Source organism: Gastrolobium bilobum, unplaced genomic scaffold, assembly GCF_033153095.1.
Source record: "Gastrolobium bilobum isolate Gb01-03AN ecotype WA unplaced genomic scaffold, APGP_CSIRO_Gbil_v1 utg5369, whole genome shotgun sequence".
In the NCBI taxonomy this organism is placed as follows: Eukaryota; Viridiplantae; Streptophyta; class Magnoliopsida; order Fabales; family Fabaceae; genus Gastrolobium; species Gastrolobium bilobum.
The window spans coordinates 1-72,089 of NW_026899621.1; the positions used below are offsets into that span (position 1 = coordinate 1).

Consider the following 72,089-nt stretch of genomic DNA (forward strand, 5'->3'; position numbering starts at 1 on the left):
CATTATAGGAATAGATGTTAATGATGCTGTGTCCATGCGTTCAACTATTAGCACGTTATCTAATTCTAACTCCATGTCACGGTATGATCATTATAAACTTTTTTTTATTACTAACTGTATACTGTCACTACTTTCGTGAAGCCATATAACTGAATTAACACTGTCTCAATTTTCTGTTGTTGCAAAGGTTACAATATTCTACTCCAGTTGATTCCTATGGAAGTAGTTCTTCAACTCATGCCTTCCAACAGAGTGAGATAAAAAAAACCCTATTCATTATGTATTTACAAAAAAATATTTCATATGCTGTGCGTGCTCATACTATCACATTTTTTGTGTGATGATTTTATTACGAAATTGCAGATTGTAATTAAATTTTCCTTACAACAAGAAAAAATATTAAAAATGTTCGTAATAAAATGAGGTCTGATATCTTCATGTTAAACATTACTTCTAACTGTAAAGGTATTTGCATGAATTTAAATTTTGTTCATTTTCTGTATCGAATAAAAATTATGCATCTTTCGTGTTTTTTTTTGATCGTTTTTTGTATGTATTAAGATTATTGGGATGCGGGAGATCCTACTTTTGTTTGCGAGAAATGTGGAGCACATATGTGGTACGAGGAGAGGAATCAAAAAGATCGTAAACCCATCACACCAGAGTTTAGTTTGTGCTGCGTAAATGGAAAAGTGAAACTTCCTTTGTTAAAACTTCCTCCTGATGCGTTGCTTAAATTGCATGATAATTCAAATGTCAAGAGCCGCCACTTTTTACGGAATATTCGAGCATACAATATGATATTTTCCTTCACCTCCTTTGGAGCAAAAGTGGACGGATAAGTGAATCAAGGTTCTGGCCCTAATTATTTTAGAGTTGGGGGACGAGTGCATCATTTAATAGGCAGCCTCATTCCAGCTGACAGTCATACTCCAAAATTTGCTCATCTATATATATATATATATATATATATATATATGATACTGACAATGGAGTGGACAACAGATTGGGTTGTTTAAGGCATGTTGTTGTTTTCTAATCTATTGTCATCTATCAATTACGGTGTATGTTTTGTTATTCATTTTTTACTTATTTTTATGAAATCATTCTTGCAGTAATGTAAATAGTGAAGATATGCTTGATCTTGATATTGTCCGATCATTGAAGGAAATGTTAGATGAACACAACAGTATTGCTCAATCTTTTAGGTACGCTAGAGATCGATATAGGGAAGATGACTTCAGTGGAGTAAAGTTGAGGCTGATTCGAAAGCGTGGAAGTGATGGCAGAGTTTATAATCTTCCCTCTGCATCAGAAGTTGCTGCTCTAATTGTCGGGGATATAGACAACGCATTGGGTGATAGGGATATTGTTGTTGAGACACAAGATAGAGTTTTGCAGCGTATAGATGTCAAGCATCCGTTGTATCTTGGTTTGCAGTATCCTTTGTTATTTCCTTATGGTGAAGATGGTTATCGTGATGATGTCGAGCGATCTTATATATCCCGAGGTAGGACGAATCCAAGATCCACTGTTAGCATGCGGGAATTCTTTTCGTTCAGGATTCAAATGAGATCAGGAGAGTCCCAAATTCTCCATCACTCAAGGAAGCTTTTTCAACAATTTTTGGTTGATGCTTACACTATGGTTGAGTCTGATAGGCTGAATTTTATTTGATATAACCAGAGTCATCTCAGGGAAGAGTTATACAAAAATTTAAAAAATGCATTTGACAGGGGTGAAGACGAAGCTATAAATACTGGAAAGCGTATCGTTATTCCATCTTCGTTCACAGGCGTACCTAGATATGTGGCTGAGAATTGTAAAGATGGCTTTGCATTTTGCCGTTGGGCTGGATATCCTCATCTGTTTATAACGATCACCTGCAATCCTAAGTGGCCAGAGATTATCAGATTTCTTAAGGCAAGCAACCTTAACGCTGAAGATCGTCTTGATATTCTTTGCAGAGTATTCAAGTTCAAATTGGACCAATTGCTACATGATTTAAAAAATGGTCATTTTCTTGGCACAGTTAATGCACGTAAGTTTATTGTTGACTTTATTTTTTTTCGAGTTTGATGACATGAGTTACACGTTGATATATAGAAGATAATTGGACAAATCTTATCACAAATTTATGTATCCTACCAAAAAAATTCAAAAAAAAAAAATTGACTATGACCAATTTGTTGATTTTAACTAACTCTGTTTGTTTGTTCCAACGTAACAGGTGTTTATACAGTTGAATTTCAGAAACGTGGACTGCCTCATGCTCATATTCTACTTTTTTTGCATCCCTCCGCAAAGCCTAATACTGGACTCGACATTGATAATTTGATTTCAGCTGAAATTCCTAACAAAGATTCCAATCTTTCACTTTTTGCAGCTGTCACGAGTTACATGATGCATGGATTCCCTCATTATAAAAGAAGAAATAATGGGAGTGTTGTCAAAAAAAGTGGCGTCGAACTCGATAACCGTTATGTGGTGCCGTATAATGCAAAGCTTCTTTTAAAATATCAAGCGCATATCAACGTTGAATATACTTGTCAGAGTAATGCCATTAAATATCTTTTTAAATACATACATAAAGGGCAAGACAGGGTGACAACTGCTATAAATCATTCAGATGATGAAATCAAAATGTTTTATGATTGCAGGTTGTTGAATTCATCTCGGTTATATTTTCCTTTCGTTACTTGGAATAACCTTTTTCAAGCTTATTTTGACTTTATTGCTTATATATGATAGGTATGTATCCGCGTGTGAAGCTGCTTGGAGAATATTTGGATTTGAAATTCATTACAGATTTCCCCTGTTCAGAGATTGCCGTTTCACCTACCCAATGAAAAGACCGTTGTTTTTAGTGATCATGCTTCAATATGTCATGTCAAGACTATGGCAGAAACTAGACAATCAATTTTTGAGTCTTGGATGGATGCAAATAAAAAATATCCAGAAGGTAGGCATCTCACTTATGCAGAGTATCCAACTCAATTTGTTTATAAAGAAAATATTCATGAATGGCATCCCAGAAAACAAGGATTTTCAATTGGAAGAATAAATCGTTTTTATGCCAATAATGGAGAAGATTCCTATCTTTGAACTTTACTTAATTTTCAAAAGGTTGTACAAGTTATGAAGATTTCAGAACTGTGAATGGGGTGCTTTTTCCTACATTTAAGGATGCCTGCTATTCTCTGGGACTTTTGGATGATGACAATGAGTACATTGATGCAATTAAGGAGGCAGGTTCTTGGGGGTCAGCAGCTTATCTTAGAAATATGTTTGCTTTATTGTTATTTAGTAACTCAATGAACAGGCCTGAAAATGTTTTCCAAAAATGCTGGGAATTACTATCTGACGATATTCTTTATCGGCATAGGCAAATAATCGGCAATGAAGGTAATTGTCCTGAACAAATTTTGTGCATTAATTTATGTGTATTGTGAACTATAATTAAATTTTTTCCATTTTGTGTCGTGCATTCATTTATGCAAACCGTTTGCCTATGTTTATATATAGATTAAGAGTTTATTAATTGCTCCACCCTGCATATATGATTGCTCAACATCATTAATTCATTGGACCTTGGAAAAAATATGAGTTTCTTTTTTGTTGCTTCTTAAAAAAATTACATCTATATATCATACACGGTAGTATTCTTAATATTTGGTTAAATGTTTTTGTTAAGTTTCCCACACTATGCTTTGTTCACAATTTCGCTTTATTTCTCTTTACTCACCAACTTTGTCTTTGTTAATCCTTTTTTTTTGTATTTTTCAATTTTTTTCAGATGCGTTTCTTACGGAGGATTCTATAAAAAACATAACCCTTGCAGAAATTGATAAGGTGTTGCAGAGCAATGGTAAATGCCTCTCTGATTACCCATCAATGCCGAGTATCGTCGGTGAATCTTTATTGGATATGCAGAATAGATTGGTGATGGATGAATTGTTGTATGACAGTTTCTATCTGAAAAAAGAGCATGATAGACTACTGAATTCACTCACTGATGAGCAGAGGGTTGTTTATGACAAAATCATTTCAGCTGTTTCAACAGGCAAAAGAGGTTTTTTTTCCTGTACGGCTTTGGTGGCACTGGAAAAACATTTATTTGGAATACCCTGTCAGCATTTGTTCGATCAAGTGCTGGAATAGTGCTTAATGTTGCTTCTAGCGGAATTGCTTCACTTCTACTTCCAGGAGGACGTACGACACATTCTAGTTTTCGTATTCCTATTCAAATCACCGAAGAATCAATGTGTAATATAAATCAAAAGTCTACTTTGGCAGAGTTGTTGTCAAAAACAAAGTTAATCATTTGGGATGAGGCCCCGATGGTACACAAATTTTGCTTTGAGGCTCTTGATAGAACACTTAAAGATGCTCTTAGATCTTACGATACCAGCTGTGTTGATATGCCCTTTGGTGGAAAAGTTGTCGTTCTAGGAGGTGACTTTCGACAAATATTACCCGTCATTCCACATGGCAGTAGACAAGAGATAGTTCATGCAACAATCAATTCTTCCTATCTATGGTCCCATTGTCATTTGTTAACTTTGACCAAGAATATGCGTCTCAGTTCCGGAAGTAGCACTAATAATTTGTTGGAAATAAAAGAATTTTCTGAGTGGCTACTTAAAATAGGAGATGGTGATCTTGGAGATGATGTTGATGGAGAATCTATTATAACAATTCCAGATGAATTGTTGATCAAAGGTTCAGAAGACCCACTTTCAGATATTATTGATTTTGTCTACTCGAATCTGATGGATAATATATTAGATCCGTCTTTCTTCAAAGAACGTGCTCTTCTAACTCCTAAATTGTCCGATGGTGCCATGTTTAAACGAGCACCTAATGGCTATGATCCCGGGTGAAGAAATGACATTTTTGAGTTCAGATAAGGTTTTGAAACAAGATGAGAATTCATCTCTTGAGGATGACGAAATCTCCCCTAAGATCTTAAATACATTCTCATGTTCGGGGATTCCTGATCATAAATTAATTTTGAAGGTTAAAGTACTGGTTATGCTATTGAGAAATATTGATCAATCAAGAGGTTTGTGCAACGGTACGAGATTACTTATTACAAAGTTGGGGAATCATGTTGTTGAGGCAATCGTTCTTACGGGAAACAATATAGGAGATACTGTGTTAATCCCTAGAATGACGATGAGCCCATCGAGTCATACATTTCCAGTAAACTTTCAAAGAAGACAATTCCCCCTGGTAGTTTCGTTTGCGATGACTATCAACAAAAGTCAAGGACATTCGTTGTCTCATGTTGGAATTTATCTTCCTAGGCCTATCTTCACTCATGGGATATTATATTTGGCACTATCTAAAGTAAAGAGCAGGCATGGATTGAAGATGCTGATACTCGATGAAGATGGATGTGTTACAAATACTACTTTTAACATCGTCTATAAGGAAGTATTTCAAAGGTTACTGTAGTATATACTTGGTTACTTCTACAAAGAGATACAATTACTGTTTGTTATCAAGTAAGAACTCAATTTCTTATAAGAAAATATTTTTTAATCTTCTTTGTTGCATTGCTTTAGTTGTTATGCCTATTTTTCTGCTAATTTTTTTTTTATTGTTATGCACATTCAGTATTCGAGGCACAATCAATATTTTATTCCCTTGTCATTTTTCAGAGTCAAAGGTTTTTTCATTGTAATTCTGAATTATTCATCTATAATGAACTATAAAATTCCCTTCAATAATTTTTTCTTTTCCAATTATTGTTTATATATTGTTTATGATTCATTTCTAACAGGATTAAATACCAATAGTGCATGATGGAAGAGATTTTACAACTGTTGCGAGTATTGGTTGGGCAGATTTCTTATTATATTGCTGTCAACATGACATTTGCATTTCTTTTTGATGGAGATTCTGCTGTCAATTCTTGAATTTACTGTGTTTAAATTATTATATTCCTTTTTTGTTCCTACCTTAAAAGTTACACGTTTATGTCATACGAACAAACCGATTTTTGTATTAATTCGTTTAAGGGACAAACAAAACGATTTATTTTTTCTCCGTGCATCGCACGGGTAATCAACTAGTTATATAGTTGAGGTTGTAAGAGTTATAAACAAAAAAGTTGTAAACGTAATCCTCCCCATATATATAGAGGTAGGATCCTTTGACATCAGTGTCAAATTTTAAATTTGACACCTCATCTGATAGCCGTTAGATCAAAAAAATTAATGGTGTCACATGCTTGCAAATCAGAGTCGTTGATCTTTTTTGATCTAATGGCTTTCATATGAGATGTCAAACTTGAAATTTGACACTGGTGTCAAAGGATCCTACCTCATATATATATATATATATATATATATATATATATATATATACTATAGGGAAAAATGTTTCTGCAGTTAATGCAGATAAGTTATCTGCATTTATTCTCAAAACGACGTCGGTTTGGTATTGAAATCTTAAAAAATTATAAATATAAAGACTATTATAACCCTGAAATAAATTAAAATTATAAAAACACCATGATTTCCGTCCCAAAACGACGTCGTATTGGGCTTACTGCAGATAAGTTATCTGCAGAAAAAACGAACCCATATATATATATTATGAGGTAGAATCGTTTGATACCAGTGTCAAATTTAAAGTTTGACACCTCATCCGAGAGCCGTTAGATAAAAAAAGACCAACGACTCTGATTTGTAAGCATGTGACACCATTGATCTTTTTTGATCTAACGGCTATCAGATGAGGTGTCAAACTTTAAATTTTGACATCGGGGTAGTATTCTTTGGCATCGATGTCAAAATTTAAAGTTTGACACCTCATCTGATAGTCGTTAGATCAAAAAAGATCAATGGTGTCACATGCTTACAAATCAGAGTCGTTGTTATTTTTTTTTCTAACGGCTCTTAGATGAGGTATCTATTAGAAGGTAAAAGAGAGTAAAGAGAAAATATTGATTTCATTAATTGTGGTGAATTAATTTGTACAATGAGTGAGCTCTTATATAGAAGAGCATAACAGAAAAGAGAGAGATCTAGAATATCATTAAAATACTAAACTACCCTTATACCTAATATCTAATACTCCCCCTCAAGATGGAGAGTGAACAAAGAGAACTTCCATCTTGAACAAGAAAAATAAAGAAAACATAATAACCAAATAAAAAATCCCGAATGAGAAACCAAAATCTTCAGTGTGTTGAAATGAGCTTCAGCGAAATCAATGGTGCTGGTATGGACATCAGCTAAGGAAGAGAGGGCTGGGATGGACATCAGCCACAAAATACCAAACCTTCAGTGTGCTGGAATGAGCTTCAGCAAAATCAATGGTGCTGGTATGGACATCAGCTAAGGAAGAGAGGGCTGGGATGGACATCAGCCACAAAATACCAAACGGTGCCGGGATGGACATCGACAAAATCAAATGTTCTGAAATGAACATCAACAAACTCGAATAACACCACAAACATATGTGGGAATAAAAACTAAATGGCCAAATACAAGCCAGAAGCAGTACATCAGGAAAATTAAAAAATTACATAATGAAAAATCCATCAAAAACTACAATGATATATTGCAATAAAATCCATGAGATCCATGAATCTTCATGGACCTGCAAAATGAGAAGATTCTAGAGAAAAAAATAATAAAAAAAAATCGCAGACCGAAAAGGACAAAAAACCAGAGAAGAAAAACACACATATGAAATGTGAACAATCTGGAATAGAAACAGTCGGAGATGGAAGATGCGGCCGGAGAATGAGACACGGTCGAAGGTGATGACCGGAAATGAAGAAGATGCAGCCAAAAAATATTGATAACAAATGAAACAGATCAGGGACGATGGAAAAAGAAAAATGCAAAAAATAAAAACGAAACAGATCTGAAAGAAAAAAAAATGTAATAGAAGAGTAAAGAAATGAGACACAGATCTGGAAGGAAAAACCCAGTAGATCTGGAAAATTCAAAAAAAACTATGGGAGAGATAAGGATGCTAGATGGACGGTGATAAAACACAACGCCAGTGGAGAAACTATGGCAGCGCAAAAATTAAAATAAATAAATAAACATACCTAAGATCTGAGAACAGAAACGATGGCAACAAAGATCTGAAATCGAAAATGGGAAAGCAAATCGGAGCAAACATTTGGAAAAGGATAATCAATGAAGAAAAACAAAAGAAAAAAAAAATGACGGCAAAAGTTGATCCACGACCAGATCTGGTGGATAAAAAAAAAGTTGAACCTTAGATTTGTGAGAATGAGAGAAGGATAAAAAAAAATTGTAGATCAGTTTTATCTGGAAAAATAAGACACCGAACAAATCGATGAAGAGAAAACTAAAAAAAATAATAGCAGCGGAAGATTCATTCATGGAGGATAAAAATGCTCTGATACCATATTAGAAGGTAAAAAAGAGTAAAGAGAAAATATTGATTTCATTAATTGTGGTGAATTAATTTGTACAATGAGTGAGCTCTTATATAGAAGAGCATAACAGAAAAGAGAGAGATCTAGAATATCATTAAAATACTAAACTACCCTTATACCTAATATCTAATAGTGTCAAACTTCAAATTTGACACCGGTGTCAAAGGATCATGCCTTATATATATATATATATATATATATAATGAACTTAATTATTTTTAAGGTGAGTTGGCTCTTAGATAGTCCCATAAACTTCAATTTTTTGAGTTGATTATAAGACTAATTCTAAATTGAAACTTAATCATATTTAAGGTTTTTTGTCAGTCCCAAAGATAATTGTTTATTGTATTCTTTGATTACGAGTTTATACTTTATATTGACAAAGAAGAAATTATAGTTGGAAAACGTTACCAATGGATGGAGTTTTTTTTTTTTTGGTTATCAGTGTTTTATTTCTTGATCTCTCCCACTCACGATTTCAACAATAGCTAGCCTAATTAAATTAAATAGACTAAAAAATATTATACAAAAGGTGGACTTGGGTTATGATCTTCTGGCCCTTTGGATGGAGAGTGAACATGAAAGATTGAAAACGAGTTCCCGATAGTTCATTCAAGTAATGCTAATTAACAATTTCCAAAATGTAATGCTAATTAACACATTCAAATCTTTTAGGATAAATTAAACTTGGAATCCTTGAAGTTTCGTGATTAGCTAATATTATATATATATACCGTGTACAATGCATATTAATTTACACATTCAAATCCTTTAGGATATGTTATACTTGGTGATTAGCTAATATTATATAAACCATGCAAAATGCACATTAATTTTAACAGGACTTTCTCATTGACGTGAATATAATGTCCTTAAAGTCAACGTGAAATAATTTATTCCTTTCACATTAGCTAATAAAAGATATACCAAGTGCCATATGAGTTTTAAAAAGACTTTTCAATTTAAGTGACAAAAATGTTGTTAACATGAATTAAGTGAAATATTAGTTTCCTTTACATTTGCACAGTTTCCATTATTTGAGTCTAGCTCGTTTAGTAACGGTAAGAACGTGCATCCAAAATTTGTAAGTTTGGCCATTCAGCTTCGTGGATTCATACGATACTAAAAAGTTTAGTCTTGCATAGCGGATCAGTGTTCTTGTACATTTCAACTCTAAATGGCCGAAGGACAAGGAACTTCCTTTTATTCAACAGGTGAATATGCATATGATGTGTTTTTGAATTTCAGAGGAGCAGATACTCGTGAAGGATTTACCAGCCTTCTCCTCAACCATCTGAAAGAGAGAGGAATCCGAACCTTCTTTGACGAAGACTCGCTTAGAAGAGGAAAACAAATCAACTCCTCCCTCTTAAGAGCCATCGAAGAATCGAGGGTTGCCGTCGTTGTATTCTCTCCAAACTATGCGTCCTCAAAGTATTGTCTGGATGAACTTGTCCATATCCTCGATTGCTGTAAGGGTATCGACCGGTTGGTTTTGCCGGTTTTCGTGGACGTGGATCCCTCACAAGTAAGACATCAGAGTGGGGCTTATGGTGAAGCCTTGGATAAGCACGAGAAACAGGATCACGTTGACAAGCAGAAGCTTCAAAGATGGAGGCAAGCGTTAACTGATGCAGCTGATTTGTCAGGCTGGCATATTCAACAAGGGTATGCTTGTTATTACATTTTTTTCTTTTCTTTTTTTTTCTCCCCCTCACTTGCAATGCAAATTACTGAAAAATATTTTTGATAAAAATGTTTGGATTTTAATTCCTTTTAACCTTATGGTAATAACCATCACCAAAAAATTAAGATCCATCGTACCAAATCATAAAGTAATATTAAGAAAAGTTGAGACATGTCTGTCTCCATAGCAGCGAAATAACTTTGATATTCTCCTTAATTTGGGTATGCAATCTTCTTTTGTCAAATAGCCCTAATCATCATTCTTTAGTATGCTTTTCTTTTTTGGGGTATGCGATTTTCTTCAGTCAAATAACCCTAATCCTTAATCTTTAGTGTGCTGTCTCTCTCTTGATGGGGAAGAGAAACTAGTGTTGTTTATTATATGACATATTGGGACCATAACCCATTATAGTATTTTTCTTTATTGTTGGGCCAGTAAGCTCCTATTATACCTACTTGGCCCAACACCCAGTATCCACACATTTGACCCACACTTACTCATGAATCTATTTAGGCATATTTATTTGATCACTTTAATTTACCTAATATATATTAAATGGGAAAAACATCTATCCTTTTAAAGGATATAAGCTTATATCCTTTTAGATCCTAATCGTTGATTTCTGTCCATCAACAGTTATAATCTATTGGGTCAAACTTAATGGGCCAAATTTATTATTAATTAATTAATAATTTTGATCCAATAAATTATAACCGTTGATGGAAGGAAATCAACGGTTAGGATCTAAAAGGATATAAGCTTATATCCTTTAAAATGACAGATGTTATTCCCATATTAAATAACATAATATAATTATTAATACAATATGTAGCCCACAAACACATTAGGAAATATAATTTCCTAACTCCCACTTGGGCTACACATTGGTCTGAAATAATTATATCATATATCCTTAGTGCGTAACTGTATACTATTTATCTTTAGATTCCGCTTCAGATACAATCTGGTACATCTCCCATATTAATATGAGATCATGGTGGCTTTTGTCTCTGTCAAGCGTAACTAAACCTTCCATGGTCATCACACCAATATATTCAATGACATAGATTAAGTATGCCTATTTCCACTATGCCTATTTCCAACTATGCCTATTTCCAACTGGTCATACTTTTTTTATGAGATCAATCCTTAAGTTTCTGCATACACAAAGCAGAAACTCAAGCACAAAATATGCGCAGTCAGAGAAAAAAAAACATCAAAATCTTTATTCTGCAGAAAATAAACATATAAATATTTTTACATAAAACTTCAACATAAAGAACTCCCACTAAACCATAAAAAAACAACACCCATACAAGCAGTATGCTCGTGAAAAACCTTAGGCACTAAGCCTTTAGTAAGCGGATCCAGAAGTATGGAGTTCGTCCCTATGTGTTCTATAGAAATATGACCATTTTGAACTCTTTCTTTAACAACCAGAAACTTTATATAAATGTGAATCGATTTTGAAGAGCTTCTATTATTGTTAAAGTACAACACAACTGACTTATTGTTATAATAATTCTTTAGTGGCTTTTCAACACCATTTACTATATGCAGCCTTGTGACAAAATTTTGCAGCCATACCCCATGGTTGGACACCTCAAAATAACCTACAAATTCAGCGGCCATAGTAGAGGAAGCTATGAGTGTCTTCTTAGCACTCTTCTAAGATTAGCTCCTCCAGCTAACATGTAGCCATAACATGACGTGGATCTTTTACTGTTTTGGCATCAGAAAAATTGAAGTCAGTATACCCGAAGATCTCTAATTCATCTGACCTCCAATATGTGAGCATGCAATCTTTTTCTCTCTTTAAATACCGCATAACTCTCTTGGCTGGTTTCCAATGATCCATTCCTGGATTGCTCAGGTATTTGGCTAATACTCACACTATAAATGCTATATCAGGGCAATGACAAACTTGAGCATACATAAGGCTTCCTACTGTCGAAACATAAAGTGCCTTTTTCATTTCCATCATATCAAGCTTACCTTTGGGGCATTAACCGAGACTAAACTTGTCTCCTTTAGATATGGGTGTGTCTCCTGATGTACAATCCTTCACACCAAATCTATCCAATACCTTGAGAGAGATCTCGAAGTATCTGTATTTCCAAGAAAAAAAATGTATCACCAAGATCCTTCATCTTAAAAATTTTAGTGAAAAATTTCTTGGTTTCATGCAATAAGCCTATATCACGACTGACAAGTAATATATCATCAACATATAATATCAGGCATATGAATTTAATCCCACTGAACTTGTGGTACACACAATCTTTAACCAAGTTCACCTCAAAGCCATACGAGATGATAACTTGATGAAATTTGTGATTCAATTGACGAGAAGCTTGCTTAAGGCCATAGATGTACTTCTTTAATTTGCAAACCAAGGACTTTGAATCTCTAAATACAAAATTTTCTGGTTGCTCAATATAAATAGTTTCATCAATGTTACCATTGAGAAACACTGTATTCTCATCCATCTGATGTAGCACCAAATCCAAATGAGCCACAAGTGCCATTATGGTCCTAGAAGAGTCCTTCGTAGAAATCAGAGAGAATGTCTCATTGTAGTCTATGCCTTCCTTCTTAGTGAAACCTCTAGCAACTAGACGTGCCCTATATATTTTGATGTTGCCCTTGGAATCCCTTTTGGTTTTAAGGACTCGTTTGGTGGACAGGATAGGATAATGGTAGGATATGATATGGGATTGATAAGAGTAGGATATGATATAAGGCTGATAAGCCTATACCATGTCCTGTGTTTGATATGATAAGATTATGTAGAAGGGGAAAGGAGAAAAAAAATAAAATATAATGCAATAAATACAAATATATTGGGTAGCGCGAGGATATATTGGGTAGCGTGAGGATATATTGGGTATCCAATATTGGTATCCTATCCTATTGAATCCTAACTCAGCTCCCCTCATAGGATAAGAAATCATGTATTAGATAGGATAAAATGAGACAATAGGATAAACTAATCATATCCTATTGACCCACAAAACAAGAGATAAAAGTAGGATATTATAAGTTATCCTATCCTATCTTCTTTATCAGGTGCTCCAAACAGGCCCTAAATATCCATTTACAACCAATGGGTTTCGCACCTTTAGGCAACTTGACAAGATCCCAATCGTCATAGCCTTTTATAGATTTCATTCATCTTTCATGGCATCAATCCAATTACGAGCATCAGATCTTTCTAAGATTTGTTTGAAATTGATTGGATAATCTTCCTTCAAGCTAAAATATTTCATGCTCTTGAAGAAACACAATATAATCATCTGGAATTGATTTTCTTCTTTCTTTAGTGGGTCTCCTTAATGGTACTTGTTGAGTTTGTTCTTCATGTGCCATAAGAGGTGGTTCATTGTTGTCTTGACCCAAAGTAATGTCAGGGACCGAAGTCTGTTACCTAACAATGTCTAGAATAGGGACCTGATCATTAAATGTTTGTACCGGAATTGTATCTTGAACGATGATAATATTAGGGAGAGAAATATAATTTTCTTCCTCATCAAAGACAACATTCATTACTTTATCTTCCCCCCAAACTCAACAACCTCAATGAATCTAGCATTTCCTGTCTCAATTTTATTTTTTTTGTAGTGGGATTATAAAACTTAAAACTCAGAGAGCGTTAAACATATCAAACAAAATAACAGCTGATTGTTCTTGATTGCAACTTTCTTTCATTTGGCCTATAAGGCATTACTTCAGCTAGACAACCCCAAATGTGTAATTGTCTTAAGCTAGGTTTCTTTTTCAGTCCATAGCTCATAATCGGTTTTTGTCACTGCTTTGCTTGGAATCCTATTAAGGACATAAACTACAGTCTCTAGTGTTTCTCCCCAAAAGTGACTCAGGTTAAGAAGAATGACTAATCATACTTCTCACCATATATTTAAGAGTCATATTTTTTCTATGCGTAAAAATAGAAGGTAAATACCTTATCCTGTTTCTTTTGCTTCTTTAGCATGGGAGATTCATCTGCAATGTCCTTAGCTCACTTCTTTCTCTTATTCTGAGAGGTTGATGCTAAGTGAGCACTATCTGTCTTTTCGCGCTGAAGCTTTTCTTCCATTTGCACATAGTGAGCAACGTGCTTATTAAGAGTCCATTTGTCATTTTGGGTGTTGTAACTCACTACAAATTGACCGTATTATGCAAGAAGAGAAATAAGAACCAAGTGCACGAGCAAATCAGCAGATAACTCTAACTTTAGTGCCTAAAATTTTCTAGCAAGAGTATACATCTCTCTAATATACTCCCTTACGTTTCCCTTTCCTTTATACCTCATGGTTACAAGTTTTGCCAATGTGTTACTTGTATCTGCCTTTTCATTTGGAGCAAAGTATTGCTCGAGTTCCTTCAGAAACTTCTTGACATCAGTAATCTCAACTATCAAGCCCCTGAATATGATGTGAAATCGGCAAGTATACCGTGCGTTTCAAGTAATAAAAGTGATGAGTAAAGATCGTTCCCTCGAGAATTAATGCACCAACTATTAATTTAACTCTTCCCATTGATTTGGAAAAACTCGGTTTGAATGTGAAAATATTTGTTGACAGAAATTTAAAGACAATAAGAATCAAACGCATGCAAAAAATATCAAGAACGTCAAAGAAAATGTGAATAATTGAATTTGTAAAAAAACTGCAGTCAGGATGCACTTCATCTCTGATCCTCTTTTATATTCCTAAATTGAATTTTATAACTAACTAATGCATTAGCCCAGACAATTCATTATTTTCCTATTAAATAGTTGAACCCTAATGTCTTAGTGGTTTTAACTACTTAACCCGATTAGAATCCTAGTGTCCTAGTAATTTCTCTTAAATTAAGCATTAAACAAATGAATCTAAAAGTCCGCAATCTATGTAAGCCTATGTCTAGATCATACACAGATTGTTATTCTACCCTTGTCTAGATTAAAACTCCAATATTCCTAGTGTGAGCTCTAACTCTCAAAACCCTATAATAGAGTGATCAAGTCTATAAAGGATGTGAAAAAATTAACACAGGCAGAATAAAACTAAATAAATTAAATTAACTATAAAAACAATTTAAAAACTAAAATGGATTCACATTGGGTCCGTGATCCCAACTACAAAAAGAAAACTAGCTAGCCAGACATATCTGGCTTTAACAAATTAAAATAGTAAAAAGAATTCATAACAAAGAAAGAAAAGAAAAAGATGAAGAAGGAAGATCAATGGTCTTCAATCTTCAAGTTCTTAGGAATCCTGATCTCCAACGTGAGTCTCCTCCTCTGAATATTGTTGCCTCTATCGAATTGTGTCCTTGTGTTTCCAATAGACGCCTTTTTATAGGATGAAATCATATCTTTTAATTTTTTATAATATCTTCAATGGAATCTTCACTAAAATCTCTAATCATATCTTTGATCCAATCCTTCAAATCTTTCCTTTTTTATTTAATGGAAAACTTTCCTTAAAAATATTCAAACGAAGATTTGATAAGATCTTGAATGATTCAGAAATCCAAAGCGACTCTATTTGTTCTCTCCAATTTATCTCTTTATTGAGCTGAGCTGAAATTTACTGCAAAATATAAGAAATCTTATGAGAATATTATTAAAAATAAAATAACAATTTAACTATAATTCTCATAACTTTTAAATACTTTTAAATCAATTTCATGCTCATATTGACACTTAATACATAGTAATTTGGAGACTCATCAGAATTCCTGTAGAATGGAGCATTTCATGATCATCAGAAACATGCGATTTGAGCATTCCCACTTCTTAATTTTATCCGTATTCGGATTTTTCTGGAGTGGAAGTGGGTTTCTCAGTCCTTAGCGCATTGTCCAAATCCATGGAGCCGAGAACATTTTTCACATTCTCTTTCCATAGCTTGAAATTCGCCCCATTAAGCATGTGAATAATATTCACTTGAGTACAAAGTTAACTGTAATAACAAAAACTATATAGAGAACAAATAAGATAACATACCTCACATCCATGTCATACCAAAGGTGCAACTAAAATAAAATGCACATACATGACATTAACAAACAATCCGAAACAAAGTGGGCCCATTTACAAGATATCTATTACAACATTGACATTTGATCTTTGGACCAAAAATATCAATTTGTAAGTGGTACTCTTAACGCAACAATCAAATATTGACAATAAATCCTGTCAAGCTATAGTCTTCCTTTGGGTCGACTATTGCTCACATGAAAAATCTTTATAATCGTCACATATTTATTGCCACATGTGTATATATATATATATATATATCCAAATAAGAACCTTCCTTTGGGCCGATGATTATTCGCATAAATAATAAATATACTCATCTTTATACCTTATAATAAATACTTTTGCAACAATACTCTTTCAACTAATTTATTAAAAAATGCAAGACGCTTAAAAGCAATAATAATTAAATAAAACAACATAATTTCATAATTTCATAGTTTTATTTAATTAAATACTTGAGTTTCATAATTTCATTACTTTCAATTTAGTAAATGGGATTATAATAAAATTACCAAAACTTTGTCATATAAAGTTTTAATTGTTGACAATAAAGTTTACCCAAATTTTGTAATTGAGCGTAATTCCTAATAACAAATTATATATTTATATAAAGTTTTAATTGTTGACAATAATAATCCTTAAAATAAATAAATAAATAATTCCCGCAAATTGCAGATATTGCTGCTAATTTAAGAACAACATGCTCAACATTAATGTAATATCATATGTATAATCAAACAACGCAATAGACATACGTGACATAGACCAATAATCTGAAGTTAAATGTATTTATTTACAAGATACCTAGCACAATATTGACATTTAGTTTTTGGACAAAATTATCAACTTGTAAGTGGTACTCTCAATATAATAATCAAACATTGACTGTAATTCATGTCAAACCAAAGCTTTCCTTTGGGTTGACTATGACTCACATGATGAAGCTTTAACAATTGTCATATATTTATTATCACAGGTATGTCCATTACTTGGCCAAATAATAACCTTCTTTTGGGTCAATTATTATCCGCAAAAGCATTAAACACACATATGATCATACAAAATATATTATTTGGCCAAACAACAACTTTCCTTTGGGTCGATAATTATTCGCATAAATAATCTACATTTAGATGATCAACCTATTTGAAATCAAATTAACTTTCATAAATTTGGCCACTTTGGTGGCTAACAAATCTATCATATTCAATTTCAAATAGAGAAACCTTTAGGGATAATAAACCCATTTAAAAATAAAATAATAACAATAAAGAAAATTATTCTTTATCAATCCTCAATGTATATACATACATATTGTATCATTATATCAATAACAATAAATATCTTTTCATTATAAGGCTTAAAAATTGATGCCCAATCGACGCATAAGTAAGGCTTTTCAAAGGAAAGCTTGAAAATTAAGCACAATACCCAAAAAAAATAAAATCATATTTGACTTTTGACAAAGAATAACAAATATAAGAAAAAACCAAAACCAAAGACCTTAAACATTCTATTTCTTTCAAACAACAAACCTTCATCAATTATAAAGCCAAAATCTTCCAAACATTCCATCTTTATACATATTCAAAAATTTAAATAATAAACCCTTATTAAACTGTGAATTCTATATTTTCAAAAGATTGTAACTTTTGTTCCAAAACCAAAAATCACCGTGAGGAAAAAAAACAATACATACCTAATACAAAATACATGAGATGGAATCCATGTTCAAAAAAAAAAAACAAAAACAAAACTTTTCATGATTCATCATATATAAAAATCACAAAACTTAATTCCCTCATGATTCAATATTACGATGACTCTAATACCAATTATTGGAATGCTAATTCCTTTTAACCTTATGGTGATAACCATCACCAACAAACCAAGATTCATCATACCAAATCATAAAGAAATACTAATAAAAAGGTGGAGGCATACCTGTCTTCATAGCAGCGGAATAATTTCGATCTTTTCCTTTGGGGTATGTAATCTTCCTCAGTCAAATAGTATCCTTAATCTTTAATGTGCTGTCTCTCTCTTGATGGGGATTAGAAACAAGGGTTGTTTCATTATATAACATATTGGAGACCATAACTTTTTATAGTGTTTTTCTTTATTGTTGGACCAGTAAGCTCCCATTATACCTAGTTGACCAAACATTGATATCCACTTATTTGTCCACAGTTACTCCGAATCTATTTAGGTATCTTTATTTGATCACTTTAATTTATCCAATATATATTAAATAGCATAATATAATTATTAATACAATATGTTGCCTATCAACACGATAGGAATTATAATTTCCTAATAAAAAATGTATTCATTTTGAGAATGTTCAAATGATTAATTGTGTCAATAAGTGATTAGTTGACTAGTTTGGTTCAGACATGAATTGTTTTGTAATCTCCGATTTCCAAGAAATATGTACCATTTTCTTTCATAATGTTATTAAGAAATTAAAGGACACGGGAATTCATTTTTTGTAACTTTTCAGGTCTAAATCTATATTTATGTTTATTCGAAAGATCATTGGAGAGGTATCCAGAAAAATCAATCGCACACTTTTGCATATTGGTGATTACCTAGTTGGAATGGAATCTCAGCTGCGTGAAATAACCTCACTTCTAGAATTGGAATCAGACGAGAGAACCATCATGTTAGGGATTTGGGGAATGAGTGGAGTAGGAAAAACAACACTTGCCCGAGCTGTACATAATTCGATTTCAGACCAGTTTGAAGGTTTGTGTTTTCTTGCTGATGTTAGACAGAAATCACATGACCTTGGCATAGTGACGTTGCAGGAGACACTACTTTGCGAAATCGTTGAGGAGAAGGACAACAAGTTTGCTGATGTAAGTGAAATAATTCCATTACTAAGACAAAGGTTCCACCGAAAGAAGATTCTTTTGATTCTTGACGATGTTAGCGAACCGGAGCAGTTAAAGTCATTAGCTGGAGGATGTGATTGGTTTGGTTCTGGCAGCAGAGTCATTATAACAACAAGGGATCGGCGTTTGCTTTTAGACCATGGCGTTGATAGAGAATATGCACTCGACCCATTAGATGAAGAAGAAGCTCTTGAGTTGTTTTGTTGGAAGGCCTTTGAAAATAAAGAACCTGATCCAGTTTACATGAACCTATCTAAACAAGTAGTACGCTATTCCAATGGAATTCCGTTGGTTTTGGAATTAATTGGCTCTTACTTGTTTGATAAGCTAATAGTTAAATGGAAATCTGTGTTGAAAACACACCGCAGATTTTCTACAATAGCGAACGGTTTGAATGACATGATTTTCTGGATCCTGAAGATCTGCTACGATAGTTTGGATGAAGATGTGAAAACAATTTTCCTTGACATTGCATGTTGCTTCCATGGTTACGAACTGGACCATGTTACTTATTTGCTCCTGAATGGTCGTGGTTTCCATCCAGGATATGGTTTGCAAGTGTTGATTTCAAAATCTTTCGTAAAGATCGATGGTGGTCTGGTAAAAGTGCATGACTTGATAAAAGACCTGGCTATCAAAATTTTTTATCAGGAATCACCTTCAGATCCTGGTAAACGTAGTAGATTATGGTACTATAAAGACGTTCTTAAGGTTTTGCGACAACGTACGGTAAGCTAGAACAATCTGCATGGTTGTTTTCTGTTTTCAATCCCTTCACTTTCCTATTTTGATGAATATATGTGCTTGATGACATGGCTTTCCAATTTTGTATGTTGATAAACTTCATTGGCTGTAGAACATAATGCAACATCGTCCTTAAATAATATTTGTGAATTTCACTAGTTATTTATGCCAAATTCCTAAGTCATATGTATACAATATATATTAGCTAACTTATACTCTTGTTTTCAAGGGAACTTCTTGCGTTGAAGTCTTGAAGATTGACTTGCCTAAAGGCGAAGAAGTGCATTGGGATGGAACTGGTTTCAAGAAGATGACAAACCTCAAAATTCTTGAAATTAGAAACGCGCGCTTTTCTGAAATCCCGAAGATTTTCCCAAATAATCTGAAGGTGCTGATCTGGAAAGGATGCTTCAACTGAGCAATTCGTCGAGATTCCTATTGTCTTTAAAATGCAATGTTTTTTTAGACAAACCATTCAAGGCATGTTTACTTCCTGTATCCTTATATTCTTTCAAATCCATGAGGCCATGATTTGTTTGCAAATGTATGCTTGTCTTTTGATGTGATAATATTTTCTTGTTCGAAAGGTTTATAGAAAAACAAAATAAAACTATTATTTTGTTTGGGAATGAAAATTATAAAGAAGAGAAACAGAACGGAATGTAAGATATTTATTTTTAACCTATAGGTATATATTTCCCATTTCACTTCAATTTTAAAAACGAAAGCATAGTATTTGATAAAAACAGAGAGAAAGAGATTATTCTATTATTAAACTCGAAAACAGAGTGATTATTCTCTTTTTCATTGTTCCTTTTCCATTTTTGGAATTATCTTTCACCCAAACACAATCAAGAAGGAAAATATTGCTTGTACATTGGTCCAATTTAGACTCACTCGTAGTTTTTGATTTAGAGTCGTAGAACATTTGCATGACGTTTCAATAAGAAATTTTGTGATGACTTCCGAACTTGTACTAATTTTAATTTTCTTATTTGATGTCTTACGGACAGTGGTCAACAACCACCCCAGCCTTAAAGAGTCCAGATCTTGTCATCATATCTTCTAAACAGAGAGACCCGATCACTACTTTGCGAACCATTTTTTATTAACAGCCTTCTTTAATTTTCTTTTCAAATATCTAAAACTATAAATGATCAACTTTTTTTTTTTTTTTTTTTTTTTACAACTAAATAATTCTAACTACATAATTTTTAATGTGTTTAGAAGGTTTGAGGCCAAATGCTAGCGAGCCAGGGCTTGACACTTTTGGTTTATGTATGCCATTTTTCATTGCAAACATGCATTATGCTATATGTGAATCTTCCGATCCCACCTACCATGACGAATGAAAATGTATTCTACTGTTCACGGCTGAGATAATGGATTATTGCATGAACTTTGTAGTCTGGGTTGATTTTAGTTTAGTATTACAATATTTACTTAAAAGGGTTTAGGACTTGGAATTACAATTCAGACACCACTTAATATGCCAAATTTTCATAAACGGGCAATTCAAATCTTGAAAATATCCCATACTTGTAATTTAATCCTTGAATTTATTTTGTCTTTCCAATGGGTCCCTTAAACGTCAAACAAACCCATAGCAAGTTAAACGAAAGTTGCGGCTGCCATTGCACAATTAATTTGCACATATGGTCTTATAAAAAGATCAACTGAAGAATGTAATGTTCACAAGTCCCATGTATGTAACATATGAAAAATTTGTTTGTTCTTGTTTCTCGCTCTCTCCGTTTAAACCTTATATCCAGATCACCGTTGCATCTTCAATACCGTAAACCATTGTCGTCCGCGTCGGTTTCTACAAAGGAACTGAAATGGAACTCGACAACCAACGTTGTCATCACAAACCCAACCCTCGTTGTCATGGAATCGTGTTCCACCATGCGGCAACTGAGGCAGATTCAAGCACGCATGACCCGCATCGGTCTCATTGCCCACGTGTTCCCCGTGAGCAGGGTCCTTGCATTTTGCGCTCTCGCCGATGCCGGAGACATTCGATATGCCCACGTTCTTTTCGACCAAATTGAGGAACCCAATACTTACATGTGGAACACCATGATCAGAGGCTATCGTAAAGCCCAAATTCCCACCGTGGCTTTCTCCTTCTTTGTTCGAATGCTTCGAGAACACGTTGAAATGGACTGCAGGAGCTTCGTTTTCGCGCTCAAGGCGTGCGAGCAGTTTGCCGGAGTTTTGGAGGGGGAATCGGTGCATTGCGTTGTTCGAAAAATGGGGTTTGATTCCGAATTGCTTGTGCGAAATGGGTTTATCCATTTTTATGCTGACCGTGGTTTGTTGAAACATGCGCGCTACGTGTTTGACGAAAGTTCTTACAAGGATGTTGTTACTTGGACCACGATGATTGATGGGTATGCGACGCATAGCTGTTCAGATGCAGCTATGGACCTATTCAATTTGATGTTGCTCAGTGATGTTGAGCCCAATGAGGTGACGTTGATTGCGCTGCTTTCAGCTTGCTCTCAGAAGGGTGACCTTGGTATGGGGAAAAGCATTCATGAAAATATAGAAAAGAAGAATATGAGGTGCAGCTTAAGTTTACACAATGCCTTGTTGGATATGTATATAAAATGTGGTAGTTTGATGGATGCTAGAGAGCTTTTTGACCGAATGGAAACTAGGGATGTTTTCTCATGGACTAGCCTGGTTAATGGGTATGCTAAATGTGGAGACTTGGAATCTGCAAGGTGGTTTTTTGATCAAACTCCTCAGAAAAATGTGGTCTCCTGGAATGCTATGATTGCGGGATATTCTCAGAATAACAAACCCACGGAATCATTAAAATTGTTTCATGAAATGATTGGGGCAGGGTTGATTCCAGTTGAGCACACCTTAGTGAGTGTACTCTCTGCTTGTGGCCAACTGAGTTTCTTGAATTTGGGTTATTGGATTCATCAATATTTTGTCAACGGAAAAAGAGTGCCCCTTAGCGTTACTCTGGCAAATGCAATTATAGATATGTATGCCAAATGTGGAAGCATAGATGCAGCAGCAGAAGTCTTTAGTGCAATGTCAGAGAGAAACCTGATTTCTTGGAATTCTATGATTGCAGGGTATGCTGCTAATGGTCGAGCAAAGCAAGCTGTCAACCTGTTTGATCAGATGAGATATATGGAACTTAAGCCGGACGATATTACATTTGTGAGTTTGTTGACAGCTTGCAGTCATGGTGGGTTAGTTTCTGAAGGTCAAGAATATTTTGAAACCATGGAAAGAAACTATGGGATAAAACCCAAAAGGGAACATTTTGCATGCATGATTGACCTACTAGGTCGAACTGGGCTCCTGGAAGAGGCATACAAGTTAATAACAAATATGCCAATGCAACCTTGTGAGGCTTCTTGGGGTGCCCTTCTAAATGCTTGTAGAATGCACGGCAATGTTGAGCTTGCTAGATTGTCGGCTTGTAATCTTTTAAGCTTGGATCCAGAAGACAGTGGAATATATGTGCTGCTGGCAAATATTTGTGCTAATGAGAGAAAATGGGGTGATGTAAAGTGGGTGCGAAGTTTGATGAGAGACAAGGGTGTGAAGAAGAATCCTGGTCATAGCTTAATAGAGATAGATGGTGAATTCAAAGAATTTTTAGTGGCCGATGAATCACACCCTCAATCTGAGGAGATCTATAAAGTACTGGATGAAATATTTTTGTTATCAAAATTGGAAGACTGTAACTGTGAGTTATAGTCTTTCAATGGTGGAATCACATCTCTCTCTTAGACATTCCCAGGAAAAACAACTAACAACCTAAAACCTTGTCTTGCGAATAATATTTGATGCTTGTGGTGAATCTGATACTAAAATGGGTGGTGAATGGGGCTGGTCTTCTGTTAAGTCCAATGATTTGCTTAAACTATAACGAGTAGTACTTGTATTGCTGTTCATACTGACAAAGAGGATTCCATATGGTAGTTTACTTCAGAAAATGGTATATATTCCTGTTTGCACTTCTGTGAGCCTTTGCGGGAGGGTATTTGGTTTATATATTTCATTTGTAGCATAGGCATAGAGCTATTAGCTTCTGACCATACGTTCTACTGGGGATGGATGGTTACACCTAGCAACTGAGGCTAGAAACCATATTTTGTGTGTGACATTTCTAGGATAATTTGAGAAAGTATTCTTTAAGATTTTGTTGTTGTCATCATTATTGGGAGGAATAGCTTACTCGGCAACTATTGGGTAAAGGCTTCGTCCAAGGTCAACTTGCTTCAAGTGTTTTATTCATTGAACTGTTACATAGTTTTTTTGTATCAAGGTTGTTCCTTTCCAAAAACCCATATAAGTTTCTCATAGTAAAATGTAACCCAGTATCCCCCTCTGTAATATTAATCTCTTAAATTTATACGAGTTTATTTATTTTTGGACGAAATGAGGATAGGAAATTGTACTAGCTTATTTTTTGTCAATTAAATTGGATAGGGAAGAAATAAGTTGCAACCGTACGAAGAACAAGGTGAGCAGGTGCCCTAAGTTTCCAATAAAGATGAATGATCAGATAATGCAATGCCCATACTTTCAATATTATATATGTATTTATAGAAAGGATCTTTGGATTTAGAATTCAATCTATTTGTAATTAATAAATATGTCAATAAATTTCAATGATGGACGAAAATTAACAGTTAAGACAAAGAATAAGATTTCTAAATTTTACATTGGACATGTATTTGTTCTGTTATATGGTAATAGAATAACATGTGATTGGGTAAAATTAAACTCGGATGGGGCTGCAAAAGGTAGTTCAGGTACGACCGCTGGTGGGGGAATTTTCAGAAATTCAGCTAATCTTTGGTTAACTGGATACTCTTAGGTAGTGTTTGGTTCGGAAAATTTTTTTTTTCGCTAGGAAAATATAATTACTAGGTATCTGAGGAGAAAGTGAGTTATATAGGAAAATTTTAAAAATGTTATTGGGTTGGGCAAAATTTTACCAAAAAAATTGAGTTAAATTACTGAATGTGTGTTTGGTTGAAGATAAAATATAGATGGAAAAATTTAATCAAATTACAAAAGAACCCCCAATTGAAATAACCCTGTATTTGTTAAAAACTCGTTTATATGAAAAGTTTTAATCTTGATTGGAAGTTTCTAATTTTGTGTTTGTGGTAACTGTCTTGTGCACCAAATTTGTGTTTCAAGACTTTAGAACTCATTTTTATGCATTTAAAATATCAGCCATAGGTCTGGCTGTTCATATGTGAACCCAGGACATTGTTTTTTTTTTTTTAAAGTCTTTAGCTTTCTTGCATGAAAACTTAATTGGTTTGTGAATATATTAGTATCAGTTCGTGGTGGTGCTTGAATGGGAAATAATTTTGTCTGGTGGTGCTTTTAAGTCGTAAGAAGTGAAAGGATGGAGTGATGAAGGGTAACTTTGTCAAAAATTTTGTCCCCTTTTCAAATTGTCCGGTATTATTGAATAATACCATGTTTGAAAAGGGTTTCTTCAACAGTAGAAATTGCCCTCATTTACACTAAAATGCAGATAGCTGGGGAAGGAACTTTGATGGCTAAATTTTGGGTAATCCTTCAACCAAACGTGGAGAACTCAGTTACCCACATGCACTTTGCTGGGATACTAAGTAAAAGTCGCGAACCAAACACAACCTTATAGAATTAGTATTTGCAACGCTCTCACTGTTGAACTTTGGGGCATCCTCAAGGGCTTGGTGTTAACGTGAGAGCAAGGTTGGAAAAACATAATTGTTGAAAGTGATTCAACATTTGCTATCACCATTCTTTTTAATGCTGGTGATGCAGCCTGCGAGACTCACTTGATGTCTCGAATATGGGCATGGATGGATAAGGATTAGAGAATTCAATTGCGTCACACTTACAAAGAAGGCAACCACTGTGTTGATTGGCTTGATAATTTTTCCCTAGATAAATTAGATACACCTGATATGTTTATTTTTAGTTCCCCTCCCCGTTGGAATTAATTTTCTGTTTAATGCAGATTTAGCTTCTGTCTGTAGACCTCGTCATATTTCTACTTTGTAATCCTTTTGTGCTGTTGGTCTTTTCCCTTAGCTTACCAGAAAAAAAAGAATAACATGTGACTGATTTATGGTGGTAACGAAGTAAGGGATAAAAATATCGGTGTATAAATTTAATCTGTTTGGAAGAAAAATAAGTTTGAAGATAAATTTAAAAACTAAAAACAGCTAGAAGATGAATGCATTTTTCTTTTATTTTACGATAAACTGTAATGTTTTTAATATACATTGAATGCAAAAAAAATACATTTTATCTAAAATTTGTTCTGATTTCAAACTAATTCTTAATTAGAAATATAGGCGTACCTTAAGCTTTTTGACCTTAATTAAAATAAAAATTACCGCTTTGCCTTCGTACCAAAACATAACATCAATCTGTCCATATTTGACCGTTTACCGAGTTGTGTACTCGAGTACGGGGATTGATACTCGAGTATATTGCACGAAATAGTAAATACTCGGGTACACTATATACTTGAGTATTGTTCGTGATCTGGGTTTTTCTGAACATTTACTCGAGTACATGGGTGGTGTACTCGAGTAAATGTTTAGAAAAACTCATATCACAAACAATACTTGAGTATTCAACCCAAGTTACTTGCGAGAGCTGGGTTTTTTTTATAAAACCCTGACCATTGACAAGAACAAGTAATTGATTATACTAGCATACGGTAAACGATTATATTAGTGAACTGAGGCTCATATCACACATTCCTGATTGTTGGCTGGATCAATTAATCGATTACACCATCATATGGCTTTGTAGGTATCACAAGACCTATTATATTACAAAATTTGGGAAATTTTACCGTAAAATTTTGGATAGCTATAACTTTTGACTCGGGTGTCGGAATTAGGTGCATTTTTTTATTTCACGTAACTTTTGGTCAAACAAATTTCCTAAAAAATGTTTCCTTGTGTCCTATTCTGTATATTTTATCTTTAAGAATGACGTTATTTGAATTTTTACTTTCCAACACTAACAAATAACCCTTCAGGAATTTTCTTGTGCGTAGACGTCAAAAAATTATGTGGAAAAAAAAAATACCTGATTCGAACCCTTGAGCCAAAAGTTATGATTTTCCGAAGTTTTATGGTAAAAAAATAATTATCATACTTGAGTATAGGTCCCTGATACTCGAGTATGTGGTTCCATACTCGAGTATCAGGGTTTGTACTCGAGTGAAAACTCACGATACTTGATTTACTCGAATATATTGGTTACGTACTTGAGTATGAGCGCTAGTCAAACAAGGACATATTGGTGTATATTTGGGTTAAAAGGTCAATTTTTTAAAATAGTTTAAAAACATGGGCAAACTGATAAATTTTTTTATTAAGGAACACAATGGTAAAAAAGCCCGTACCTTAAGCTTTGTTGTTTTTATTTTGGGTAGCCCTAGGCTCGAATACAAAGTAAAATTGGGTTCGGTATGTTCTTGTGCTTGGGTTAGCCCAATATATTTCGGGTAAAAAATCTTGCTCAATTGTCGAAGCCTATCCTGAATATCAGGTAATAAAATGGAGTCAGCCCAACACTTTGCTTTTGCTTGTAGCTATGCCAGTGGGCATTCAAAGATAAATAGTCGAGAACACTTTTAGGCTTGGAATAAGAGGCAGAGGCAGGGGGAGGTTAGGGTGGGCAGCCGCCCCCCCTCCCTCCAAGTTTTGAAGAAAATTATTTTAACTTAATCTTTAAAGAGACCAAGGGTGCGCCAAGGACTCCCCCTCTTCCTCCCCTCCATTCTCAACTTTCCGCTGCAAAATGTTATTGATATATAAAGAGCAAACTTGCTTTGAGTTAATGAGTTACACATTTAAAATGAAAATATGTTGTATTAATTTCAGAAAGCATTAATACATTATAATAAAGCTAGATAATTTTTATAATGAGAAGTGTTATTTTGGAGAGCTTTTTTCATACTATTTACTTTTGAAGTTTGGTGTGTTTGAATATGCGCAAGTTTAGGGGAAGGTGCAAATAGACCCACAAGTAATATTGAATCTCTTTATTTTGTTATGATAAGGCTATATTATAGAGGAAACTTAGAAGCTTGTTTGAGTTAAATTGACCGAGAAAGCTATTGGTGAAAATGGCCCATGCCTTTTGCTGTGTTTAGTGTCTTTTGTGGAATGATGGCGGAGAGAGAGAGAGAGGCGGGGGAATTCGAGAGTGCGTGAGAGAGAAAGTGTGGTTGAATGGGTAAAAAAAAAAATCGCCCCCCTTGATTAATAATCCTGGCTCCGCCATTGCTTGAAATAGCCCAGAAAACAGTTAAAAGGATGCTTCCTTTTTATTTTGTTTATATTTTTTCTGAATACAAAAAGAATGCTTCTCACACTCGAAGAAATTGCCCAGGATCTCAACATTAATAATACTTTTATCCCAAATTAATTGGGATCGGTGACAGATAAATCTAAATGAAAAGTACGTAAAGATAGAGGAAAAAAAGGATAAAAATAAAAAGGGATAGAATATTCTACTTACCTTTTTTTTCATGCCTACCTTACCTACTCATAACACCGTTGAATCAGAATCTCAACTAACTTTCACTCTTTCTCTCTCCTCTTGAGATTATATATATATATATATATATATGAATAAATATTTCTTCAGTCACTGGAGATGAAGTTATCTCCAGGTAGCCCAAAATGACGTTATTTTATTTATTTATTTTCTTATATTAATTGATTCACCTTTGTATACCTATGATTCTCTTTTTCTCTCTCTTCCTTTATCACCATGGATACACTATTATATGGTTATAATTCAGTGAGTGGAGATAGGGGTGTAAATAGCCTGGCCTATATTGGGCCTAGCCTAGGCTGACATTTCTGAAAAGTATGAGAGTAGGCTTAGGCTTATAGGAAAACTTTTTTAACAAATAGGCCATATGCCAACTTTGTCAACCTTGGCCTAAAGCCTTGTAGGCTGGCCTATTTAATTTTTTAAAATAAAATAAAATAATATATTTATTCTAGGTGGCTAAGTCCCAACCCTAATTTCTTTTTGTGCGCCGACTCTTCTCAGTGACTTCTCACTCTCGTATCTCAGTTTCCTCTTTGCTCTTAGAACTTATAGCGAACCTCTCATTTATGTGGAAACCACCCTTCTTCTCTCCGGCGTGCTATTAGCCATCCGTTTCCCACAAGCCACCTCTACTTGGAGCTCGCGAAGCATATTTTGTTTAGGTACGCTCCTTCTCTCTATTTCTACGTCTCCTCTTACTCCTAATCTTTTTCCCCTCCCAAAAGCCCCACTTTTGTGATCTTCTTTATGGTACACAGAACTTGAAGACTTAATTCCTTCCATCCCTTTTCTGTGTGCGTGCAAAATCAAAGGAGCAATAAGGTTGAGTATATTCCTTCCAGCTGGAATTAAAAAGGGCGTGAACCTCATTCTCTCTCTTTTCTTCAACGGGTTCTGCAGATTGTGGATAAGAACCTTTCTTCTCTCTTTTAATTTTTGGATTTTATGGTATAAGGATAAAAGGGGATGGTTGCATGCAGGGGAGAGTGATGTGCATGTTTGCAGATTGAGTATATTTCAGCTTTGGTTGACCCAGTAATTGTATTTCCTTCTTATTTTCCCCACTTATTTGACTCTATTCCTCTCTGATATACATTCTAGAGTTGGGGTATTATGTTGGCTCTTTCTTGTTTGTCATTTTTTATTTTTTATGGGAAATGTAAGTTCTTGCATGAATGGAATTTTCTTTGCTCTATACAATTATTTTCTTTGCGCAGTATCTGTGGTGGGAGGCCTATAAGGCCTGTAGGCCATATCAGGCTTTCTAATTTGTTACAATAGGCCAGACCTGACATATAAACGAAGCATTTAATAGGTCAATAGGTCAGATAGACTGAGTATTTTTTTACGTAGGCTTAGGCCAGTAAGGCCAAAGCCTGGCCTAGTGTAACACCCCGTGTATACCCGGTTTGTTATCATGTCATCGTATTAGCGGAATAAACTTTTTCTTTTCAATTATGACGTCATTAATATTACCAAGTTGATTACTTAATCCTTTTTCAGAAAACATCGCCTGTATGTAAATTGCAATAAAGCTAAATACACTGAATAACCTCATGACATAAAAAGTGAGTATCTAAGTCACGGGTCTACAACACGTAGTCCGGACCATAATCCTGATACATTAATAAAACTCAAATCTAAAATAAGACAAAGTTAATCAATGTGGCATGCACAACCCCCATGCTCACCAAATAAGGCAACAAGCCCAACAGAGTCACAACAACAAAATCATGATAATAACTTAAAGCATGTCAGCAGCCAAGCATAACAGTATAACAACAAGCATATCACATCAGCTTTGGCCTCCTGCCGCCCGAGGTCTCAACCCCTGAGTTACCTGAACCTGAAAATGTGCCCCAAACGTGAGGTGAGATCTCTAAACAGAAATCTCAGTATGGCAAGGGGTCCTCAAGGATTTCTCCACCCCAAGCTCACTTACATGTGCAATATAAGTTCAAAAGCAGTAATATAATATAAGTTCCAAAAACAGTGCAATGCAGCAGAATAATCATGTCATGTGTGTTAACTATTCTACTGCCCAGAGAAATGTAATATTTACATACGTTTATTACCTAAAATCAGTGTAAGACACCACTTGCACCCACCCACAGAATCACCCTATGGTATGTCTCCTACATACACAAGCTTACCGTCTAGGTGGAACAACACATGCATATCATAAGGAACTTGCACAAAATAGCTCAACAACATTTCCAAAATCAATACATGAAAACACATCATGCATATGAACCATCCCCCCATGGGGTATGGTGGAACCAACAATGGCTAAACCGAGGACACAAAAGCTTACCTCTTAAGCAATCAATCCAAGCCAAGTCCACACAAGCTCAATATCACCAAACAACACAATCACAGTCTGTTTATACAATAATTAATCATCAATAATCATTACCCAAGGTCCCATGAAATGATTAAGGCTTTCCAACTCATTTTAAATGATTTAAGACTAAATCTGCAGGAGGTATTCGAATACTCTTCGATGAGTATTCGAATACTCTATGTCTCCAGAAAGTATCCGAATACTTTCACTTAAGTATCCGAATACCACAAGGTATCCGAATACTTTTTACCCAGTATCTGAATACCACAAGGTATTCGAATACAATTCCCACAGTATCCGAATATTATCCAGTATTCGAATACTTCTTCATAGGTATCTGAATACTTTTCTTTCCGGAAAAGTATTCCAATACTCCTTCAAAGAGTATTCGACTACCCCTTGATAAGTATTCGAATACTACTCGGAAAGTATTTGAATACTTATCAGACAGAATGCAGAAACTCGAGATGTTCACTGCATAATCCCATTTTTAAGTGTTCAAATGCGATTGAGAGTCCAATAACTCCCTAAACAGATGTTTATTAACATGTTTTAGACTTATATTATCATTCCTTAACTCAAATGATCAAAGTTTCCCTTTTTGATGGATTAAATAAGCTCAAATCATGAAACTACAAACGATATTATCATGGTATACCTCCAAGGCTAAAAACTTCGAAAATGACACTGACTTGGAGCCTCCAACACAGCTCCAAGGTGCTGACTTTAAGGAACCACGAAAATGCTACACAAGATGGGACCTTTCACCATCAAAATGGCTCCTTGAAGCCTTCAATGGTATGAACAAGGCTCCCATAACCCCAAACAACGAAGTCAGCCCCAAACCTCCCCCAAACAACAACTTCTACTCAGCAAGAAGGTGTCTTTCTCCCTCACAATGTATACTCTCAAGTGCTCACAAGATGGAAGAGGAAGAATCAAGTGAAAAGACTATGACTTTGTTGATTTCATGAGAGGAAGGCAATGGAATAGTGTAAGAAAAGGTGGCAGCAACCAGATAGCACCAGAAGCTCTACGTGGGAGTATTAGAATCTGACCTAGAGCCTTGTGCCCTTAAGTATTTATAGGTCTATTAAATTAATCACACAGTATTAGCACTAATAGCTACGCTTAATATTTTGATCCCAAACTTAGGATTATGAACCTAGCTATTTTTCTAAGATTTGTCATATTTTTATTTTATTTTTCGCAGCACTTTGCCGGTATGCGCTTTTACGAAGCCAGTATCAGTTCTGACGCTAGTTCTTATTATTTTGACTCCAAACTTGTTATGCTAGTCCTATATATTATTCTAGTGACATATACATACTTTTCATAATTTTCTGGGATACTTCATCGGTATGCATTTATACTGTGGAGCAGAATCGGTATCTGCACTTTTCGTCAGAAAAATGATTTTCTACATTATTAATCACTTACTAGAATTACTTTAGCCTTCTCATAATTATTAGGGTCAATTATGGTATTATTTCTTAATTTTACCTTTAATTAATTTAAATTCCTAATTTTACGGTGCGAGTCCTTACACCTAGCCTGACCTATCACACCTCTAACTGGAGACAACTTCATCTTCAATGAGTGGAGAAATCCTAACCCTATATGTATGTATATTTGTATATATATATGTATATATATATACACACTCACACACATATATATACATATAGGAAAAAATATTTCTCCTGTCACAGGAGATAAAGTTATCTACCGTAGCCTCAAAACGACATCGTTTTGGTATTAAAGATTAAAACTAAATTGTATTTTGGAAAATTTATATTTCTCTTTGAATCATGAATTTTACTTTAATATATATATATATATATATGTGTATATATATATATACATATATATAAGATATTATGCCTACATTTTTCCATGCCTACTTTACCTACTCATCTTCAACTCTGTTGGATCAAAATATCAAGAGGAGAGAAGGGGTGATGGTTATTAGTTGATGTTATGATCTAACGATATTGGAGATGCGTAGATAGAGTACAAATAATAAAAAGTAGGCATAATATCTTATTCCATATATAAAACATTATCCATTAAAATATTGTAATAAAAAATTTAAAGAAAAAATAAAATAAAATAAAGTGACAATAAAAATATATAAGAGGAAAAAAGAGAATAGAAAATAAAAATAAAATGAACAAAGTAATAGAGAGATAAAAATGAAGAAAAGAGAAAATATATAAATTAGAGAAGAAAGATTAAGAGGAAAAAAAAAGAAATGAAAGAAAAGAATGAAAGAAAGAAAGAAAGAAAAGAAGAAGAGATAAAGAAAAAAAATAAAGGGAAAATGGTTTAAAAAGGGACCAACTAAAACATAGGAGAAAAAACAGATCTAACCCTTCATAATACTAATAGCTTTTTTCCGATTAGTCCTAAGACACATCGTCTATCAATTTATATATCACTCTATTAAGTTTTGTTTTATTACCTTCCTCTAAGTAAATTTCAGTATTCCTCTTCCTCTTTTTGAGTTAAGTTCTTGGTAACAAACTTTTGTTCTTATGGGAGCATTTATGAGTCTTCTCATTACGTGCTTAGATCATCTCAATCTATTTCAACCCATAAGTACTACTTACACCTTTCGGCGAATATCTTTATTTTTTATCTTATCCATCCTCGTATGACCACATATCTACCTTAGCATTCTTATTTTTCTACTCTCATTTTATGCTTATGTTGCCTAGGTGTTGGCCAACATTCAGTTTCATATCACATTGTAGGTCTTACTGTTGTTCTATAAAAATTTTCTTTTAGTCTAAAGAGAATTTTGCAGTCACACAAAAACCCTGATATATTACGCTATCTTATCCAACCTGCTTTGATTCTATGATTTATATTCTCATCAATCTATCCACCTTTTTGCAAAACTGATACTAGATATTTGAAAGCATCTTTATTGGATACCTTTTGTCCAAGCACATGTAAAGAATCTTGATCCCTATCTCTTATTGAAGCAAGCTCACACTTCATATACTCCATCTTGCTCCGGCTTAGCGTAAATTCTTTAGACTCCAACGTGTTTCCTCGCAATTCTAGTTTTTTGTCAACTCTGGCCTTAGTCTCATCAATAAATATAATATTATATGCAAAAAACATACATCATAACACTTTTTCTTGAATATCTTTTATTAATTTATCCATAACTAGAACAAAGAGATAGGGACTTAAAGTAGAACGTTGGTGTACATATATATGTTGTGATATGAAAATAATAACAACATTATCAATGCATCGGTTCAACCTTCCCTCTTATTTTAACTCTCAAGGCAATAGAGAGAGAATTATTGTTTGACCTTTTATTGTGTGCAATAACTAGACTCATAATGTACATGATGTATAGGAATTACAATAATTTACAAGTAGACGTTTGACTAACCTGTTGTAAATTTTGGACTATCCAAACGAAGTGTCTGATGTACATTTTGTATAGGAATTACAATAAATAGCGAGAGAATTATTGTTTGACCTTTTATTTTATTTTTTTAAAAATTCATTTGTGTGCACTAACTAGACTCATAATGTACATGATGTATAGGAATTACAATAATTTACAAGTAGACATTTGACTAACCTGTTGTAAATTTTGGACTATCCAAACGAAGTGTCTGATGTAAATTTTGTATAGGAATTACAATAAATAGCGAAAGAATTATTGTTTGACCTTTTATTTTTATTTTTTTTAAAATTCATTTGTGTGAAATAACTAGACTCATAATGTACATGATGTATAGGAATTACAATAATTTACAAGTAGAAATTTGACTAACCTGTTGTAAATTTTGGACTATCCAAACGAAGTGTCTGATGTAAATTTTGTATAGGAATTACAATAAATAGCGAGAGAATTATTGTTTGACCTTTTATTTTATTTTTTTAAATTCATTTGTGTGCAATAACAAGACTCATAATGTACATGATGTATAGGAATTACAATAATTTACAAGTAGACATTTGACTAACCTGTTGTAAATTTTGGACTATCCAATAATCCAAACGAAGTGACTGATGTACACGAAAAATCAAACTGTGGACACGTAATGTACGTGCAATATAAGGATGTACAAAAGTTTAAAATACGTAATTAAGATTGATTGATTATTTCATTCTTAATTTGATTTTTTTTTTATCATTTTTTTCCCTTTTATCAAATTATATATAATTATACTCTTCTTCTCAAATTATATATTAATATCTTCATATTTGATCAAAATTTGACCAAACCCTAATCTTGATAAGTCATTTACTCGAGTTAATGTCAATTAAATTTTAGTCAAATAGAAAATTTTAAAACAGGATTAAAATGATAATGAACTTTAACTGCTGTATTTCAAGACACATGTGCTTGACTTCACAATTTTCCCAAGTGACGTTTAAGAGAAATTGAAAGCTACAAATTCCAAAAAAAATATCCAAAACGTGGAATAGTCTATAGACCGGCGATTGTAAATGATAAATCAACGAAGTCTTCCCGTCATCAGCCGTCAAATTTGACAGAAATAACAACGGAATTATTCCAAAGGCTTTCCCCCCTAACTACAGTACTGCAGTTCTTCTTCTTCAATATTTTCATAAATTAAATATTTTTGAAACTTTCAAGGTTAATACTTTGTTTTTTATTTGATACTTTTTGTTTTTAGTATTTAAGAAGATAATAAAAAGATTAGTTAGGAAAACTTCGCATTTCTCTTGATTATTTTATTTACTTTTTTTTTCTCTAACGTGTTGTGATCTACCGTCTTTAAAACTATTGAAACCTGATTAAGAGAAATACTGTACATTGATATATTTATTTTATACAAGAATAATAATTACATTTAGGCTTACGGAATTTGGATGAGCCATTATATAGAAACTTACGCGGTGAAGAGTAGTTCAACTAGGTTTTTTTAGCCTTTCTTAATATTTTATATTTTATAATGCCAATTTTTTTTTCATAAATGTTGTTTTCTTTTTCCTTTTTTGTAAATAAATATTGTTTTCTTTTTTTTAAATAAATATTTTTTTATTTTGATTTGAAAGAACCATTAACACTTTTTATATACCTTATGGAATCTTTTGTCTTTATTTTTTTTTTAAAGTTATCACTTTGCCGCTCTTCCCAAATCATATATCAATCTGCTTATATATAATTATATTGACCATATTTTTTTTTTAAATCAAGGACAAAAGGACCAATCAACCATCTTTAGATTGTTATTTTGTTTCATGGATAATAGGAGTATGTTGTAGATAAGGATAAATATTAGTTTCCTTATGATACCTGGTAAAACCTCAGCTTTGCGTATTAAAAAAAACTCATTTAGAGGAAGAATAATATAAGAGAATTTATACGAATGAAGGTACCATTGTTTTCACACAAACAAGACATAGCTTCGTCTTTTTTGTTAAATGATTGAATATTAAATATAATATATATTATATAAACTAAAAATATTATTTAATATAAAAATATGTTCCAATATGTTAAAATCTAATATTTTTTTAAAATTAACGTATCGAAATATCGTATCATATCGTGTCCCATATCCTGAATCGATATCGGTGCAACATAGCCAATACTATCAGTTAAGATTGGGTTGCACTTGTCGACCTTCAAGCGTTTATTTGAGGCTTATCCCAGGGTGCAACCGAAATAAAATAATGATAATATATAACTTGGTCAAGGAAGTTTGAATTGATCCGTTAAATCAATTACAATTTTTGTGTACATGGACCGGCATCATAGTTATATACGGGAAGGTCTGAGGTCACTCCAAAGACTTTCACAGCCCCCAACTTGCTATAAATACAATCCCTTTTATTTCATGGGATAGTATCAATATAAGGTTAGCTCTTAACTTTCTTACTCACTCACTTGACTTGTTGATCACTACTATGGCTTATTCCAAAACCCTCTTAACCACTTTCTTCATTCCCCTAACCCTTACCTTCCTCTTCTCCACCCTTGTGGCCAGTTACCATCAAAGAATCTCCCCATCATCTCTAGGTTTCCATGAGGAGAAGCTCACCCACATTCGTTTCTTCTTCCATGACATTGTTACTGGTCCAAAAGCATCCATGGTCATAGTGGCTAGTCCCCTCATGGGTAAGTCCAACTCTCCCTTACCATTCGGATCCTTGGTGGTGTTGGAGGACCCTTTGACAGTGGGGCCCGAACTTGACTCCAAACTAGTTGGAAAGGCACAAGGGTTTTACATATCTGCGTCACAGCAAGCTAAGCTTGACTTGGAGATAGTCATGGGGATGAGCTTTGTGTTCACGGAGGGTGAATTTAATGGAAGCACCTTCAGTGTGATGGGGAGGAACCCCATCTTCAACACCGTTAGGGAGATGCCAATCGTTGGTGGAACCGGGGCTTTCAGGTTGGCACGTGGTTTTGTTCAAGCAAGGAGTCATCAGGTTGATTATGAAAAAGGGGATGCTCTTGTGGAATACAACGTTTATGTGTTCCATTATTTAACTACCTCTACTTCTTGTCAGGAGGATTTTAATGACCCTATCCTTCGTTCAGTATAAATTTATAATATTAAGTATACTTTTGAAATTATTTTCCACTGGCCGTCCTAAATTTATTTAGATACATGGGTTAGCAATTTAAATTTATGAAACTCGTATCAAGTTAATCTTTTTCAGAGATTAATATAAGATGCAAAAATTGATACTAGTTTTATAAGTTTATGGGCCAACTCATACCCATCAATAAATTCAGGAGTTCAAGTATGAGTGGAAAATATTTTCAAAAAATATACAAACCTGCTGTCTTGTTATAAGTTTCAGTCTTTGTTGTTATATAATTAGTACTGCTAGTTAAATAATGAGCAAGACAGATAATTGAGGCCATTGATAATGCGTCTTGAAAAAGAGAGAGAGAGAGAGAGAGAGAGATCTATGATAGTGTATATTATAAGATACATGAGTTACGTGGGGTAAATAATATTTGAAGTAACGTTTCCCTAGTAATATATGTTTTAGTTAAGTTCATCTGTAGTTAGGTCCATTGTAAACATGATGTCTTGGCATCCTAATGTTTGATTTGCTTACTCACTTTGCTGTCGTTACCTTTTTGAACGTTTAATTTGCTTTATGGACATCCCTTCTGAATCTTCTTAATACGTGATTTTGAAATAAATCAAGAGACTTATTCTTGAAAACTATGATAATTCAAGCCAGTGTGCAGATGTTATATACACGCGCAATAATGCTATAAACTGGCAGTCATTTATCAAACAATTTTAGCTTTGTTTTTTCTGGAAGCAAAAAGATCTAATACTTAAATTGATGATAAACTTTGGTGATTTATTAATTATATGACTATAAGAGCATAGTTGCAGGGGCGAACTTAGCCAAAATTGACTAGGGGCAACAGGCTCCACCTCTGAGTGGTTGTTTCTGTCTAATTAACTGATTGAAAGATAATTGATGAAATCGACCGTTGAGGGAGCATTAACTTGATGTGAATTTAAATTTTGTTCACAGTCGTTATAAAAGTTTTTATGAAAAGTAAAAAAAATCATTAATATACCCTTGATATTTTTTGGTAGACACCCTTAATATTTTTTTTCTACAACAAATCAAGAATGTTAACATTTTTTTTATTAATGTATCAAAACATAATTATTAAGTAATAGTGTAAAAGTTTATGAAGAGAAAAAGTGCGTATAACATGTATCAGTGTAATTACCAAAAAAGAAGAAGAAGGTATGTCTCAACCTGAACCTTGTATTTTATTTTTTTAGTAGTTATATATTTAAAATTGGTTTTACTTTTACATCATCTAAATAATTTTTTTTTTCTAAAAGAACGTTCAAAATATTATTTTTAAATATATATATTAAATCTTTTATTATCAATTTCTTTTAAATTCAATTTCATTAAAGTATATATTAAACATATACCCTTAATTTATGTTCCATCAAGTTGGGGGAAAAGAAAAGTCAATCAGCGAGATGAGTGTGGTAAGTGGCTTGGTGACTTTGCGTATAAATAGGGAGGTGTTCTTCATTTAAAGCAGAACTATGGGGTGTCCTTAGGGTGATGGAGATGGCTTAGAATGCTGTATACCGTAACATCATTAACAAGTGTTATCACTATGCTCACTAAAAATGGTGCAACAGTCCGTGAGAATCATTTGATTTCTCGCATACGGATATGGATCAATAAAAATTGGTATGTGATTTTCAGGCATACTTTGAGGGAGGCTAACTTGTGTGCACACTGGTTGATGAATTTCATATTAGACTATGAGGGGCAGGAAGACTATCTTGTTTGGCAGGAAACTCCTCCTGGCATCCAATTATAATTGCTTGCCGATCTGTCAGCTGTTGGGAGACCTCATGCTTTGAGTTGCAATAGTTAGGTTTCTTTTTGTGGTCTTTCTTTATTTTGTACTTGGGCTTTTTGTTTATCAAAAAAAAAAAAAAACCAAACAAGTTTGCAACATAAAAAATTGGCCAAATGTTCGTTTCAATACGCTCAAAATCTCAAATAGACTAGTTTGATGTCATTAGACTCTAAGGGAGTGTTTGGTAGATGATTTATTTTCAGATTTCCAGGAAAATGAGGGTGATAATCCAATTTATTCATGTTGGGTAGAAGATTTCTGAAAAAATTTCCGAGAATATGATTTTTCCGGGATTTTGTTTTGTGTGTAAAATGTAAACCAAAATATCACAAGAATACCATCCAGCTAGAGGGTGGTATTTTCATTTTCCCGAGAAAAGGGAAAATTAAATGCAAAAAATCTGACAAAAATCTTGGTAATATTTTGGCATACCAAACAGTTTTATTTTTAAACATTTCAGATAAACTCACTTTTCCACCATATTTTCAGGAATCACAACTCCCGGGTAAAAAAAAGTTATCTTCTACAAACACCCCCGAATAGAAGTTAGTGTCTTTGTTTTTAATTTTGTTCGATGTCTTTGTTCGTTAATTGGTTTCTTATTCTTTTATATGAGTCGTTACCATGGCCAGAGATGACAAGTAATGCCTAAATACAAGCTGAACTCCTCCCAGATCGAGATAGGAACAACGTTTCTTGAGATCATCTTATCTTAATTATATTTGTTATTGTAAACCCAATAGGTGTGTTATGTTTTAGAGACAGAGAGATGTCTAGCCCCATAGAGTTAGTATGTTGCTTTTGGATCTAAGTACCCCCTCTAAGGTATCTATGGATAATTAAGATGCCTTTTAGTCAAGTAGATCAAAGTGCATAGAAGAACAATAAACGACTTTGTCAAAGGAGGATGTGTGTGCACAGTGACATCATAACAGTGAGAGAGAGCATGCATACCTGTAGGTTTTACCTCTTATTTTATGGTTTACCTGTAGGTATTGTATTCTGGACCTGCAGTGCTTCTGTCAATAGCCCAAGCTCATGTGTTATATGCTGTCATATTAGGATTAATATTCTCAATGGATACCCTTCCTTAATTATGTCTGATTTATATTTGGATTGCCCTTTGTTGGGCTTATCAATAGATGGACCTTATATATGAGTCCATAACAATGTGTAACTCATTTAGCAACACAAGCTGAATAGATAGAGAGATAATCTGGATTCAATTCCCACCAAATACATATTTGGGGAGGGTAGACGAGTTTTAACTGTGACTAAATCTTGACTCAGGATTAGTCTCATAGTCGGCTAAAAGAGTTGAAACTTGTGGGGATATAATATGTCATTGTCTTCCTTTAGGTTTTAAATTTTTTTTAAATAAATTACATGTATCTTCCACGGGAGGCAATCTTGTTCGAGGTGGAAACATTCACATCATGGTGCTGCTAAATAACTCTCTCAAAGAATTTTTTTTACATTCACAAAAACTTGAACTTAATACATTGCTTAAGCATAATTAAATATGTACAACTTGAACCAACCCTTTGATCCTTTAGGTTTCATTTATTTTAATGGTCACGTGATTTTGTATCAATACGTCCTTTCATCCATGTTTTAATAAGTTATTAACAGAAGTTTTACGTAACTAAACTTAATTGATCATCCATTATTATATTAAATCTTGGGTATTGATCATTTTATTAGTCAAATTTGTACTTTTTCAAACCTTCATAAATTAAATAAGAAAGCATTTGTTTTGGGGAAGACGTGGTCACCCTGGCGGCCGGCGGTGCCGGTGGCATTGAAGCGGAAAGAACTGTTAGCTGAATGCCTACATTATATGAGAACGTTGCCTACATTGGTAGCGTTGCAGAACGGCACTCTCACACTCACATGTTGATGCAAAAGTTAATGGTGGCATTAGGTTCAGCTCTTTGACTAGATAGGGGTCATTGACTTTTATTAGATTTGATACAGAGAATAAAAGGATGAAAAATATTCGTTCATTTCGCTTAGTGTCATCAACAATGAAACAGTGCTGACTTATATACAGGGAATGAAAAATGAAAATATGCATGTGCTAATAACCACCTGGTGTAGTCATCCAAAACAGAAAAGAAATGATACAACAAGGCAAAACAGAAAATGGTTGTAACAGAATACAATGACGTGGCACTAAAAACTATCAGTCCAAAAATAAAATCAAATACAATATATTTTAACACTCCCCCTCAAGATGGAGAGTGAATGTTGAGAACTCCCATCTTGGACAACAGATTAGCCAATGGAGCAAGATGAAGAGCTTTGGTCATTAAGTCTGCAAGTTGCTGAGAGCTAGGGACTGGGAAGGTCAGTAAACGTCCTTGAGTGAGTTGATCACGAACAATATGGCAATCAATTTCGATGTGTTTTGTTCGTTCATGGAAAACAGGATTGGCTGCAATATGGAGAGCAGCTTGGTTGTCACAAAAGAGATGGGCTGGAGCGGAATGAGGGACCTGCAAGTCAGTTAGCAGAGAAAACAGCCATAACAATTCGCATGTGACATTTGCCATGGAACGATACTCAGCTTCAGCGGAAGAGCGAGCAATGGTGCTCTGTTTCTTGGACTTCCATGAAATGAGAGATTGTCCAAGAAATACACAAAATCCAGAAACAGACCTGCGGCTGTCCGGACAAGAGTCCCAATCTGAGTCACAAAAAGCATGTAATCTAAGAAAGGACTTTGAAGAAAGAAAAATTCCTTGTCCAACAGTACATTTCAAATAACCAAGAATTCGCTGAGCAGCATGGAAATGAGGCTGACGGGGAGCAGACATGAACTGACTTAAATGATTGACAGCAAAACAAATGTCAGGTCTGGTTATGGTCAAATAAAGAAGTCGACCAATCAACCGACAGTAGGCAGTGGGATCATCCAAGAGAGAGCCTTCAGAAGCAGAAAGGTGAAGATTGGGCTCCATAGGTGTTGAACGAGGCTTGCTGCCAATATAGCCAGAATCTTGAAGAAGAGAAAGAGTATATTGTCGTTGGCACAAGTAAATACTAGCAGAAGATCTTGCAACTTCAATACCCAAAAAATATTTCAGAGGACCAAGATTATTTAGCTTAAAAGTATTATTTAGTTTTTCAGTCAGATGCTGCACATAAGTAAAACTGTTAGAAGCCACAATAATATCATCGACATAGACTAAAATAGCCATAAAATAATCAGATGAGCTTCGGATAAACAGGGAGTGATCAGCATGAGATTGAGAGAAACCAAGAGAAAGAAGGGTGGAGGAGAACTTGGAGAACCATTGACGTGAAGCTTGTTTCAAGCCATAAATGGACTTTGTTAAGTGGCATACAACATTAGGAGGCAAAGACTCCCCCTGTGGAGAATAACTGGGAGGAAGACACATGTATACTTCTTCAGTTAAATCACCATGAAGAAACGCGTTATTTACATCCAATTGGATCAGATGCCAGTTGGAGATTGCAGCAAAGGCCAGCAATGTACGGACATTGGTTATTTTGGCCACAGGGGAAAATGTTTCATTGAAATCGATACCTTCTTGCTGTGTATAGCCTTGGGCAACTAAGCGGGCCTTGTACCGTTCAAGGGAACCATCTGATCGAAGCTTAACACAGTAGACCCATTTACAGCCAACAGGGTGCTTACCGGTGGGTAAAGAAACAATTCTCCAAGTACAATTCTGTTCCAAAGCATCAATTTCAGCAGCTATGGCAGCACGCCATTCAGGAAGTTGAGAAGCCTCAGAGAATGATGAGGGTTCATAATGTGTAGAAATGGCATTAATGAAAGCATTGTGGTTTGGGGAAAGTCTATCAGAAGAAATATGAGAGGAGATGGGATATTTGGTAGAGGATTGGCAAACATAATCCTTTAAGTGAGGAGGTGGTTGTCTGATGCGGGTAGGTTGAGCAGCAGTGGTGAGAGACTTAGTGGGAATAGAAGTCAGAGGAGATAATGCAGGAGGGGATTGATGGAAAGGAAACACTGTTTCGTGAAAAATGACATCACGAGCAATGAAGATTTGATTAGAGTCAATAGCAAGAAGCTGGTAGGCCTTATAACCAGGAGGATATCCAAGGAATACACAAGGAATGGCACGGGGGGAAAATTTATTTCGCTGCTTGGGAAGAGTGGAACTGAAACAGAGACAACCAAAAGCGCGTAAATGAGAATAGTTAGGAGATTTGTGAGGTAGAAGCTCAAAAAGAGTCTTACCTTTTAAAAGAAGAGATGGGGTTCTATCTAATAAATAAACTGTAGTAAGAACACACTCAGACCAGTAAGGAATAGGAATGTTAGACTGGAAATGCAAAGCACGAGCGACATTTAAAATATGTTGATGTTTCCGTTCAACAACAGAATTCTGTTGGGGACGATCAATACAGGAGTGATATACCTGAACACCCTTGGAGGAAAAAAAGGATGTAAGATTCAGCTCCGGAGCATTATCACAGCGGATTGCTTTAATAGAAGATTGATACTGGTTGAGCATGAGTGTGAAAAATTGGGGAAACACAGTGGAAAAATCAGATTTCTGTAAAGGAGATAAACCCAAGTGAATCGAGTGGCGTCATCAACGAGGGTCAAGAAATATTTTGCACCAGTGACTGATGCAGGGAGGAATGGTCCCCAGATGTCACAATGTATTAAATCAAAAGCATGATAAGACATCTTTGGATTCAAAATGAAAGGTAAACGTCTTTGTTTAGCAATAGGACAGATAACATAAGGAGAATTAATAGAAAAATTATCAGTAAAATGTAAAACATCTTGCATTGAATGTAAAACAGATGAAGATAAGTGTCCCAAACGGGAATGCCAGAGTTCACAATTGACAACAGAAGCAACAAATAAACGGGGTGGGAGAACATATTCTGGGGGGAAAGGGACAACAGTGTTGAAAATATACAGATTCCCATATCGATTAGCAATCCCAATCAGCTTCCCCGTGATACGATCCTAAAGATGACAAAAAAATTCAGAAAAGTGAGCAACAATTGGAGAATGGCGAGTTAGGGCACCAACAGAAAGAAGATTAAAGGAGAAGGAGGGAACAAATAAAACATGCATCAAAACAATAGATGGAAGAAGAGAGACAGAACCCATACAAGAAACTGAAAAACCATTGGGAAGATGTACAGAGGAAGAAAGAGAAGTGGATTTAGAAGAAAAAAGATGTGAATAACAAGATACATGGTGTGTTGCACCTGTATCAAGGACCCAACACGAAGAAGGGAGAGATGAAGGTGACTCACCATTGAAGCTCGCAATAGTAGGTGTCGTTGGATCTGTAGATGGAGGAGAGGTGGGTGTCGTGGAGGACGAAGAAGAAGGCGTATTCTTCAATAGGTGGAGAAGCTGGGTGTATTGGGTCGGTGAGAAAGAAGTGATGTTGGGTTCAGTGTTTGTGTGAAAATGGGCCGCATGGGTTTGGGCTGAAAAGGGAAGGTTGGGCCTAGGGTTCTTGGGTTTATACCCAGGGGGAAAACCGTGTAGTTTGAAGCATTTATCTTTAGTGTGGCCAAGGGTTTGGCAATGGGTGCAAAAAGGTCGTGCACGGCGAGGGGCGGTGGAGACGACAACCATGGAAGCTGGTGGTGCTGGCATGGAAACAGAACCAGGAGAGGTAGCAATAGAGCCCAACAATGGAGTATCAGGTGCAATAGGAAAAGAGGTTGAGATTTGACGCTGACGTTCTTCCTGGAGAACCAAAGAGAAGACCCTTGAAAGAGATGGTAGAGGAGTCATCAGCAGGATCTGAGCACGGATGGAGGCAAAGGAATCATTGAGTCCCATTAAGAACTTCATTGTCTGATCTTGTTGAATAGAATCCAGTAATGTGCGCAGAGCACCACAAGTGCAGGAAACTGGTGGAGAATAATCATTGAGTTCGTCCCAGAGAATTTTAATTTGGTATAATAAGTATTGATGTCCATGGAACCTTGATTCAGAGAAGAAATTTGGAGCTTCAACTGAAATAAACGAGGACCATTGGCTTCCAAAAAATGGGTACGTAGGTCATTCCAAATCTCATATGCATTGGAAAAATACAAGAGACTGTCTGCTATATCCTTGGAGACGAAGTTTAATAGCCAAGAAATTACCATGGAATTACAGCGATTCCAGGAAGAAAAAAAGGAGAGTAGAGGTATTTGGACGAAGGATGGAAGAATCAACAAAACAAAGTTTGTTTTTAGTAGTGAGGGCAATGGTCATAGCTCGACTCCATGAGTTAAAATTAGCTCCAGTAAGGGTATGAGTGACAAGGACAAGGCCAGGATGATCACCATTATGATGAAAGTAAGGGTTGGATGAGTCATCCATGGGGGAAGGTGAAGAATTAGAAGAAGAGGTAGTGGTGGAGCCCCGAGCCATGGAAAATGTCAAAATTCATCTGATACCATATTAGATTTGATACAGAGAATAAAAGGATGAAAAATATTCGTTCATTTCACATGTCATCAACAATGAAACAATGCTGACTTATATACAGGGAATGAAAAATGAAAATATGCATGTGCTAGACTAACCACCTGGTGTAGTCATCCAAAACAGAAAAGAAATGATACAGCAAGGCAAAACAGAAAATGGTTGTAACAGAATACAATGACGTGGCACTAAAAACTATCCGTCCAAAAATAAAATCAAATATATCTGATTGGGATATTTGCGAAACTCGAGTTTTTTTTTTTTTTTGGGTGAGTGCCGTCGCGATCCCCTTGAAAAACTTACACTATGCAAGTGTCATAATCCCAATATTTCACCTGCTACTAGTTCTGTAAAGAATTTTGGAATATATCGTCCCAAAAGCTAGCTCAAAGAGTGAGAGTGTCCAAGACTTATATATCTCAACACATTCATTAAAATATTAAACACTAATAATTATCCATTAAACTATGTGTCCTCAACTTATTGTCGGAATGAACTTGTCCATATCCTCGATTGCTGTAAGGGTATCGATCGGTTGGTTTTGCCAGTTTTCGTGGACGTATCAGAGAGGGGCTCATGGTGAAGCCTTGGATAAGCATGAGAAATATCACGTTGACAAGGAGAAGATCCAAAGATGGAGGCAGGCGTTAAGATCAGGCTGGCATATTCGACAAGGGTATATGCTTATGCTTATTATTATTTTCTTTTTCTATTCTTTTTTGCCTGACTTGAACTGCAAATTATTGTAAACAAATTTGAAAAAAAATGTTGAATGATTAATGTTGTAATAAGTGATTAGTTGACTAGTTTTTTTTTAGACTGACCTTTATTATTAATACATTTGGTAAACTTCTCTAGAGAGAGAGTGTCTTGAATGACAAATTACTACAAGAAAAAATCTTATTAGTGACAAAATTTTATGATATTTCGTCACAAATTCCTGCGTCACAAGTAAATTTCGTCACAAATTCCTGAGTCGCAAATTTATTTGTGACGAAATTTGATTAATTGTGTCAAAAATTGTCATTTGTGACAAAATTTATGACAAAATTTTTGGTCACAAATAAACTTTTTTCTTGTAGTTGTAATATCTACCGTTAATTCAAAGTAATTTTTTTTTCCTTTTTCTTTCGTATTGTTATTAAGAAAAGTAAAGAAGATCCGCATTCGTACACAGGAATGCAGGGGACACTCCTTTGTGAAATAGTTGAGGAGAAGGACATCAAGTTTGCTGATGTAAGTGAAATAATTCCAATACTAAGACAAAGGCTCCACCGAAAGAAGATTTCTTTTGATTCTTGACAATGTTAGCGAACCGAAGCAGTTACAGTCATTAGCTGGAGGATGTGATTGGTTTGGTTCTGGCAGCAGCAGAGTCATTATAACATCAAGGGATCGACTTTTGCGAATAAAGGCATGGTGTCGTTGATAGATAATATACACTCGACCCATTATATGAAGAAGAAGCTCTTGAGTTGTTTTGTTGGAAGGCCTTTGAAAATAAAGAACCTGATCCAGTTTACAAGGACCTATCAAAACAAGTAGTACGTTATTACTTTGGAAATCCGTTGGTTTTGGAATTAATTGGCTCTAACTTGTTTGATAAGATAACGGACCTATCTGACATGGCCAATTGTTTTCATGACTTGTTTGCAAATGTATGCTTATCTTTTGATACGATAATATTTTCTTGTTTGAAAGATTAATAGAAAAACAAAATAAATCTATTACTTTGTTTGCGAATGAAATTATAAAGAAAAGAAACAGAACCGAATGTAAGATATTTAATTTTAACCAAATAGTAATGCCCATTGTTGTTAAAACCAGACCGGTCCGGCCGGTCGCCGGCCCATCAACAACTTATCACTGAGATGAGTTTGTTTATTGGTTAATATGCACCATTTAATATATATATGTATATATTATCATTTAATAAAATTATTTCAAAATAGCATTTAGTGAGTATTGAACCTTTGTTATGAAGATATAAATTATAGTCTTTACCACTAAACTATATTTGGTTCTTAATACACTTGAACCATTTAAAATATTTATTATATAATTGAGTATAAAATATAAATTTATATATATATCCGGTTCATGCGGTTGAACCAGTGACCCACTGACTAGGGGTGTTCATCAACCGATCCAAATCGATTCAAACCGCGGTAACCGAACCGAAAAACCGATAACCAAATAAAACGAAAATTGAAAAACCGAAAACCGAAAAAAATCGCAAATTTTAATTGGATTGGATCGATTTTTGGACGGGTTGATGAAAACCGATCCAATCCAAACCGATCCAATATATTAATTCTCCTCTACCTAATTGAGTCTTTCTCTAATCATAGCCTAAAAATTTCTAAACCCATGACTCATTAACCTATCAACTAAACCCAAGAAAAAATCTAGTCATATCTTATCAACACAATTTTATCTTTATAGAACTTCATATCTCATTGCCAAAAAAAAACTATATTATAGTTTACTAATGCTTTTGTATTTCAAAAATAAAATAAAATTTACAAAGCCAATATTTACAAAAGATGTTATTAGCACAATAATCATGAAATAAATTTTAGGATTTTCAAAAAACCGAAAACCGATCCAATCCAAACCGAAAAGAATTGGATTGGATCAGATCGGATTTAAAAAAAATCCAAACCGAATGGATGATTATATGATCAAACTGAAGGGATTGGATCGGATGAATTTTTCTTCCAAAACCGATCCAATCCAGACCGCGAACACCCTTACCACTGACTAGGTATCCCGACCAGGTCGATCACCAGTCTAGGTTTAATAACATTGGTAATAGCGCATGAGAGTTGAGCAGATAGGGGGTGAGGGCATGTGTTGATTCTCTCTAGTAAAGGATTTAAAGACTTAATCATGGATCCTTTATGAATAGGACTTGTAAGAACCCGCACCGTTAATTAAGGGAGTTAATTAATTAATTATGTGAAATTAGAAAATAATTCCATAATTGACCCTAATAATTATTGTGAGGCTCTAATAATTATAGTAAGTGATTAAGAATGCTGAAAGTCGCTTTTCGGAAGAAAAGTGCAGATACCGGTTCTGCTAGTCGGTATAAATGCGTACCGAAAAAGTATCCCGGAAAATTATAATAAGTGCATGATAATTACTAGAATAATATGTAGGACTTTTAAAACGAGTTTCAAGTTAAAATAATGAGAATTGGTGTCAGAAACTGGTACTGGCTATGAAAAGCGCGTACCGGAAAGGTGCTCCGAAAATTATAAGAAAAATATAATAATTCTTGTAAAATTGAGTAGGTTAAGAATCCAAAGTTTGGGATTGAAATGCTAAGCGTAGCAATTAAAGTTAATACTGTGTGTTTAAGTGTTAAACCGCCTATATAAGCCTTGGGTGGCACTAAACCCTAGGCCATGTTGTGCCTCCTACGTGAGTTTGGCTGAGCTTGAAGTCAGCCACCCTTAGCCACCCCTTCTTCTCCGTTTGTGAGCCAAGTGGTCATCTTTCACTTGGTTTCTTCCTCTTTTACTTGGTAAACACTTGAGGGCTATCATTGTGAGGATGTGAGAGTGCATCTTCTGAGTTGTTGGCCACTCTGTGAGGTCAGTTTGAGTGTTGAGTTTGGAGTTTGGGTGAGAGCCATCTTGTTCTTGGCTTGTGAAGCTTCAAGAAGCTTCCTTTGTGAGGAAAGGGCCAAGCTTTGGTAGCATTTTCGTGTACCCTTTAAGTCAGACTTGGAGAGGCAGTGTGGTGAGCTCCAAGAGCCTGTGCTTTTCTGTTTTGAGCTTTAGTAAGTTGTACCAACCTCTATCATGGGTTTTTATGGGTTAAAGGTGATAACTTTGCATGTAAATGGGTTAAGCAAGTAACCAGTTGGTATGTAAACCTTTAAGGGTATAAAAATACATGTTTTAACGTGTTTAAGTGTTAAAAATGGAACCTTGGAAGGATATCTTCGCGAAATGCAGAAACTGCATTCTGTCGCGAAATATCTGGATATCTGCTCGTAAAATATCCAGATATTGGATATCCGGATATGGGGATCTGCATATCCGGATATTGATATCCGGATATTTCCAGAGAGATATCCGGATATTTGATATCCGGATATGCCCCCGAGGAATATCCGGATATTCTGGGTTGCGAGGAACAATAGCGTACTGTTCATCCAGAACTGATGTTTGGGGGTTTGTGGACCCTAGATTGATGAAGTTGAACTTCTGTAAATACTTAACTAAGTCAGAATCAATGGATTAAGGGCTTATGGCTTTGTGGGAAGCCTTAAGACGTAAAACGTAAGAAAGGCGTTGTCTTTATGATGTATGCTTGTAGTGCATGTTTATTAATATACTATTGGTCCATAACAGATTGTGAATCTGCTGTGTTTGGATTTTGAGCTGTGGACTCTTGGCTTTGGGTGTTAGCTTGCAAGGTAAGCTTTCGTGTCCTCGGTTTAGCCATGTTGTGGTTCCACCATGTCCCATGGGGGTATGGTTATATGCATGTTGTGTTACATGCTTTGGATATTTTGAAATAATTTTGAGCTGATATGTGCAATGACTTATAATATGTATGTGTTGTTTCCACTTAGTCGGTAAGCCTGAGTATGTGGCGTCATACAAGATGGTGAGTCTGTGGGTGGGTGCAAGTGGTGTCTTGCATATTGTGTGGGTAATAGACGTATTCCTGCATTTCTCTGATCAGTAGAATAGAATTGACACACATGACATGATTATCTGCTGCATTGCACTATTTTAGAACTGATGATGATAAACTGCTTTTGAACTTATATTGCACATGTAAGTGAGTTTGGGGTGGAAGATCCTTGAGGATCCCTTGTCTTACTGAGATTTCTTTTTTAGAGATCTCACCCCACGTTTAGGGAATGCTTATTTCAGGTTCAGGTAGTATGGTGACTGATGCCTCTGGCGGCAGGAGGCCAGAGCTTAGTTGATATTACTGCTTATTTGCTAGCATGACTGGACTGGATGTTGTTTATATTTTCCGCATTATTATTCTGTTGTTGATGTTAGGACTTATGTTGGGCTTTGTTGCCTTATTTGGGTGAGCATGAGAGTTGTCCATGCCACTATGTTATTAGTACTTTTGAGTTGAGTTGTATAAACTGATAGTTGGTCCGGTCTACGTGTTGTAGTTCTGTGACTAGAGACATACATTATGTTATTTTAATTAATGAGGTATTTCAGTTAGCTATTTTATTGCAATTGCATACAGACGATTTTTTATTAATTGATTAGTAAGCAAGTTGGTAAGGATAATGACTTCATAATTGAAAAGAAAAAGATATTCCGCATTTTTAATTAAGCGCGGCTTAGTACGATAGTATGATAACATTACCGGATATATACGGATGTTACAGGACTAGTCGCAAAGCAATGAACTAATGAAATATTTTCAAAAAATAATAATTACTTTTAACCTGTAAGTTTATTTTTCCCATTTCACTTCAATTTTAAAAACAAAAGTTGAGTATTTGATAAAAACGGAGAGAAAGAGATTATTCTATTATAAAACTCGTAAACAAAGTGATTATTCTGGTCTTTTTCATTGTTCATTTTCCATTTTTGCAATGATCTTTCTCCCAAAGACAATCAGGAGGAATATTGCTTCTACGTTGATCCAATTTATACTCACTCGGAGTTTTGGATTTATAGTCGTAGAACATTTAGCATGACGTGTCAATAAGAAATTTTGTGATGACTTCCGAACTTGTACTAATTTTAATTTTCTTATTTGATGTCTTACAGACAGTGGTCACCCCAGCCTTATAGAGTCCACATCTTGACATCATATCTTCTTAACACAGAGACCCTATCACTACTTTGCGCATCTTTATTTGTTATTAATATCCTTCTTTAATTTTCTTTTCAAATATCTAAAACTTCAAATGATCAAATCTTTTTTTTTACAACTAAATAATCCTAACTACATAATATTTAGAGTAAATATACTTTTTGGTCCTTAACAAAAAATTCGGTCCTTATTTTAGTCTCTTATAAAAAAAATTAGTCGTCTAATCCCTATGAAATTCAAAATGACATATTTTAATCATTTTGAGGGACTAATATGAGTCTTTTTTGAATTTGTGAGAGACTACGATTTTAACTAATGGATCCACTTGAATTTCTTAGGGACCTCGAGATTTTTTTTTTGTAAAGGACTAAAATGGGACCGTATTTTCTTGTTAGGGACTTAAAAATATCTACTATAATTTTTAACGTGTGTTTAGAAGGTTTGAGGCCAAATGCTAGAGGGCCAGGTCTTGACACTTTTGGCGTCTGTGTGCCATTGTTCTTTGCAAACATGCATTTGCTATGTGTGAATCATCCGATCCCACCTACCACGACGGATGAAAATGTATTCCACTGTTCACGGCTGAGATTATGGATTATTGCATGAACTTTGTAGTTTGGGTTGATTTTAGTTTAGTATTATATATAGGAAATATGTGTTGGGCTTCCTCCTTCAATGCTAAGTCCAAGTCCATTTGAGGGGTTTCCTAAAAACCCTAACCTTAATTTCCACTTCCTCTATATATACTCATTAGTTGTGGGTGGAGGCTAGGTCAGATTTGAGAGAGCAAATTTGAGAGAAAAATTATTTGATTGTTTGAGTAAAGCTTTATGCTTTGCATTTGAGAGATCTCTAGAGAGAGTTTGAGTGAAACATCTCTAGGGTAGTTTGATTAACACCATTGTTGGAGAGGTTGAGTTAACCACCACATTGGTGTATTTGATTCATTGTAACCATCTATGAAGCACCGACACTTCAAAAATCCTGACGTGTCGTGTCCGACACTTCCCAACACTCTCGGACACTCCGACACTCCCCGACACTTCAACACGCATTATAGAAATTCAAAAAAAGTTCAAATGTTAAGTTGCGTTGAGTTTTTAGTTCCAACTATTAGATTCGTTGGATTACGATTACCATTATATTGAGTTTAATATAAATATTTGAGATATTTTATGTTTCTTTACAAAATTTATGAATATTATAAGTTTAGATACATTTTTTTGTTAAATTATTGAATATTAAATATAATATATACTACATGAAATAAAAATATTATTTAATATCAAAATGTGTCCTAACGTGTCGAAATCTAACATTTTTTAAAATTAACGTGTCGAAGTGTCGTGTCGTATCGTGTCACGTGTCCCGTGTCAGTATCGGTGCTACATAGGTAACCATTATTTTCATAGTGAATTTTTTGATCTGGACTAGGTCCCGTGGGTTTTTACTTCTTCATAGAAGAAGGTTTTTCCACGTTAAATCTGGTTGTGTTCTTCTTCTCTCTCTCCTGTTTTTGTTTTGATTTTCCGCTACGCTGCCCGACCTGGTGAAGTTCAGGCCGAGGTATTGCCGAGATCCGAGATCAGGATCTTGCTGACTGACTTCCGTAAAAGGCTGCTTAGCCGAGCTTGAGGGAACCGAGTTCCCAACTGTGGTATCAGAGCCCGAGTTCGACGGGTTCTGAGGGAGACGACATGGAGACCAATGGCATAACTCATGATAGAGATATGTTCAAGTTGACCGCAGATAACTTCACTTATTAGAGACCGATGATGGAAGATCATCTCTACTGCAAAGATTTACATGAGCCCATTATCCTTGATGAGAGACCGGCAGGCAAAACTGATAAGGAATGGGAGATCCTGAGTCGGAAGGCGGTAGCCACGATCAGGAAATATATTGATAAAAGCCTCTTTGAGCACGTGTCCGAATTCACGAACGCGTATGAGTTGTGGACGAAGCTGGAGTCCATGATTCAGAAGAAGACTCCCAGGAACAAAGCACACCTGGTTCGCCGACTTGTTAAGCTTGAATACAAGGACGGCATGAGCATGATTGAACACCTGAACACCTACAAAGGTATTGTGAATCAGCTGTCAAAGGCTGATATGAAAATTGATGAAGAATTGCAGGCATTGCTGCTGTTGAGCTCGCTGCCAGAAAGTTGGGATACTCTGGTGGTGACCCTGAATAACTCGACTCCAGATGGAAAATTGAAGATGGATGTCGTGACAAACAACCTACTGGGCGAAGAACCCAGGAGAAGAGAAAGAGGTACTCCGAGCACGTCCGAGGCCAACATTGCTGAGAATAAAGGAAATCCGACTCCCGGTGTAGAAGCAAAAACAGGGGTAGAGGTCGTGACAGACGAGAAAAGTCCAGAGGTCGGTTAAAGCCGAAATATGAGTTGAAGTTCTTTTACTGTGGAAAGACAGGCCACAAGAAGTCAGACTGCTGGACCCTGCAAAATGATGAGAAGAACGGCTCTGTGAAGCCGGATCAGATTATTCCCAAGAAGAGGGAAGACAAGAGCACCATTGCGGTGGCTGCCAACCTGGATGTCGAGATATTCCTCCTTGGTGAGGATAATTATTTGAATGTTGCATATGATGACTGCACCTGTATTGTTAACTCTGGTGCCTCCTTCCACGTTACTCCACACAAAGGTTTTTTCTCCTCTTATCAAGGTGGTGATTTTGGAGTCGTGAAGATGGGAAATCAAGTGACCAGCAAGATTGTTGGTGTCGGTGATGTAACTCTGACCACGGATGTCGAGTAGCGACTTGTGTTGAAGGATGTGAGGCATGTTCCTGACATGCGTTTGAACCTAATCTCGGTAGGCAAACTTGATGATGTCACGTTAGTGAACTACTTCGGTAGTGTTAGATGGAAGCTGGCCAAGGGAAACTTGGTCGTGGCCCGAGGTAAGAAGGAAGGCTCCTTGTACGTGATGAAAGGAAAGATCAATGGCGGAGAAGCCAATTCTGTCCGAGATGAACCTAGCTTGGAGCTATGGCACAAGCGCCCTGGCCACATGAGCGAGGAAGGGCTCCAGATCTTGAACAAAAAGGGATTACTGACCGGTTTGAAAGGCCAAGCGTTGGAGAGTTGCACGCACTGCCTAGATGGAAAGCAGCACCAGATTTCTTTTGTGAGACCGGATCAACCTAGACGACGCAGGTATATTCTTGACCTCGTCCATACTGATGTCTGCTCCATGTCGGAAAGATCCCTTAGAGGAGCTCAGTACTTTGTTTCATTTATTGATGACCACTCTCGCAAAGTGTGGGTATATTTGTTGAAGTCTAAAGACCAGGTACTCCAATCATTTAAAGAATTCCATGCTATGGTTGAAAGGGAGACTGGCAAGAAATTGAAGGTGGTCCGATCTGATAATGGTGGTGAGTATTGCGGCCCATTTGATGCATACTGCAGAGCGGCCGGGATCCGACTTGAGAAGACGCCCCCCAAGACTCCACAGTTGAATGGACTGGCTGAGAGGATGAATAGAACTATTGAAGAGAAGGTACGAAGCATGATATCCAATGCCGGGTTACCGAAATCATTCTGGGGAGAAGCCGTCAAAACCGCTGTTGACTTGATCAACCTCTCACCATCACGGCCACTTGAAGGAGAAATTCCAGAAGAAGTCTGGACAGGTCGGAAAGCGGCATATAATCAATTGAAAGTGTTTGGATGCCGAGCTTTCGTGCATATCCCTAAAGATGAAAGGGTTAAACTTGATGCAAAGACAAAAGAATGCATCTATCTTGGTTCGCCGAGATGTGAGTTCGGGTTCCGACTTTGGGATCCAATCAATAAGAAGATCGTGAGAAGTCGAGATGTGATCTTTCATGAGCATGAGAACATTCATGACATCTCGAAGCCCAAAGTTCGAGTTACTGTCAGACGTGAAGAACCCGTTCCTCCTGTCCGAGCTGAAGCAGGGGGAGAAAATCAAGAAAATGAAGAAAATGATGATCAGCAACAAGCTGAAGATGACCAAGACACTGAGGTCCATGTTGATGATGAGATCCGGGATGAGAATGATGAACCGGGTTCTCAAGCTGAAGAACAGCCGAGATATCCAACTCGAGAAAGAAGACCCTCTACAAGATACCCATCTGATGAATACACCGTTGTTGCTGAAGACGGTGAACCTCAGAGTTATCATGAGGCTGTGACGAGCTCAGAGAAAGAAGAATGGGAAAAGGCAATGCAAGACGAGATGAAGTCTCTGCACGAGAATCAGACTTATGAGCTGACCGAGTTGCCTAAAGGAAGACAAGCTTTGAAAAATAAATGGGTCTACAAGATCAAGAATGAAGAGAACGGGCAAAAGCCGAGATACAAAGCCCGGATTGTAGTGAAAGGCTGCAATCAGAATAAAGGAGTTGATTTTGTGGAGATTTTTTCTCCTGTGGTGAAAATGACCTCGGTCCGAACCGTGTTAGCCATGGCGGCTTCGATGGACCTCGAGGTAGAACAAATGGACGTGAAGACGGCATTTCTTCACGGTGATTTAGAAGAAGAGATATATATGGAGCAACCTGAAGGATTCCAAGCTCCAGACCAAGAAGACTTGGTATATCGGTTGAAGAAGAGCCTCTATGGCTTGAAGCAAGCACCTCGGCAGTGGTACAAGAAGTTTGAATCATTCATGACTGATCATAAGTTTGAGAAGACTGAAGCCGACCACTGTGTATTTGTGAAGAGGTATGAGGCCGAAAATTTTCTGATTTTGTTGTTGTATGTTGATGACATGCTTATTGTAGGGAAAGATAAATCGAGGATAGCCGCCCTGAAAAAGGCGTTGAGCTCGTCCTTCGCAATGAAGGACCTCGACCCTGCAAAGCAGATACTCGGAATCAAGATTATCCGAGATAGACAAAAGAAGCTACTGTGGCTGAGTCAAGAGAAATATATTGAGAAGATTCTGAAGAGATTCAGCATGGACAAAGCCAAAACAGTGAGCACCCCCCTAGCCGGACACATAAAGCTGAACCAGAAGCAATGTCTGAGATCTGATGAAGACAAAGATGAGATGATGAAGGTCCCTTACCAATCCGCTGTCAAAAGCTTGATGTATGCAATGGTTGCACTAGACCCGACTTGGCGTATGCTGTTGGAATGGTAAGCCGGTATCTGTCAAACCCCGGCAAAGAGCACTGGGAAGCAGTGAAGTGGATCTTCAAGTACCTCCGAGGTACGACCGACTTATGTCTTCGATTTGGAGAAGGCAAAGCCGAGTTGCAAGGCTACTCGGATTCTGATTTAGGGGGAGACGCCGACTCGAGGAAGTCGACTACAGGATATTTGATGAGATTTGCCGGAGGAGCTGTCTCTTGGCAATCAAGACTTCAGAAATGTGTTGCACTATCGACAACTGAGGCTGAGTACATTGCCGCTACTGAGGCAAGCAAAGAGATTCTGTGGATGAAGAAGTTCCTCATGGAACTCGGCCATGATCAAGACAAGTACGAGCTGGGTTGTGACAATCAAAGCGCAATCCATCTTGCGAAGAATTCGGCCTATCACTCCCGCACTAAGCATATTGATGTGAGGTATCACTAGATCCGGGATGTGGTGGAAGGTGGAGAGCTCGAACTCGTCAAGGTGCACACTGACCAAAATTGGTCCGACATGATGACGAAGCCGGTTCCAGCAAGAAAATTTGAAGACTGCTGTGAAGGAGCCGGGTTGATGCTGAAGCCGACACATTGAAGTCAGAGGGGGAGATTTGTTGGGCTTCCTCCTTCAATGCTAAGCCCAAGCCCATTTGAGGGGTTTTCTAAAAACTCTAACCCTAATTTTCACCTCTCTATATATACTAATTAGTTGTGGGTGGAGGCTAGGTAAGATTTAAGAGAACAAATTAGAGAGAAAAATTATTTGATTGTTTGAGTAAAGCTTTATGCTTTGCATTTGAGAGATCTCTAGAGAGAGTTTGAGTGAAACATCTCTAGGGTAGTTTGATTAACACCATTGTTGGAGAGGTTGAGTTAACCACCACATTGGTGTATTTGATTCTTTGTAACCATTATTTTCATAGTGAATTTTTTGATCTGGACTAGGTCCCGTGGGTTTTTACTTCTTCATAGAAGAAGGTTTTCCCACGTTAAATTTGGTTGTGTTCTTCTTCTCTCTCTCCTGTTTTCGTTTTGATTTTCCGCTGCGCTGTCTGACCTGGTGAAGTTCAGGCTGAGGTATTGCCGAGATCCAAGATCAGGATCTTGCTGACTGACTTCCGCAAAAGGTTGCTTAGCCGAGCTTGAGGGAACCGAGTTCCCAACAATATGTTTGTACTTTTAATTATTTTAGTTTAGTGTCGTTGATAGATAATTATTTTTATAATTTTAATTTATTTCAGGATTATTATAGTCTTTATAATTATAATTTTTTAATCTTTCAATTCCAAAACGACGTCGTTTTGAAAATAAATGCAGATAACTTATCTGCATTAACTGCAGAAATAATTTTCTGTAATTTTATTATATTTATATATATATTTCTTTCAAATTATAAACACCAATCTCATTACATATATACTTAAATGGGGTTAGGAGTTGGAATTACAATTTTTTTTTAACTAATCCTAATTATCTTTTCGAGGCGAATCAGAACTCCCGGTATTCGCACGGGTTCGACTCTTTGAGCCGCCTATTAGACTAATCCAGAGTTCGGGTGCGAGTCCAAGGATTACGGTACTTATGCTCCTCTCCAGATGGTATTAGTGGGATTCGAACCGAGATTCTCTCCCACTACTCAGTCCATGCTACAACTGAGCCACCACACACTTGGGTGAGTTGGAATTACAATTCAGACACCATTTAATATGCCAAATTTTCATAAACAGGCAATTTAATTCTGGAAAATATCCTATACTTATAATTTGATCTTTGAATTTATTTGTCTATTCCAATGGGTCCCTTAAACTTCAAACCCATAGCATGTTAGACGAGAAAAGCAAGCTGTCAACCTATTTGATCAGATGAGATATATGGAGCTTAAGCCGCACGATATTACATTTGTGAGTTTGTTGACAGCTTGCAGTCATGGTGGGTTAATTTCTGAAGGTCAAGAATATTTTGAAACCATGGAAAGAAACTATGGGATAAAACCCAAAAGGGAACAATATGCATGATTGACCTACTAGGTCGAACTGGGCTCCTGGAAGAGGCATACAAGTTAATAACAAATATGCCAATGCAACCTTGTGAGGCTTCTTGGGGTGCCCTTCTAAATGCTTGTAGAATGCACGGCAATGTTGAGCTTGCTAGATTGTCGGCTTGTAATCTTTTAAGCTTGGATCCAGGAGACAGTGGAATATATGTGCTGCTGGCAAATATTTGTGCTAATGAGAGAAAATGGGGTGATGTAAAGAGAGTGCGAAGTTTGATGAGAGACAAGGGTGTGAAGAAGAATCTTGGTCATAGCTTAATAGAGATAGATGGTGAATTCAAAGAATTTTTAGTGGCCGATGAATCACACCCTCAATCTGAGGAGATCTATAAAAGTACTGGATGGAATATTTTTGTTGTCAAAATTGGAAGACTGTAACCGTGAGTTATAGTCTTTCAATGGAGGAACCACATCTCTCTCCTAGACATTCCCAGGAAAAACAAACTAACAACCTAAAACCTTGTCTTGCGAATAATATATGATGCTTGTGGTTAATCTGATACCAAAATGGATGGTGAATGGGGCTGGTCTTCTGTTAAGTCCAATGATTTGCTTAAACTATAACGAGTAGTACTTGTATTGCTGTTCATACTGACAAAGAGGATTCCATATGGTAGTTTACTTCAGAAAATGGTATATATTCCTGTTTGCATTTCTGTGAGCCTTTGCGGGAGGGTATTTGGTTTATATATTTCATTCGTAGCATAGGCATATAGAGCTATAGCTTCTTACCATAAGTTCTACTGGGGATGGATGGTTGCACCTAGCAACTGAGGCTAGAAACCATATTTTTTTGTGACATTGCTAGGATAATTTGAGAAAGGATTCTTTAAGATTTTGTTGTAGTCATCATTATTGGGAGGAATAGCTTACTCGGCAACTATTGGTTAATGGCTTCGTCCAAGGTCAACTTGCTTCAAGTGTTTTATTCATTGAACTGTTGCATAGTGTGTTTTTTCTTATTCGTATATCAAGGTTGTTCCTTTCCGAAAACCCATATAAGTTTCTCATAATAAAATGTCACCCGTTATCCCCCTCTATTATTAATCTTTTAAATTTATTCCAGTTTGTTTATTTTTGGACGAAATGAGGATAGGAAATTGTACAAGCTTATTTTTTTGTCAATTAAATTGGAAGGGGAAGAAATAAGTTGCACCCGTACGAAGAACAAAGGGAGCAGGTGCCCTAAGTTTCCAATAAAAATGAATTTATTACTTATATATGAATTTATAGGAAGGATATTTTGACTATGGCTTAAGATTTTGAATTCTTATTACTTATTTTAATCATTGATTTCCGTCCATTTGTAATTTATTTGGAATTGGTAAATATAATTCAAAAACTTTAATTATTTGATGGACGAAAATCAACATTTAAAATAAAAAGTAAAACTTCTAAGTTTTATATTGGAATCAAATGATACTTTTTCATGTATTTATTCCAGTATATGGTACTTTTATATATATTGCCAAATCAAATAACATGCGACTGATTTATGGTAGTAAAGTAACGAAGGCATAAAGATATCGGTGTATAGATTTAATCTGTTTGGAACTAGTTTGGAACAAAAATAAGTTTGAAGATAAATTTGAAAACTAGAAACAGCTAGAAGATGAAATTTTTTTTTTTTTTTTTTACGATAAACTGTAATGTTTTTAGGGACGAGATTATATGATATCGATGTGAAACTAAAATGTTTGATATCAAATTTTAATTTTTGATTTCTGCCAATATAATAGTTATGTTTATTGAGAATTAATTAATTAATAAATATGACCCAATAAATTATAACCGTTGGATTTACGAAAATTAACGGTTAAGATTTGGTATTAAATTTTTTAATTTGACATCAGTATCAAAAGATCCTATCCATATTTTTAATATAGATTGAATGCAAAAAATTACTTTTTATTAAAAGTTGTTGTCGTTTCAAATTAATTCTTAATTACAAATATAGACGTACCTTAGGCTTTGCTGTTTTTATTTTGGTTGGTTCAACTTCAAGGCTTACAAAGTAAAATTGGGTTGGGTATCTACTTGTACTTGGGTTAGCCCAATATATTTCAGGTCTAAAATTCTTTCCCGATTGTCAAAGCCTATCTTGAATATCAGGTAATAAAATTGGGTCAGCCCAACACTTTGCATTTGCTTGTAGCTATGTTGTTGGGCATTCAAGGATAAATTGTCGAGAACACTTTTATTTTATTTTTATTTTTCTGAATACAAAAAGAATGCTTCTCAACCTCAAAGAAATTGTCCGACCAAATGGGTGCAGCTCAGTTGATAACTTGGCGCTGAGTTAGTGGAGTTGGATATGTGTTCGATTCCCGCTGAATGCATTCTTGGGGAGGGGGCTGAACCTTTAGCCATCACTGTTCCCCCGCACTCCGGATTAGTCCCATAGCCGGCTCAAAGAGTCGAAGCTCGTGGGGATACCGGAGAGAGCCAACTCGTCTCAAAGAGATAATTAGGGTTGGGTAACTCAAAAAAAAAAAAAAAAATTGTCCGGGATCTCAACATTTATAATACTATTATCTCAAAGTAATTGGGATCGGTGAGTCGGTGACAGTTGAATATAAATGAAAAGTAAGAAAAAATAGATAAAAATAAATTTTATATATATATATATATATATATATATATATATATATATATAAAGGGACATGATATTATGTATACTCTGCCTACACATATCCAACGCCGTTATATCAAAATATCAAGAGGAGAAAGAAAGTATGAAGGTTAGTTGAGATTTTGATTTAACGATGTTAAATATCAGTAAATAAAGTAGGAATAAAAAAACGGTAGGCACAATATACTATCGCATATATAAAATATTGTCCATTAAAAAATCGTAATAAACAATTTGAAAAAAATAAAGTAAAAATAAAGATACATTAGAGGAAAACAGAGAATAAAAAGTAAAAATAAAAAGAATAAAGAGATAAAAAAGAAGAAGAGAAAATACATAAATAAATAAATAAATAAGAAAAGAAATATTGAGAGGAAAAAAGAGAAATTAAAGAAAAGAATGAAAGGAAAAAAGGGGTCTAACTCTCCACAAGGCTAGTAGCTCTCTTCCAATCTTTCTTAAGACACATCGTCTGTCAATCTATATCTCATTTAATTAAGTCTTGTTTTATTATCTTTCTTCAAGTAAGTTTCGGTCTACCTCTTTTTCTTTTTGTGTTAAGCTCTTGGTAACAAAATTTTTTTCTTAGCGGAGCATCTAATTGTCTTCTCATTAAGTGCCTAAATCACCTTAATCTATGTTTTATCATCTTTTCAACCATCAACAATACTACTCATACCTTTAGTCTAATATCTTCATTTCTTATCTTATCCATCTTCGTATGGCTACATATCCATCTTAATATCCTCATTTGTGCTACTCCCATGTTATGCTCATATTGCCTATGTGTTGGCCAACATATATTCAGCTCCATATCACATTGTAGGCCTTATTGCTATTTTATAGAATTTTTCTTTTAGTCTAAGGAAATTTTGCAGTCACATAAAAATCCTGATACAATATGTTATTTCATCCACCCTAGTCTGATTGTATGATTTATATCCTTATTAATTTCTCCATCTTTTTATAAAATTGATCCCAAATATTTGAAAGCATCTTTCTTGGATACCTTTTGTCCAAGCAAATATAAAGAATTTTGATCCCCATCTTTTACTGGAGCAAACTTACATTTTATATACTCTTTCTTGCTTTGGCTTAGCATAAATTATTTACAATCCGTCGTATTTCCTTTTGTAGGCCATAACCATAAAAGAGGGAAAAATTAAATTTTTTTATGCGGAAGAAGCAACCTTTGTCCACCCTCAATCATGTTTAACCCATGAATCATGCAATAGACATGTTAGGGTTTAAAGTAGATACCTTTATTCGGATTATTATTCCTGATCAAATGCGTTCTTGATCAATTCTTCAGACTTGAAGAACACAAGTCCTCCGATGGAAATCCACACCACCTTGTTGTTGTAACACCCCGTGTATACCCGGTTTGTTAACATGTCATCGTATTAAGCCACGCTTAATTTAAAAATGCGGAATATCTTTTTCTTTTCAATTATGACGTCATTATACTTAGCCAAGTTGATTACTTAATCATTTTCATAAAAACATCGCCTGTATGTAAATTGCAACAAAGCTAAATACACTGAATAACCTCAATATATAATTAAAAGTGAGTATCTAAGTCACAGAACTACAACACGTAGTCCGGACGATATCCTGATACATTATTACAACTTGAATCTAAAATAAAACAGAGTCAAGTCAACGTGGCATGGACAATCCCCATACTCACCAAATACAACAACATAGTAATAAAGCTAATAGCAAATTAACAACAGGCATATCCAGCATCCACACATAATCATAATAAAAACAATAATATCAACTAAGCTCCGGCCTCCTGCCGTTAGAGGTCTCAACCCCCGCATTACCTGAACCTGAAAATGGTGCCTCAAACGTGGGGTGAGATCTCTTAACAAAAATCTCAGTAAGACAAGGGGTCCTCAAGGATCTTCCACCCCAAGCTCACTTACATGTGCAAAATAAGTTCCAAAAACAGTTAAACAGTATAAGTTCCAAAACAGTGAAATGCAGCAGATAATCATGTCATGTGTGTCAATACTAATCTACTGGCCAGAGAAATGCAGGAATACGTCTATTACCCACACTAGTGCAAGACGCCACTTGCACCCACTCACAGTGTCACCGTCTTGTATGACGCCACATACTCAGGCTAACCGTCTAAGTGGAACAACACATGCATATTATAAGCAATTGCACATAAAGCTTAACAACATTTTCAATTATTAAAGCATGTAAACACATCATGCATATAAACTATTCCCCCACGGGGTATGGTGGAACCACACAATGGCTAAACCGAGGACACGAAAGCTTACCTCTAAGCAATCAATCCAAGCCTAAGTCCACACTAGCTCAAGGTCACCAAACAGCACAATCACAGTCTGTTTATACCAAAAATATCATCAATACTCATGCTCTATAATTTCATGTCAAAAGGAATACGTTTTCTTTCTCATTTTCGCTTACTCCAAGCTTTTCTCAAAGCCTTAAGCATTAAACTGCGTTTACTTTTTTTAAAAATTTAATTGCAGCTCTTTACCGAAAATTCTAATATTTTAATATGTTAATATATACATCTCCAGATTTACAACGACATATTATATGTCTCAATCGAAGTTGTATAACTCCGGTTATGATTTACGCAAGGTGACTGCTACAAACGAAATTTCCAGCAACCAAAACGCGACTTAAAATTGATACTGCAATGAAACCAATTATCCAATAGCTACGAAATTTTACAAAGTTGTAGCCCTATGTGTTAGCTTCACATAGGTCTAAACGTCACTTAATTTGGAGCTTTGTAGCTCAAGATATCAGATTTTTACTAAAACAGGTTTGTTGTTGTCCAGACCAAAATATCGGGATATTGCCAAAGGAATATCGGGATATCGATATCCGAATATTTTTGGAGGAATATCCGGATATCAATATCCGGATATTGGTTTTTCAATATCGGGATATTTTGCGACAGTAAACCAAAAATGCAATTTTTAAGAGTTTTTCATACAAGGTTCAACTTTTAACACTTCCAGACCTTCAAGTATGCATTTTTACTCTCTTTTAAGTTCATATACTGATTAGTTACATAAATAACTCATTAATCATGCCAGGACTCTATTTTTAACCAATGAAACTCAAGACCAAGGTAGGGAACATACCCAAAGCTTCAAAACAGAAGCAACAAAGGCTCTTGGAGCTCTCTATGAAGCTCCCAAAGTTCAGATTACAAGGGACACGAAAATGTGTAGCAGGGTGACCCTTTCACCGTAAAGTTCAACACTTGAAGCTTCCACAACCAAGGAAAATGGCTCCTTCAAGAAAACTCAGAGCACAACCCTTAGAACTCCCCAAGACAGTGACACAAACTCAAAATATATGCCTCTCACTCACCCAACACAAGCCACTAGGTGTTTACAAGGAAGAACCATGAGAAGAGGTGATCATTTGGTGGTTTTTCATGGAAGAAATGGTGGTGACAAGAGGAGAAGACACCAAGTCAGAATGGGGAAGCATAAGAGTCACGAAGGGAGGCTGAGTATCAACCTAGGGTTATGTGACCTTAGTATTTATAGGTGGTTAAGTCATAAACACACAGTATTAGCTTTAATAGCTACGCTTAACATCTTAATCCCAAACTTAGGATTCTGAACCTACTCATTTTTCTAAGATTTGTCATATTTTTATTTTATTTTTCGCAGCACCTTTCTGGTACACGCTTTTCCATAGCCAGTATCAGTTCTTGCACAAGTTCTTATTATTTTAGCCTGAAACTTATTTTACAAGTCCTATATAGTATTCTAAGAATATTCATGCACTTATTATAATTTTTTGAGATACTTCGCCGGTACACATTTATACCGAGTAGCAGAATCGGTATCTGCACTTTTCGTCGGAAAAGTGACTTTTAGCATTATTAATCACTTTCTATAATTATTTAAGCCTTCTCATAATTATTAGGGTCAATTATAGAATTATTTCCTAATTTCTCATAATTAATTAATTACTTTCCTTAATTAACGGTGCGGGTTCTTACAGTTGTCTTGTAAGAGAAGAACACTTCTTCGAATGCCCAATCTCCTTCAATGGCAGTTGCTAGACTCAAGAGAAGAATAGAGATTGGGTAGTGCCTTTGGTTATTCCAAGAGAGAGATAGCCGCCACACTGATGTGTGTGTTGGCTAAGGTTTCAGTGGAGAAAATTAGAGAAGAAGAAGAGATACAAAACTAAGGAAGAAGAGGGGCTATATAGATGTGGCGACTCATTAACCTAAGACTAGGTCAAATCAGCGCCCTCATCAAATCCCAATCTTATTGGGTAATTTCTTTAATTTTATCCAATCAATCCAATTGATTGGTTTCCCCAATTTCAGCTAATTAATTTAAAAGTAAATACCATTTTTAGTCTCTGGCAATATCCATGAAGCCCTTTTCAGTCCCTAACAATAAAAAAGGGACAAATTGGTCCCTGAAATAACAAAAAAGAGGCTTGGATGTGGGACATCGTGGAAGACGAGACAACGACGTTTTTGTCCCTGTCAAAATGTACAAGGACGTTTTTAGTCCCTGACAAAAAGCACGAGGCCTTTATTGGTCCCTAACCAGAAAAAAATAGGCACATGACTTCATTGCTTTTCTATGCAGTCCAATTTTGCAAAACAGAAGTGCGTTAAATCAGAAACAGGAGTGCAATCCAATTTTGCAAAACAAGAACATGACATTAATTTGGATTTGTATGCAGTCCAATTTGTTAAACCAGAAGACATGGATATACAAGAACTACAACTACGTATATTAGTTAAAAAAACATCAAAAATGGTAAACTTAAACATTCATCAACCCTGTGAAACATAATAGCTGGAACATGATTTGAGTATACAGTAGTGCATTACAAAATAAAGCCAACTGCCAGGAATTAAAAGAAAAGCCTCTAATACAATATGGCCATAAATTACAAAAAAAACATTGACATAATAAGGCCTCCAAATACATAATGGCCAGAATTTTCAAAAAAAGTCAGTCACATAAAAATAAACCCTTCTCAGTTGGCTCATGCACTACTCCCAGGTCATATACAGCAGCAGGTCATTTTCTTGAGGCAGGCCTTGGTGCCCTAAAACCAGGTGTGCTCATAAGGCCAATAATCTGCTTCGTGTGCCACTGGTTGCTGCATTCATTGTTTCATTACTCAACAGCTCATTTGCCTGTTGTGGATTTGATGGAGGTGGGCTGCTTCCTCTCAAGTTGCCTTCATGTGGCTGAGAACTACCAACTGCTGCAGTCCAGTCAACTGCCATGCATTGCAATTATCAACAATCATTTACCTGGCTTCTTCTCTGTATTTAAATATCAACAATCATGCAATTATATTTTATAGAAAAATAAATAGTATAATTGTAATGCTACACTACTGAAGATATTGTTCGTAAATTGTAAGAACTTGCACCGTTAATTAAGGATATTAAGCAGTTAATTATGAGTTTAATGAGATAATTCCATAATCGACCCTAATAATTATTATAAGGCTCTAATAATTATAGTAAGTGAGTAATAATGTTGAAGGTCGTTTTTCTGACGAAAAGTGCAGATACCGGTTCTGCTAGTCAGTATAAATGCGTACCGAAAAATTATCCCGAAAAATTAGAAAAAGTACATGATAATTACTAGAATAATATGTAGGACTTGGAAAACGAGTTTCAAGTTAAAATAATGAGAACTGGTGCCAGAAACTGGTACTGGCTATGAAAAGCGCGTACCGGAAAGGTGCTCCGAAAATATAAGAAAAATATGATAATTCTTGTAAAATTGAATAGGTTAAGAATCCTGAGTTTGGGATTAAAATGCTAAGCGTAGCAATTAAAGCTAATACTGTGTGTTAGTGACTTAAACCGCCTATATATAGTGCTTGGCACTAAAACCTAGGCTGATAATCAGCCATTTGGACGTGAGTGGCTGCTGGTGGCTGCTGCTCTTTGCTTTCTCCACCATTTCTTGACCTTCCTTGTAGCTTTTCTTAACATTTCCTTCACCAATCATCCTTGTGTGAGTGAGATAGAGCGTTGGGAGTGGGTGAGAGACCTTCTTGCTGAGTTGGAGCTGTTGTGTGAGGGGTTGTGGTTGCTGCCTCTGTGTTTGTGGAGGGAGTACACCTTTGGCTTGGCATTTGTGGTGCCAAGGAGTCACCTTTTGGTGCAAGAACCAACCTTTGGTGGAGCATTTTCGTTTTGGGACCAAGTCAGAACCTTTGGAGTTGGTTGTGAGCTCCAAGAGCCTTCCATTTCTGAGTTTGAAGCTTTGGTGAGTTGTCTAACCTTGATCATGAGTTTAAATGATTTAAAGGTGGTGTCTTTGCATGTTAATGGGTTAAGCAAGTAACTAACATGTGTATGAACCTGTATAGACCTAAAAATGGAGTCTTGAACGCTTTTAATTGGTAACAGTTAGACCTTTGTTGGATATCTTCGCGAAATGCAGAAACTGCATTCTGTCGCGAAATATCTGGATATTTGGTCGATAAATATCCGGATATTGATATCCGGATATGGGGATCTGAATATCCGGATATTGGTAGTGAGATATCTGGATATGCCCCCGACAGATATCCAGATATTCTGGGTTTGCGAGGAACAGTAGCTTACTGTTCAACCAGAACTGATGTTTGGGGGGTTTGTGGACCCTAGATCGAGGAAGTTGAACTTCTGTATTAATTGGACTAGTCAGAATCAAGTGATTAAGGGCTTATGGCTTTGTGGGAAGCCTTAAGACGTAAAACGTAAAAGGAAAACATAGTCTTTATATTTATGCTATTGAGCTATGAATGTTGATATGCTTGCTGGTCCTAAATCAAATTGTGATCTGCTGTGTTTGGACATTGAGCTAGTGTGGACTTGACTTGGATTGATTGCTTAAGAGGTAAGCTTTCGTGTCCTCAGTTTAGCCATGTTGTGGTTCCACCATGTCCCACGGGGGTATGGTTATATGCGTGCTGTGTCACATGCTTTGAATATTTGAAATGCTGTTGAGCTTTATGTGTAATGGCTTTTAATATGCATGTGTTGTTCCATCTTGACGGTAAGCCCGAGTATGTGGCGTCATACAAGACAGTGATTCGGGGTCGATGCAAGTGGCGTCTTGCACTATGTGTGGGTATTTGGCGTATATAAATCCTACATTTCTCTGGCCAGTAGAATAGAATTGACACACATGACATGATTATCTGCTGCATTGCACTATTTTAGAACTGATGATGATAAACTACTTTTGAACTTATATTGCACATGTTAGTGAGCTTGAGGTGGAAGATCCTTAAGGACCCCTTGCCTTACTGAGATTTCTTGTCTAGAGATCTCACCCCACGTTTAGGGAATGCTTATTTCAGGTTCAGGTAGTATGGGGACTGATGCCTTTGGCGGCAGGAGGCCAGAGCTTAGTTGATGATATTGCTGTTAGTTATGCTGACCTGTGTGAATGCTGGATTTGGATATCGTTTATGTTTTCTGCACTTATATGCTTATGTTGCTGTTGTTGAGACTGATGTTGGGCCTTGTTGCCTTATTTGGGTGAGCATGGAGTTTGTCCATGCCACTTTGTGGTTAGTACTTTTAGTTGGAGTTGTATAAACTGTTAGATGGTCTGGTCTACGTTTTGTAGTTCCGTGACTAGAGACTCATACTTATGTTATTTAATTAATGAGGTATTCCAGTTAGCTGTTTATTGCAATATACATACAGACGATGTTTTGAAAATGGTTAAGTCATCAAGTTGGTAATGATTAATAGCATCATAATTGAAAATAAAAAGATATTCTGCATTTTAATTAAGCGCAGCTTAATACGATAGTATGATAACATTAGCGGATATATACGAGGTGTTACATCGCATAACGCTATGTCATATACAGACTAAGAGAATTAAAGCAGTTCATAGTATTCTAGGGATCGTAAAAGCTGTTTGCAAGAGCCAAGAATCTCTTTTAACAAAGTGGGAAGCTTAATTAGCATTGAAAAAGAAATGAATAATTGTTAATAAGGTCGAAACTTCAGCTAGAAACACAAACTTCATTGAAATAAAATGCCAAGAAAGAGTATTTTACTTTGTGATGAAATTTAGTTTAATTACTTTGTGATGAACAAATGGATTGCACTCCTGTTTCTGATGTAATGCACTTCTGTTTTGCAAAATTGAACTGCATAGAAAAGAAATGAAGTCATGTGACTATTTTTCTCTGGTTAGGGACCAATAAGGGCCCCGTGCTTTTTGTCAGGGACTAAAAACGTCCTCGTGCATTTTGACAGGGACCAAAATGGCCCTCGTGGTTTTGACAGGGACCAAAACGTCGTTGTCTCGTCTTCCATGGTGTCCCACATCCAAGCCGCGTCAGCAAACTAACGTACCAACTGTGCACCGTTAGTTGGGCCATTAGGTGGGAGTTAACGGAAAGATGAACGTGGCCTCTTTTTTGTTATTTCATGGACCAATTTGTCCCTTTTTTATTGCTAGGGACTGAAAAGGGTTTCGTGGATATTGCCAGGAACTAAAAAAGGTATTTACTCTAATTAATTATTTGGTTTCCTTAATTTTATCCAATCAGTCCAATTGATTGGTTTCCCCAATTTCAGCCAATTAATTTAATTAATTGGTTTCTTAATTTTATCCAATCAATCCAATTGATTGGTTTCTCAAATTTCAGTCAATTAATCTAATTAATTGGTTTGCTTTAATTTTGGTCAATCAATCCAATTGATTTGTTTCCTCAATTTCAACCAATTAATTTAAGAATAAATATCCTTTTTGGTCCTCAGTAAATTTTACGATACCCGTTTTAGTCCCTAGCAAATAAAAAAGTCCATCGTGGTCCCTAAGAAATTCCAAATGAACCCATTTTAGTCCTTTTGAGGACTAATATGGATCTTTTTTGAATTTGTGAGGGACCACAATTTCAACTAAATGGGTCTATTTTGAATTTTTTAGGGACCACGATGAGCCTTTTTATTTGCTAAGAACTAAAGCGGGAATTGTAAAATTTGTTGAGGACTAAAAAAGGTATTTACTCTTAATTTAATTAATTGGTTTTCTTTATTTTGGTCAATCAATCCAATTGATTTGTTTCCAATCAATCTAATTGATTGTTTCCTTTATTTTAGTCAATCAATCCAATTGATTTGTTTCCAATCAATCTAATTGATTGGTTTCCTTTATTTTCATTCATCTTTCAATAATATAATTCAATGACTATATTTAAATTCAAATTTCAGATTCGAAATTCAAAATTAAAATTTAAATTAATTTTATTTAAATTCAAATTTCAAATTCAAAATTCAAAATTTAGAATTCAAATTAATTTTATTAATTTAACATTTAAATTAATTAGGTTACACCATGGATCAAGTCCAACTTGACCCATGATGCCACCTACTCTCTCTTGGCCCAATATGTGGGCTTTTCCAACTTAGGCCCATTATGCCTTATTGGGCCCAAAACCAAAACACATATGCTAGAATTCAAGACAACTTAAGGTGTTTGTATGCGACCTATCAGGCCCAACATAGCCACTGACATAAATGGGCTTGGGCCCATTAGGGCCAATCCATCTAATGACAACACAGAGCACTAGCAATGCTTTGTTGTCCCAGAGCTAGTCGAGTTCATCGAATGATCAACCTGTTATACCTATTTGGTTATAGTGTGAATTGTCCTTTCGTCTCGGTTATCCATCCCATTGACCTAGGTCGAGGAAAACGTATCAACCCCTGCGGTCTAGGTTTAACTTTTGTCGAAACAGGGAATCTTCATTTACGGACTCTAAAGAGCGGGCAATCTCATGACTCCTTTACTATGCATAGATTCCTAAGTCCCGTAAATGTCATCCCGATTTCACCAGTCCACAGATAACCTAATCTCTCACAGAGATTGACGAATTCCTTTAGCTTGTCACACTAGCCCTGAGTCCTTAGGGCATGCCCAAGAGTATACCTACAAGTCTCCATGTTTCAGGCAGACAAGATATACAATCAAAGCAAACCTTCCAGAGCATAGGTCTATACGACAATGTCAGGTCTAAGGAAAGTAAGAGACGTTACCTATTGATACTATCTGTGAGATTTCCTTGTAGTGTCTCTTTGTAGGTCAGTTCAGTGCGAGCTATTCTCTAATAGGTTCACCCACGAGTCAGCTAAGACATCTCCGTGTCTGTAGCTCACGAGGACTCTACCTTGCATCTCCATGCAAGTAGCTGAGTCGTGCTAGTCTTACTCGAGATCACTAATGCCCATTGTCGGTATCTCTAGACTAGGAACATATTTCTGACAATGGACGTGTGGTGTCATTGAGCCCTCATGATCGTGATCCCTATCACAAATTCTCAATGTAACACTCGTTCCATTCCAAGGGCTTTATCCAGTTACTCATATTCAATATTTGAGACATGCAATATGAAACAAGATAAATAATGCTTTTATTCATAAAATATATTCATAACAAATAAAGAAGTATATGGGTCCATCTGACTCTCAGATTGTCTCTAGGACACCTATATACTTACATTGATCTCATAAATAAACATAATATGACCTATAAAAAACATACACCGTAAGACTTTTCCTTAAATATCTTTTCCTTAAAAGTTGAACCTTCATGTACATATGCTCTCGTAGGAAAATAATAACATAACATTATCGCCTGAACTTTCGCTCTTATTTTAAAGGCAATAGATTGAGAATTATTGTTTGACCTTTGTGCGCAATATAACTAGACTCATAATGTACATGACACGTACGAATTACAATAATTTATAATTAGACATTTGACAAACATGTAAACTTTGGACTATCCAAACGAAGTGACTGAGGTGCACGAATATTCAAAAGTTAAAATACGTCATTAATTAAGATTGATTGATTATTTTGTTCTTAATTTTTTTTTTCATTTTATCCTTTTTTTTTTAATTATATATTA

At 35.6% G+C, this 72,089-nt stretch overlaps 5 protein-coding genes across 5 annotated transcripts; all 5 read left to right on the forward strand.

Moving 5' to 3' along the window:
- Nucleotides 1-1,115: 1,115 nt before the first annotated feature.
- Nucleotides 1,116-5,460, forward strand: LOC133292063 (uncharacterized; the record flags this gene model as incomplete). The annotated part of the gene is made up of 8 exons (XM_061490446.1): nt 1,116-1,533; nt 1,687-2,041; nt 2,231-2,660; nt 2,752-2,962; nt 3,186-3,405; nt 3,797-3,959; nt 4,064-4,551; nt 4,919-5,460. Coding segments are annotated over 8 exons (2,827 nt in total), but the record flags the coding sequence as incomplete, so codon positions are not given.
- A 4,148-nt stretch (nt 5,461-9,608) lies between these two features.
- LOC133292007 (disease resistance protein RPV1-like) lies at nt 9,609-12,037 on the forward strand. The gene is made up of 2 exons (XM_061490377.1): nt 9,609-10,099; nt 11,992-12,037. The coding sequence occupies exons 1-2, from the start codon at nt 9,609-9,611 to the stop codon at nt 12,035-12,037; spliced, it is 537 nt and encodes a 178-aa protein (XP_061346361.1).
- Nucleotides 12,038-18,746: 6,709 nt separating this feature from the next.
- On the forward strand, nt 18,747-20,205 carry LOC133292008 (disease resistance protein Roq1-like). The gene is made up of 2 exons (XM_061490378.1): nt 18,747-19,772; nt 20,017-20,205. Exons 1-2 carry the CDS (start codon nt 18,747-18,749, stop codon nt 20,203-20,205), a joined length of 1,215 nt encoding a protein of 404 aa, XP_061346362.1.
- A 1,298-nt stretch (nt 20,206-21,503) lies between these two features.
- Nucleotides 21,504-24,160, forward strand: LOC133292009 (pentatricopeptide repeat-containing protein At2g22410, mitochondrial-like). Its single transcript, XM_061490379.1, has one exon. The coding sequence runs from the start codon at nt 21,504-21,506 to the stop codon at nt 23,514-23,516; it is 2,013 nt and encodes a 670-aa protein (XP_061346363.1). The 3' UTR covers nt 23,517-24,160.
- Nucleotides 24,161-36,490: 12,330 nt separating this feature from the next.
- On the forward strand, nt 36,491-37,777 carry LOC133292052 (pterocarpan synthase 1-like). The gene has a single exon (XM_061490431.1). The coding sequence runs from the start codon at nt 36,613-36,615 to the stop codon at nt 37,252-37,254; it is 642 nt and encodes a 213-aa protein (XP_061346415.1). The 5' UTR covers nt 36,491-36,612; the 3' UTR covers nt 37,255-37,777.
- The last annotated feature ends 34,312 nt before the right edge of the window (nt 37,778-72,089 follow it).

Excerpts from the sequence above, each read along its gene's own strand:
- LOC133292008 (XM_061490378.1), top strand. The coding sequence starts at position 18,747 with ATGGAATCTCAGCTGCGTGAAATAACCTCACTTCTAGAATTGGAATCA. Across the intron at positions 19,773-20,016 it reads AGGTTTTGCGACAACGTACG|GGAACTTCTTGCGTTGAAGT; the intron begins GTAAGCTAGAAC and ends CTTGTTTTCAAG.
- LOC133292007 (XM_061490377.1), top strand. The coding sequence starts at position 9,609 with ATGGCCGAAGGACAAGGAACTTCCTTTTATTCAACAGGTGAATATGCA. Across the intron at positions 10,100-11,991 it reads GGCTGGCATATTCAACAAGG|GTATTTGGCTAATACTCACA; the intron begins GTATGCTTGTTA and ends TGGATTGCTCAG.
- LOC133292009 (XM_061490379.1), top strand. The coding sequence starts at position 21,504 with ATGAAAAATTTGTTTGTTCTTGTTTCTCGCTCTCTCCGTTTAAACCTT.
- LOC133292052 (XM_061490431.1), top strand. The coding sequence starts at position 36,613 with ATGGCTTATTCCAAAACCCTCTTAACCACTTTCTTCATTCCCCTAACC.